The sequence below is a fragment of the Panthera tigris genome, chromosome B3, assembly GCF_018350195.1.
Source record: "Panthera tigris isolate Pti1 chromosome B3, P.tigris_Pti1_mat1.1, whole genome shotgun sequence".
NCBI lineage: Eukaryota > Metazoa > Chordata > Mammalia > Carnivora > Felidae > Panthera > Panthera tigris.
The window spans coordinates 41,839,574-41,910,972 of record NC_056665.1 but is presented as its reverse complement, the minus strand read 5'-3'; the positions used below and the strand labels follow the sequence as shown (position 1 = coordinate 41,910,972).

The 71,399-nt window shown below is 45.9% G+C and overlaps 1 protein-coding gene across 17 annotated transcripts; it reads left to right on the top strand.

Moving 5' to 3' along the window:
• The first annotated feature begins 29,025 nt into the window (after positions 1-29,025).
• Positions 29,026-56,803, top strand: TPM1 (tropomyosin 1). 17 transcript variants are annotated; one of them, XM_042988716.1, is made up of 10 exons: positions 29,027-29,271; positions 30,073-30,198; positions 30,400-30,525; positions 42,392-42,525; positions 44,606-44,723; positions 46,028-46,098; positions 46,861-46,936; positions 47,380-47,442; positions 47,724-47,793; positions 55,906-56,803. In XM_042988716.1, the coding sequence occupies exons 1-10, from the start codon at positions 29,158-29,160 to the stop codon at positions 55,986-55,988; spliced, it is 981 nt and encodes a 326-aa protein (XP_042844650.1). In that variant the 5' UTR covers positions 29,027-29,157; the 3' UTR covers positions 55,989-56,803. The 17 variants fall into 17 exon arrangements, with proteins under 17 accessions (XP_042844647.1, XP_042844650.1, XP_042844645.1 ...); XM_042988708.1 differs by lacking the exons at positions 30,073-30,198; positions 55,906-56,803 and adding exons at positions 49,210-49,288; positions 50,713-50,906 and having other exon boundaries at positions 29,042-29,271; XM_042988713.1 differs by lacking the exons at positions 30,400-30,525; positions 46,861-46,936 and adding an exon at positions 46,355-46,430 and having other exon boundaries at positions 29,026-29,271.
• The last annotated feature ends 14,596 nt before the right edge of the window (positions 56,804-71,399 follow it).

Sequence of the window (71,399 nt, the reverse complement as noted above, 5' to 3'; positions counted from 1 at the left end):
AGGGAGTGGGTAGCTGAGGTATGAAAGTGGTCTTGGCAATGAGGTCCAGACTGGGAACCTGGAAAAGACATCCTCGTGAATGATGAAGGCCCAGGAATTATGAGGGAGTTGGGGTGGAAAGGGCGTCTAGGAGCCCAGGAGCCAAGGTGCTTGGTGATGGAGTAGGTTGACCAGGAAGCCTGGAGAACATCAAGGAAGGGGAGGGAGCTGAATGGTGTGATTCTAAAGGAGCAGGGGCTTTCACAAGATGAAAGGGAGTGCAGGAATAGCTTGGGGAGCCAGGAAGATTGCAGACTGATCCCGTGACTCTGAGGAAGGTATATATGAGAATGGCAGTCCCCACCTGAGAGGACAACAGGCTGAGAAAAGGGAACATTCCGGAAAAAGACTGAGGGTACAGAGGATTTGCTGTCACGGAGCAGTGAGGGGATAAAGGGGAATAAGACGGGGACTGAGGACAGTGAGAAGATGAACAGAGTAGTGTGTGGATGGAGTCTGGGAGCCGGTGGGTACAGGAAGAGGCCTGGGCTGCCGGCTGAGACTGTGGAGAATGGGGATGGATATGATTATGTCATCCCTGTGGTCTCATAGTGAGGTGAGGACTTGAAGCTGAGAGCTTCATACAATGACTTGGCCACAGCGTGGGTCTGGGCAGGCCAGCCTTGACCCAGCAATTATCTAAGAGCTGCTTCCATGGACCTTGCTCAGTGGGTGGTATTCTTCAGACCTCTGCTCCAACCAGACTTGGGAGAAGGGATGGTGGCCCCACAGGCTGGAGGCGTGGCCCGACAAGGGCCTGGATGAGTCCTGAGGTGCAGCCCGTCTCTGCCACTCTTTGATCTCATGCTTCACACATATCCCAAGGACAGACCCCCAGCGCTGAACTTGAGGCTGTTCTCATTGCTCGGTCTCTAATTGCAGCTAGCTCTACCAGGTGTGCGAGTGCCTTGACCACAAAATGCTGAGAAAGGAAATGGGTACCCTGTCCTTCCCCAAGGTCTGAGCACAGCCACCTGAAGCCACCCCCAGAGGCACACACAAGGGGGTCTGGACTGACAGGAGGGAACATACAGAAGCCCCTCGTTCTCAGGGCTCACAGCAGACTGTGGAATCAGAGATCTTGAAGCTAGAGGTGATACTGCTATTTCTGCTGCAAATAATAATAGCTAACATTTATTGGGCGCCTTCTGTGTGCAAGGCATATTACATGGCCCGGCTCATTTATTCTCCACAGAAGCTTAGAGAGGTGATATTCTCACTCTTGCTTTTATGGATGAGAAAATTGAGGCCCACAGAAATGAGGAACTGGCTAAGTGGTGGGGACTTGACCCCTGTGCCGCAGTGACCTGGGTTCCAAAGACTTTCTTACTCAGAGATGAGAAAACTGCAGCTCCAACAGGGGACATGACCCATCCTAGGACACTCAGAAGGTCAGAGTCTCCTGAGTGCCATCCCACATTTCTCTCCATCCCACCGTGCAGAGGCCACTTGGAGCATCTGTCTCTTCCTCTATCCAAAGGACCTTTCCCACCATGTATGACTACTCTTATTTGGGGTGAGATGTGTGGTGTCCAGCCTCCAACAGAGTTCACGGTGAATCTCACGCCTAGGTATTCCCCCTGTGGGAAGGTAATAGGACGTTATACAAGTAACAGTGTGCTTTCTCTCAAGGAAGCCAGCTACCATGTTGTGGGGACATTCAACCTACGGAAAGGCCCACGTGGAGTGGAACTGAAGCCACCTGTCAACCACCAGCACTGACTTGGCAGCCATCTGAGTGAGCCACCGTGAAACCACATCTTCCAGCCCCAGTCAAGGCTTCAGGTCCTGCAGCCCCAACATCTTGACCTCCTCAAAGACCCCAAGCCAGAGCCCTTGTCTGGTATTTTCACCGTATCTTGGCTACGACCATTTTTGCCACATAACTAATTAGACGTAAAGCAATTTTAATGTAAAAGATTAAATCACAGAAAATAAAAGAGGGACAGTCGTTAAAAGGACATAATGAAACATGAAAAATGAATAACAAAATTTTTTTAACGTGTATTTATTTTTGAGAGAGAGAGAAAAAAAGCGTGAGTGGGGGAGGGGCAGAGAACGAGACAAAGGATTCAAAGCGGGCTCCACGCTGATAGCAGAGAGCCAGCCCAATGGGGGGCTCGAACTCACGAACAGTGAAATTGTGACCTGAGCCAAAGTTGGACGCTCAACCAACTGAGCCACCCAGGTGTCCCAACAAAAATTTTAAAGCTTCATTGTGAAATGCAAAATAGTTAGATACATTTAAAATGCATATAGGTTTATATCAAATCTGTGCAAAAAAAAAAAAAAAAGGTTTTATTTTATGGATTTTATCTAAGCCCTTATCTTCAATGTCTTTCATTTATAATGTGTTACTTTTTTATTTTTTTGGTTGTTGATCCTCCTCCTTATTCACCACACACTTTTTTTTTCTTGCTAAAATCTCCTTCTTCATTAAGAGAGGTACCAGTTTCCGAATACTAGGATGTGTGTCTGTAATGGAGTTTTGAATTGTTTGGGACAGCCTTCTACGCTCTTGTTTGCTTGCTACTGTCACATGTCCGTTGATTGACATTCCAAAGTTCTATGGGAAATGTCGGTTCAAAACTCTGTGCCACTGCATAAAGCATTACGAAGGCGGAGATTTACATAATGTGAAAACAGGAGTAGTGGCGTCAACGGGGGAATGAAACCAAACTGTCCACCAGAGATGAAACTAACAAACTGTCAAAACAAACTGTCAACCAGTTATTTTTTTCCTTTACAGGAAAGTTGCCCTACAACCATGAGTTATCTGACAAAAATGCTTGTGGCTTACAGTGAAACCACCTAGAACTGCCAGAACAACCGAGCTAAGCCATTCCTAGATTCCTGACCTACAGAAACTGTGAGAGATAATAACTGTTTATTGTTTTGAGGCATCACATTTTGGGGTACTTTTTAAACAGTAACAGGTAACTAATACAGGTGTGCAGACCTCTCACTGGCTCACGTATCAGGATTTGGTGAGATTCTCCTTGACATTTCTACTCTTGGAAAGTCCTTCATCTTTTTTTTTTTAATGTTTATTCATTTTTGAGAGAGCGAGAGACAGAGACAGAGGATGAGTAAAGGAAGGGCAGAGAGAGAAAGGGAGACACAGAACTCGAAGTAGGCTCCAGGCTCCACACTGTCAGCACAGAGCCTGATGCAGGGCTCAAACTCACAAACTGTGAGATCATGACCTAAGCCAAAGTCGGACGCTCAACCAATTGAGCCACCCAGGTACCCTGGAAAGTCCTTCATCTTGAGAAAGGTAAAGAGAAGCCACAGTGCCTCTCTGTCTGCTGTGGAGCCAGGAATAGAGACTAGACAATGATGCTGCCCCTCTAGCTCTCAGGTGTGCTAGCTGACAATGCTTTGACTGTTTTTACCAGGAGTCAGCACAGTGTTCCTTAAAAGGCCAGAGAGAAAGTATTTTAGGCTTTGCAGGCCACATATGATGTTTGCTACAGTTATTCAACTCTGCTATTATAGTGCAAAACCAGCATTAGACAATACACAAATGAACAGGCATTTTCTGATAAAGCTTTATTTATAAAAACTGGTGAGTGATTCATGGGTCATAGTGTGTAATCCCTGGTTTACACAGAGGGAAAACACAATCCCAGAAGGTCTTTGCTCTGACAGGCTTGCAGAGATGGAAGGACATTACTCATAGAGGGAAGGCCATTCCTGAACTGCCCGTCCCTGGGCCCCAGTGATTGCCTTAACCTTGTACCGGGAGGCCAAAATATTTGACATCTGTTACAAACACAACTACATATGAAAAACAGATAAGGGAGCTCAAGGTTTGCTGAGAATCTGAGTACCTGTCACAGCTATTATTGAGATGTCCATACCTGCTGGAAGGTCCCTTTTAGCCCCAGGAAAGACTACGTACCTGAACTGGTTATTGCTTTCACACAGATTACATACTTTCTTTCTCATCTCTAATTTTTGTTGTATAGAAAATTACTTCAAAACTTAATGGCTAACTCACATGGCTGGCATGAGGCTCCTTGAGTGTCCTCACAACATGGCAACTGGCTTACCCCACAGCCGCCTATCCAGGAGACCAGGGTAAGGGGGAGAAGCTATAGTGCCTCTGTGACCTAGCTCTGGAAGTCACACGTGGTCATATATACTGTATTCTATTGTTCACGTAGGTCAGCCCTGATTCAATGTGGGAGGGACAATAATACCAGGAGGCAAGAATCACTGGGGGCCATCTTGAAGGCTGGGTGGAGCGAGTGGGTCTTGAGGTTAGTGCCACACTAGAGTGATCACTACAACGAAAGCTTACCCACTTAAGTTTGGTGAGGAGGAGCAAATAGATGGGACACTATCACCTGTTCAAATCTACATAAGTGACCTTAGGCCCTCAGTCTTGAGGCACCAAGGCTCAGGTACCAATGGTTATGAGTTTTAGCTACATTTGACCACAAATTTTCAGTGGGGTTCCAAAACCACCATCCTTGATGCTCTGTCATTTCTAGAAGTCTGTAGTAAATGCTTATCGTTCTTTTTTGGCTTCCCAGCATCCAAATACTTTCCCAGAGGAATTTCCCATGTGTGAGTCTTAGTAGGGGCAGGTTCATGCCTGGTTCTTCAGTCTTTCTGTCAGTATTTGATTTACCCTCTAATTCTCCAATAAACCCATTTGCTGTTTAAATGAGCTATACTTAGAGGAAGTTCACCTGGTGCCAAAGCCACTACATCTCTGCCACCTTAATGCAACAAGTTAATTTCCAACAAATTACTTAACATCTCTGAACTTGAGTTACTTCCCCTGTAAATTGCAGAAAGTAACCGTTAGCTCGCAAGATTGCTATGAGGATCAGCACCTAGCACTGTGCCTGACACATCATTGGTGCTCAATGACTGCTCTTACATAACAAATGACAATGGTGATGATGATGACGATGGTGGACATGGGCTATGGCTCCTCCTTACATGAACACCTTTCAGGGGTTCACAAAGAGGCATAGTTGCTCCCATCTGATGACAGGTCTTTCAAACTACCTTGAATGGCCTGGTCTCTCAATAATAACTGCCCTTTAGAACTCTCAAAGCTGGCCCCACCTGTGAAGTTGAACAGACCCTTCTAACAAGGAACTTGCTAAAGTCCCCCGGAGACTGATCCAGACCATGATCAAGAGACGACCCTCCTCCATCCCCACTCCCATCTGCAATGCTTTGCAAACGGGACTCTTTGTGGCCTGTGCTGAGGTCCTAGAGCATCCAAAATGGGCATGTTATTTCATGTCCCATGGTTGTCCTTGCAGTCTGGTACCAGGTCAACCAGAACTTTGGCCCAGGCCCCCTGCCTGATGTAACCCCGTGGCTGCTAGAGACATCCTGGATGGAAAGCCACACTCTGAGATACTCTATTTCAGCAGCGGCTCTTTCCTCTTCCATCCCTTCTTTGAGCTGAGGGGAGCTGTAACGCAGTGTGTCGCCTTTCCTAAGGATTATCCCGAGCCTAGGGTGTTCATGAGAAGTGATTTGCAAGTCTCATCCCAGGCTGCTCTGATTCTAATCTTATACCCAGTCCGAGCAAGAGTCCGATCCCTCTCTTCTGCCCCGCACCCCAAATCCTGGCAACTGGGTGATGTCACCTATACTGGTTATGTGGGCACCGAAGATAAATGGGCAACTGCAAGGTCAGGGAATCAGCCTGATGTGGCAAGAAACCTCATTTGTAGCTGACCAGCCCCCCGTTATCTTTCCCCGACTAGAGTATAAGCTGCTGGGAATGGGGAGACTTCTTACGTTCTTCCTGTCCCCTGGCATTGTGCCTGGAGATGAATCAGGGCTTAGAAATGTTTCAGCGGCTACTCCATTGAGGGGATAGAGCACAGACCATGGGCCCTGCACACACCACCCCCCTACCCCCAGAGCCCCAAAGAGTAAATACTGTGGTCAGTGGAGCAATGGGAGCCGAGGCATCTCTCAGGGCAAGTCAGCTGACAGATGGGAACACCAGCCCTCGATGGCCTGTGTGTTTTTCCAGGTTGCAGAGACAGGACGGGTCCTGTGCCTGACCAGCAGGACACGACCATCCCTGAAACAGAGCTGAGCCCCAGCAAGTCTGCTGCTGCTGGGAAAGCTGGTGCTATCCCAGCTGAGATTTCAGGCCTGCGGTAGTGGGGTCTCAGGTTACACCCCGCTCTCCAGCTCCCCAGCCTTTGACGGGAGCTGCCTTAGGACAGGGCCATCACCACCACCCCATCAGCGCAAGAAATATTTGCCAGAGAGCGTCACCGTCCAGGAGGAGAATGACAACTGAAGATCTACATTTCATTTGTTCCAGGACTATTTTAGCTTAGATAGATTCCTTAATCCTCCCTCCTTCCCAGTGGGCTCAAAGACCTGGAGACTTTCCACACACTCAGTGTCCCTTTTAAGATTAGAAATGGACCTGACGATAACGCCTCCTTGCAATATCCTTCCAAGTGCGAGCCCCAGTATGCACTGCCTGGTGTATTTGCATGTCAGCATCATGAGGCTGGACAAGGAGATGCTTCGGCCTGGATCGATAGTGGGCACGACTACCACAGCTAACGTTGTACGAAATATTTTATAAATAATCATGATAAGTAAGCCTCAGGATAACCATATGAGGTGGGAATGCCGCTGTCCCCATTTTCAGAGGAGTAAACTGAAGCTCAGGGGCGTTAAGAAACTTCTGAAGTGGCGAGACCAGGATTCAGATTTAGTGCCTAGCTCTAAAGCACAAGTTCTTCACACTCACAGTCTACTGCCCACATGCCTATGATACATCAGTCGCCATGCTCCACACAGGAAACACGGGGACAATGAAGATACCAACTTGATTCTCACGTGTTCAGCCTCGCCAAGGAAACCAATATTAACATATTTTTTTAATTACTTATTACAATGTGACATTTGTAAGCATTAAAAAATAGATACAGGAGTGGTTCAAAGGATGGTAATTAATTCCATCTATAAGGGAAGAAGACGGATTAGGGAAAGCTTCGCAAAAGGACACTCAAAAAGCCGAAACTTTCTTTGCCTACGGTTACGTTTCTTTCCTACTTTGATCTTTAGCCATCATTCACCCACCCTGGCATCTGTTAACTGAATCATCCAATCATCTGGGCAAGACCCAGGCAAAAGGGGCCCCGTCTCTGAGCCCTTGCTTCACCGGGTCTCCTACATCACCAACGCCGGATAAGTTAATGTATGAAAGGACACAGGAGTGCCTCTGTCATTCAGGATCCTGAACTTGGCACTGGCACAGCACAACCGATAACCCTAACCATCCACTCTCATGAGTAACGCCATTCAGGCCCCAGGGAAACTTCTCCACCTCTCTTGGCTTTGGGTCTGTGCATCAAAAGGAAATTGTGCCCAAAAGCCATGACCTGTGGGTTGTGCTGCTGAAGCTTTGGAGATGGACCCTTCCCTTCAGAGGGTGGGCAAGCTTTGAGCAGTGGACACACATACGGGTAAAGACAAATTAATTAACTTATTGTATTTTCCCTCTCTGATTCGAACACAACAGATTCATGCCCAGTGAAGTATCTTTTCCTAGTAGTGTGAGTGTCCATTTCTTCTGTGTTCTAATGTGCGTTCTAAAGGCACTCAAAAATTAATGCAGTGTTCACAACAGTCATGCATGATGGCTAGGGAATATTTTCTAGTGGAGACCAAATCATGATACTTTTAGTTTGTTTATTTGCCGGCCTATCTGTAACACACAGGAAGCATGATACTAATTCTTTGTGTTGACCCCAGGCAGACACCGAAAGCGAGAATTGTAAACAGTTTTATTTTTATAAGAGTGTATTTAAAGATTTAATTATATTTTCAAAAGATTAAATAACAACTTTTATCTAAATGTTGATTTTTTTAAGCTAATATGAATTTTTTTTTTATTTTTTTTAACGTTTATTTATTTTTGAGACAGAGACAGAGCATGAACAGGGGAGGGGCAGAGAGAGAGGGAGACACAGAATCCGAAACAGGCTCCAGGCTCTGAGCCGTCAGCACAGAGCCCGACGCGGGGCTCGAACTCACGGACCGTGAGATCATGACCTGAGCCAAAGTTGGACGCCTAACCGACCGAGCCACCCAGGTGCCCCTAAGCTGATAGGGGCTTTATCATATCAGCTGATAGGGGCTGATAGGAGCTGATAGGAATTTATTATCATTGATACTTTCTCTTTTAATTTCAGTAGATTGCTCTGCTTATTTATTTGCATAAATATTTAGTCACTTGAAAACATTAGATGGGTTCACTCCCCACTCCAGCCACACTCCCTTATCTCCCATGGGACCCTTCCTGGACCAGCAAACAGGGGCTTGGCCAGTGTGGTCTCATCATCAGCCCTGGTTCAGCAGGAAGAATATAAAAGGCTCTCTGGCTAAGGCAGGAAGGGCCTCAGTTGCAAGCCAGTTTAGTTGCTGCTGTATATACTTCTAAGTTTCTTGTCTGGCTTTGACCTTGACCTTCTGACTGTCTCCTGGTACCTAATTATTCACCTGGCTTCCTGGTCTACCTCAACAGATAGCTTCAGCCACTGTCCTCCTGAGCCTGGTCCTCATCAATCTGCTTTGGTGGTCACAATCCCAGCTTCCTCCCCAACAAGTACCCCCCCAACATCCATTGGCATGGCCTGATGCAGTTCCCTAATACAAATTCATGCTTTATTTTTTTTTAATGTGTATTTGTTTTTGAGAGAGAGAGACAGAGTACGAGCGGGGGAGGGGCAGAGAGGGAGAGGGACACAGAATCTGAAACAGGCTCCAGGCTCTGAGCTGTCAGCACAGAGCCTAATGCGGGGCTCAAACTCAGGAACTACGAGATCATGACCTGAGCCAAAGTCGGACTCAACTGACTGAGCCACCCAGGTGCCCCGAAATACAAGATTTAAAGGTAAGCCCTCAGGGCACCTGGGTGGCACAAAGCAAAAGCAAGAGAGGTCATTTCCTAAATGACATAATGGCACTCTCCAGAGTTGAGTTGCAGGGATTCCGCCACCCCAAGAGTCTGCGTGCCTGTCTGAAGACTAAACATTTTCACAGTTCCTTTGGCCCACGGGTTATTTTCTTGCTGGAAAAAAAATGGAAAATCCTCCTTACAGATGGTAAGAAAAATAACTTCAGCTGGACTAATCCAGAGACAAAGATTCTTCTGAAACTGGAGAAGGATAGGGGAGTCAGGGGGAGCAAATATTTACTTTAACTACATACAGAACGTTTCTTCTGGGCTTCTTCTTATTTGCTCATGCCCAAGAACCCCTAACTAGCTCATTAAAGAGAGGCTGGGTCACCTAGGTCATAGGAGGAGCTGGGTGGTCATAAGCCTGCAGGAGCCCAGGCTCCCAGGGGTCCCCTGTTTGGCCAAGACCATCAGGAGCTGTACCACATAGACCTTGGTTGAGAAGAAGACACATCTTCAGGGGTAACCTCCCTTTACCCAGATGAGCCCCTCCCTAAAGACGGGATTGTCACAAGTCTAAGACTCTATTTGTTATTCATCTTCAAAACGTACTTCTTCTTAATAAGTGCCTTTGACATGAAATTTCAGTTGTTACAATTTATTTCTTCATATCAGAATGATTTATGTCCATTTCATCAATTTCATAATCCATTTTTTTAATCTGATTTTCTCTCACTTAGCTAAAGGAAAACCAGTTTTACATTTTATGTATCCCATCTATGAGACAAAACTGCAAAAGAAAAGAGGCAACTGATGGAAAACACTGAAAATATCAACAGCTTCAGGTACCATGGAAGAGAGATTTCTCCTGTGAGATGGAGGAAATCAGCTGGATGTCACCTATTCTGAGAGCCCATGATGCTTTTCCAGCATACTTGGAGCTGTGTTGTCAGGGTGACCGTGAATGTTGTTAAGAGTAGGCAACCATCTTCTAGAATTTGTGTCACAGACAGATGGCTTTCACTTGCCAGAGTGTTTGGAATTGCCTTGGAAGGGCCCATGCAAGTGACCAGCCTAAGTGTCACTAGCTGCATAGTAAATCGCCCTGTCAACCAGAAAGTGGGTTTGGCCCAGCCTCTCAAGGGTCATTTCACCTCTAATTCAAGATACCTACCTCACAGCCCGTGCACTTGAACACAGCCTGGTGAACAGGGGCCACATCCTGATTGTGTATATGAATGGGGCATGGGGGAAAGAGCATCAGATTTGGGACTGTGTCCCATCTGATTGGATGATACTTTATATATCTGAAATAAAATTGTATTAATAATACTATTAATATTTCTATAAAATAGTGTTGATAATACTAGCCCTATCTACCTCACAGTGGTCAGGATCAAATTGTATAAGATATGGAATAGTACTTTATAAACTACAAAGCACTTCCTGAAAGCAGTGAATATTGTTCAAACAGTCACGCGTCCAGCGAATGTTTACTGAGCACCTACCATATGCTAGGCACTATTCCCACATTGAAGGTAAAGCATTAAACAAATATTATTATCTTTCTATATGTAAAATTGATTTTCTTTCTGACTTTAAGTTGAATGGTTCTTTGATGTGGCCAGTCTTCAAGACGCTCCCAGGGATCCTCGCCTTTGTTATGGAATACGTCCTGACCACGTTGACCCTGACCTAAGTGACCAATGGAGTATAGGAGAAGTGATACTCTGTGACTTCCAAGGTTAGGTCATAAATTACATTACTGCTTCATCCTTGGTCTTCTAGATGAGTTGCCCCAGAGCAAGCCAGCCACCATGTCATGGGGGCATTTATGAAGCTATGGAGAGGCTTGTGGGAATAAAAGTGGTGCTCTCTCAGAATCCAGTACCAAATCACCAGGCATGCCTTACTTTGGGAGTGACCGCTTCAGGATCAGACAAGCCTTCACATAGCTGCTGTCCGGCTGACGTCTTAACGACAAGCAGATGAGAAGCCCCAAGCCACAGTTGCCCAGCTAGACCACTTCTTAATACCTGACCCGTAAAAACTGTGGCAGGTAAGTATTTCTTCTCATTTTATTATATTTTGCAATAATTTGTTATGCAGCAATATCTAATTAATACTTCATCAAATGATTCTCCCGAAAGGTTAAATGATCATAGCACTATAAACTGATATTTGTTGCCTCTCAATCATTACTTGTTTGAGGAACCTTACTCCCATAGCACCAACCATGTAGCCTGTGCCATAAAGAATTATTTGTTGGCTGCTGAATTATTGATTTTAGAACCTCTGAGCACAACCGTGGCTTAAAGGGCAGGGGATAGGTCACAGAAGAGAGATGGTTGGCCAGGACAAAGGCAGACCCACCAAGGCATGGCAGGTATTTGAGGATGGTCTCAGTGACAGGTAATCCTAGAAGTCCACAGAGGTGGGCTGGCCTAAGGAAAGCTTGGGGGTAACCAATGGACATCTTGTGGCCTGTCAGAACACAACATTCAGGCAGATCCAGGCTGGAACGTCTGGATTGGAGGGAGGAAAATATCAGGTAAGTATAATTTGAAGGAAAGGCAAAGGATAGGTATGGAGACTCCAGGCCAAAACTTCAGACCAAGGCTTTGAGGTAAGGTATGGGGGGCTAGATGGAGGATCCCAATGCCAGAGACTTAGGGAATCAAGGTAGAAATAGTAAGCAAGTCAGGAGCCCAAACCTGGAGCTCAGGCCCAGGGAGAGCTGAGGGGTGCAGCAAGGTTACCGAAGGATCAGCTGCCAAGCTGACTCAGTAGGTATCCACAGAAAGGCAGCTCCAGGCCCCTGCCATTCTCCCTAAGATCTAGCTTGGCCCTGAAGCCCAGAATATAGGACAGTGTGCAGAGGAGACAGTTAAAGAGGCTCCTGTCAGGTGAAGTGGAGAGAGAAGAGTGGGCAGACATCAGATTCATCTGCAGTTTGGGAAAGGGGTCCAGATGGTGTGTACTTCTAGATCCCTTTCCTCAGAGTAGAGACAGGGAGGAGACATAAAGCAAACCACAAGTTGAAATGCTTGCTTGTTTCAACCTCTGATCCTCCATCAAAACTGTTCTTTTGTTATTTTACTGGTTGGCGGCCAAGTGGACTCTTGTGCTTTCTCTGTGCTCCCTTCTCCATGGTCACTTTGGGATGGACGGTCAGGTAGATAGATGGATCCAAACATTCAGAGAGCAGAGTGTAGGCAGCAAACTGGCTAAGAAAAGCACATAGGCATGAAGGGGAGTTCCACAGATTCTCAAGGAACTAGGGTGAATGTTCAGCTTCTGACCCCTGACGATCAGCACTCCCCTCTGGGGAATGAGCCAGCCACTGAGGGTCATGGGTGTGCTAGCATACCATCTGCCTTCACAGATCTGGTCCTGACTGTTCAGCCCAGCCTCTTCCTCTAACTGCCCCTCACACTTCTGCTCCTCCTCCTCTTCTACCTCAGCCACCTTTGGGATTTGACACTTGTTAGGGTGACCTTGGTTTTGGCTTTGACCACCTCCCACTAAGATTCTTCATCCTCAACCTGACAAAAATCCTTGAGCTGCTGCCCTAAGGAACAACCCTCCCTCCGCTCACCTGCATTGGACCTTCTTAGCCAGACCATCTTGCCTTCCTGCTGGTAGAGCTCCCACCATACCCACCTCAAAGATATCTGGCTCCTAAGTCTGAATTCATCTTGATGTGGGAGAGGGGGCTGAAATACAGTCCTTCCATATCAAAATCAGGAGAAGCTGTCTCTCCATAACCATACCTTCACAGTTTTCCTTTTGTAGTCCCTGGGCTTCTGGGGCAATAGACCATGTCCCCAAAATAGGTGGCAGTGAAAATCGAGTGGTGACACCAGATTGTGAGAGTCTGGTGGGGGACCAAAGCAGGAAACTTCACTGACAAAGAAGGACCTAGCGTAGGAGCTCTGGGGATAAATGAACAGAAACAAAATACAGAGCAAGCAAAGTAAGGCTCTCACTTCTCCAAATATCCTTGCTTTCTCCTGAAGCTGGATACTCAAACCACAAACATATAACACGATTTGAAATGTCAAGCTTAAATGCAAACTCCCTCCTAACACTGTAGAAACTACCTGTGGTTTTGAAGCATCTCCTCATTTTTCAAATATGTCAAAGACACACATTTTCCAGGCATTCATCCCAAAAGTAAACTCTCCAAAAAAAAGTTTATCACCCAAAAGGTAGGTGGATTGATGCTGTGCTCTTCCATATCAATCTCTGCCCAATCCCACACTCTACACACACTGTTCAGGTCCCAGGAGGGTTTTTCTATAGCAATTTCTCTACACAGTGTTCACCATTGCTCGCTTAACTGGCTTAACTTTTTATTCCTTTCTTGAGCTGTAAGAATTGTTACTACTGCAATGTTTCTGAATTAAATCAAATCGGGCTCCAATTACTGATTAAACTAACCTCAGTGTGAAAGCCTATGTTGGTCATTGGGGCGGGGGGCTCCCTTGTCCCTTCCCTGAGGTTTTCATGATCCATGAGAAAATAGAAGCAAGTTCTCTGGTTGTGGTCAGTTAGAATCCCTGGTCCAAGCTTGTGGGGACTGCGCCACAAACATACCCATGACCACCATACCAAGCTCAGCCACGGAACGGAAGCCAAAGCTCCATAGGTATGGTCCTTAAGCATCCACCAGCCCATACTGGGTTCCTGCCACCCTCAGGAATGAAGGTCTCCTGTCCTCTTTCCCACCCAAGCCCCAAGCCTGATCCCTTCTCCTCTAGGACAATCAAGCCTTTCTCCTAGCTGGGCCTAGACTTGACAGAAAAAAAAAAGCTCTGATGCTTTTCCTCTCCTTCCTGCAATCACACGCACAAAAAGCTGTCCATTACCAGCCCTCCACCCCATTCTGCAGGGCAAGTTGTGCAGGACTCGAAACCAGGAAGGCTGGTGCCCTGCACGTGAGGCTCAGGGAGTATTACCTCTGTTCTTCTGCTGATGAGCCTGCAGCAGCAAGAAGGACAAAACCCTCATTTTTCAATAACTTGATGATTAATTTATCTTCACCTAAACACATTTCATGTTCTTGATTCTAAAATAATCTACTTTTGGGATGCCTGAGTGGCTCAGTCGGTTAAGCACCCAACCCCTGGTTTTGGCTCAGGTCTGGATCTCATGGTCCGTGAGTTCGAGCCCCCAGGTTGGGTTCTGCTCTGACAGTGCAGAGCCTGCTTGGGATTCTCTTTCTCTCCCTCTCTCTCTGCCCCTTCCCTGCTCCTTCTCTCTCTCTCCCTCCTTCCCTCCATCCCTCTCTCTCTCTCTTTCAATAAATAAATAAACTTTAAAAAAGAAGAAGAAGAAAAGGCTTTGAAAAAATAAAATAATCTAGTTTTTTTGGAGAAATCCAATGTAATAGAACTCATTCATGTCCAGGCACCCAACAGGGGCTCCAGACAGCTTTGCCTATGAGTACTGAAAGATTGTGTGAAATCCACCTTGCATTTCCTTAAGAGAGAGAGAGGGAGGGAGGGGAAGGGTGAGGGGAGGGGGAGGGGGGGAGAGAACGTGTGCGTAAAAAGGGCAGAGGGAGAGAGAATCTTAAGTAGGCTTCACGATCAGCACCTGAGCAGAATTCAAGCGTCAGATGCTTAAAACAACTGAGCCACCCAGGCTCCCCTCCACCTTGCTTTTTTCAGCTGCCATCTGGCTTGTTACAATCTCGGGAACTAAGGTAAGTCTCCAAAAAGACTACACTCAGGGACTGGTTTGGCCCATGGGTCAATATGCCTCACTAAGGATTTGTCTATTTTATTTGTTGAAACAATTTGTTGTGTGTTAGGTCCTGTTGAAGATTATAAGAAAAAGATGACCTGGCCCCTACTCCCATGACTTTGATTTTCTCATTGGGAAGGGATGCACCCGTGAGAAAGTTTCAGCTTAATAATAGTATAAAATAACAATGAAAGTAATGTCACAAGACAATTTAGCCCATCTCATTGATTTCTTGCAGTGATCCTGAGTGGTATTATGACCTCCTGTTTTGTAGATGAGGAAACTGAGGTTCAGAAAAGGGATCCTGTCCTCCCATAAACTGTGCTTCTGGTGGTGTAAACTAACATGGGACCAGAGGAGCTGTTACACCCCCCTCCGCCACCCCCACTCATCGCTAGCTTGCTCCCCACCTTCCCTGGCCTGCAAACTTCCCAACACATATACACACAACCTGGCTCTACCTTATGGCGCGACTGACTCTGCAATAGTCTATGAAAGTTTTATTGTTCCTTCTTTTAGAAAGTTGCTGGATCTCCCCAGCACTTGTAAATAATAGGGCACTGCCATCCCTGCCCCCACCCCATCCCTAACCACAGGCACCCAGTGAGGATGAGCAAAATGGTCAGGGGAATCAGCGATCACAGACCTCCACCTGTAGGTTGTCCCGTGTGTTCCCACCTGTCAAAGAGAATATTCCCACTATTTCTCCTCCTCAGGCTCTAGCTCACATCCATCCCTCCTGGAGAACCCTCCCTTCAAATTATGCTTGTCCACTGCACCCCACTGACAAGAACTTAGTCGAGATATTACCTCTCCGTCAATCCTTCCTCAGTTTCGTCCCTCCGTATGCTAGCATGCCAGTTTCGGAAACACCAGCATCGTTTGAAGGCACGCTTCACCATCTGCTTCTTATTATAGTCATTTGTGGATTTGCTTTCGGGGATTGAAGTCAGAGCTCTGAATCTGTGTCCAACCTCTGCCACCTATGACCTGTGCAAAATTGGGAAACTGAGCCAAAAGAAATTCACCCATAAAATGGGTTTTCTTGATGATGAAATGAGATAATAAGGAGAAAAGCATTTTGTGAATGATAAGAGGCTTCGCTTGTGCCCTGCTTAACCACTCTCTGCCCCAATTTGCAAATTCATAAAAATGAGTAGTAGTAACACTGTGTCCCTTTGGGATTCGCAGCAAGGATTAAATGGGCTCACGTACGTAAAGCAAACTGAGCACAGTTCCCTGCCTCCATCTCTGACCCACACATGATATCAGCAGGGCTGGGACCACAAACCCAGCAATATGCTCTTTACTCAGACCACGAGGTTGTGCAGGATTCAGGACGCCTTTGCAAACACTCGTCCACAAGGCTGACTTTTGGAATCTGGGCAGGAATTCCAATGCTCTGTAATAATCATCATCATCATAAACAGTTGGTGGTCCCTGAGTCTAGGAAATTAGTTTTTATTTTTTTTTTTTATTTTTTTTTTTTTTAAATTTTTTTTTTTTCAACGTTTTTTATTTATTTTTGGGACAGAGAGACAGAGCATGAACGGGGGAGGGGCAGAGAGAGAGGGAGACACAGAATCGGAAACAGGCTCCAGGCTCCGAGCCATCAGCCCAGAGCCTGACGCGGGGCTCGAACTCACGGACCGCGAGATCGTGACCTGGCTGAAGTCGGACGCTTAACCGACTGCGCCACCCAGGCGCCCCTAGGAAATTAGTTTTTAGGGGCCAGGTCTGGCTGCGACGGAACGTGCCCTCACCCTCAGAGGAGGGACTGCAGAGCACGTGTGCCTATAAAACCACAGCTGATCCTCAGTGTGAGATGAAAGAGCCGCCATCCTGCATGTCTGGCCGCTGCATCAGAGCCAGAAGTGCCCCTCAATGGCAGTTCGTAGAGCATTGGCCTTAGTCCTCCATAAGCACTGTTATCTCCCAAGTGCTTCAGTACAAATTTGGCACAGAGTGAATAAATCAGTTTAGACTTTGGGCCGAGGATCTGTATGTGAGATGGAAAACAAATCATAGACTATCGAGCTAGAAGGGGCCAGTTTGGACCACGGTCCTTGCTGAGAACCTCCAAGCCCAGCCCCTCTGCCTTCCTCAACAGCCTCCCCACTTTTCAGGGGGAGGGGTCCACAGCCTTTCAGCACCCTGTGTCCCTAACCCTCTAGCCACAGTTGATATGACCAAGAGTGGGCCAGGCCAGGTCAATCAGATACTCTTCTTGGAATTCTGGAGTTGGAAATCAGACACGCTGGTGGGTTTCTTTGGGGACCTGTGCCAAGGTCACTTCTATGGATAGAAGAGAGAGCGGAAGGCAGACAAGAGAGAAGAGTATTGGGAACTTGGACCTGTTTCCAGGGAGGCAGCCCTATGCGAGGAGGATCGCAAAAGTCACTCACCAGAGACATTCAATTTCTTCTGCCTCATTGCTTTAGTTAATTAACACAGTGTCTTGCATGCAGTTGCTGCTGAATAAAAGCTTGTTGACACTTGAATTAATAATCAAAAACAGGTGAAAACCTAGTCACAGTGTCGATCTGGGGGAGAAACAAAGGGCCCTGAGCTGCTCAAAATCAGGAGCCAGATTTATCTGCAGTTCAAAAACAGGAAACCACTCATCAGAATAGTGGTTACCCTTAGAGGGTATGTAGAAGGGGCACAAGGGGCTTCAGGAATGTTCTGATTCTCATTCTGGGTGCTGGCTACACAGGTCTGTTGAGTTTGGGAGACTTCAGTGAGCTGTATGTTTGCGACGTATGTACAGCTCTGTATGTGTGGTACGTGTCAATAAAAATTTTTAAATAAAACAAATAAGGGTCAGGTCTTAACTCATCCCCAGAGCCTACCTGATGCAGTGCTGGTAGGAGTTCAAGGATCCACCTCCCTAGCATTTCCATACACGTGATATCTGGTTAAAATAACTAACCGAAGCAGCCTGGAAAAGCTTAGGAATCCGAGGGCCAAGTCCCAGAAGAGCAGCCTTGTTCTGAAAAGAGTTCGGGGTGGAGAAGGGCTCATTGCTAGGGGACCAACCCCGAATGGTGTAATAACATTGTGTTTGGGCTAACGTCTTATACACAGACCAACAAACAGATGTATGGGTGTGAGCATATGTTCACATGCCTTGGGCCTTTTGATAAATTCAGAACAATTATATAAGTCAATCTTACTGAAACTTTCTACGTGGCAGGGACTTGTGGCTTACATTCCTTAAATAGTTCAATGATCACAACAACCTGATGAAGTGAGCATTACCATTTATCCTCATTTTTCAGATGAGGGAACTGAGGCACAGAGAAGTTTTAGTGACGTGACTAATGTCAGAAAGCAAATAAATGACAAAATCAGGTTGGTCTGATTCCAAAACTTATATAATTTTTAAATGTTGAGAGAGAGTGCATGAGCACATGGGGGAGGGGCAGAGAGCGAGAGAATCCCAAACAGGCTCCATGCGGTCAGCACAGAGCCCAACGTGGGGCTCAACCTCTCGAACCGTGAGATCATGACCTGAACCAAGATAGAATTGGACGCTCAACAAACTGGGCCACCCAGTCGCCCCCAAAACCTATATTTTTAAAAGAATACTTCCCAGCCCCCAAAAAAGTTTTAAACAGAGGTTTGTACACTTGACTTCTCCATGTAAAATGTAAATACTCAGTTTCATTCATCAATGGTTTACACTGAAGGCACATCTGGTAGCAAGACAAGTGAGCTTGTTTGTTTCAAGGGGTAAATAGGAAATCATTAATTTGCTGGTCATTTTTCCATATGTGAAAGTTGGAAGGGAAGCAATCGATGCAGCAGTTCTGTAATCATACTTCTCCCAACAATTTTATGAGGTGGGTATTTTTATCTCTAGTGTGCAGAAGAAAGTGAGGCGGGAAGAGACGAAGGACCTTCATCCCCGTTCAGACTCTTGCCTGGATTACTCCAAAGCCCAAGAAGGCATTTTTACTCCCAAATATGGCAGCCTACATCCTTGTGTTGGCCTCTTAACTGGACCCTCTAGACTGTTGGATTGGACAGGAGGACTCAGGTGTGGCCTGGCCTTGTGCTAGATCAGGTGTGCTCAGTGACTGGGCTGTTACTTCTCAGGACTTCTATTTGTCCCTTAGCAATACCAGGGCACCCAGGCCCAATAGCCCAGCAAGCACCAAGAAAAAGTGATCATGCCAAGGAGCACACCCACAATGGGTTCCCTGGAAAGGAGGAACCCAGAGAGCACCACCAACACTCATGCCTTGGAGGAATTTGGCTGATGACTAAAAAGTCACAAGCCATGCCAGCTTCCCCAGAGAAGAGAAGGACGTTAAGTAACAGCTTCCCCGCTAACAGCACACCTGGGAAAAGTACATCATTTCCAGCTATGAGCTCACCATCCTTGCTCAGACTTCAAGGCTGACAGAGAGTGAGTGGAGGTGAAAACAAGCTATGGTGAGCTTTGCTTTCTCTCTTTCCTTAGCTGAGAAGATTCTCGCTGTGGGCTTTCCTGTTGCTGTTAATGCTATTTAACTGCAAGATATTGTGACTGCTACTCTTTTAATTCACACATGGGACATTCGTTCACTCAGTAAACGTATGTTGTGGGCCTATTTCCATCAAACATTAGAAGGCGTGATGCATTCTGGCAGTCAAGAAAGGGAATTCTGTGGCGGTCTGAAATGGGTTCAAGTCCTAACCTTGTTCAGGCCTGATCCAGTGAGAGTCTGGTGCTGTTATTACTCGTGTGATTACTCAGTGGAAGTTGGGTGCTTGTCAGGAGAGGGAGAGTACTCAAGGAGTGTTTCTGCTAGGAGAGGCATTAAGACAAGTACACAAATAGCCCACGATTGTGAAATAGGAAACATGCAGAATATGACAAGTAACCTAATAGGCAACTGAGAATTGTAAGCACTGTCTCTTTCAAAATTGTTCCTTGGGGAGGCCTCATATTTACATATAAAGCATTGTTGCTGAGAGTTAAAGGAGCTTCTTAACATTTATTAATTTATCATTATAATACAAGTAAAACATTTTTTACTCTTTTTTAAAGTCATGTCTACCCTCAACGTGGAGCTCTAATTCACAACCCCAAGATCAAGAGTCACATGCTCTACTGACTAAGCCAGCCAGGCACCCTCATATTCATTTTTTAACTTTGGAAAGTACAGAAAGCATTTCAGAAATGTCTCAAAATTCCATCATCGAAGCAACTATAGTCAATATTGTGCATATGTTCTTTTGAGTTTTTTCCAGAAGTATTTTTGAGCTCTACATTTGGAACCTCTATTCCCTTAGACTCTGTAGCACATTCTTTTGACTTTGCCTAGTGAGACAGATCTTTATCCTTTGAAGGTAGGTTGTATGTTAGAAACATTCACAAGTCGTCAGGAACCAGGTGTGGCAAATTTGATGTGATCAAGCCAAGGGCACGTTGCTTTGGGTCCAAACACAAGATGATAGAGTAATGAAACTAATTTTATTGGGTGGCTTGTCAAATAGCTCTAATGACAGTTCCAGTGAGTTGCTTGAAATTTCACTTTGCATAAGCAGCGACTTAGAAATAAAAGGTCTCCAGGGCACCTGGGTGTTTCAGTCAGTTAAGCATCCGACTTCAACTCAGGTCATGATCTTGTGGTTCATGGGTTCGAGCCCTGCGTTGGGTTCTGTGCTGACAGCTCAGAGCCTGGAACTGTTTCAGATACTGTGACTCCCTCTCTCTCTCTTCCCCTCCCCCACTCATGCTGTCTCTCTCTTAAAAGTAAACATTTAAAAAAATTGTTTAAATAAAAAATAAAAAGGGGCGCCTGGGTGGCTCAGTCGGTTAAGCGTCCGACTTCGGCTCAGGTCACAATCTCGCGATCCTTGAGTTCGAGCCCCGCGTAGGGCTCTATGCTAACCGCTCAGAGCCTGGAGCCTGTTTCAGATTCTGTGTCTCCCTCTCTCTCTGACCCTCCCCCATTCATGCTCTGTCTCTCTCTGTCTCAAAAATAAATAAACGTTAAAAAAAATTTTTTTTAATAAATAAATAAAACAAATAAATAAATAAAAAGATTTCAGGGCCAGAATGCTGAGTTGTTCATTTTTAACTTCTGGGCACCCGAAGTTAAAAATGTTATTCCTGACAAGTAATAGGCACTTAAAAACAGTTGGGTACCATGAAGGAGATCAACAACTTTATGTTTTAATTGATTGTTAATTGCTGTGTGGCTTTGGCTAACATTCCTTCCTCTAGGAGACTCAAGAGATTATAAACCCTCCAGAATTTTCCATAATATACTCAAGAATATATTTTGAAAGAAGAGCAAAGGGGAAATAAGAGATTGTTAACACTTTAATTATTCAATTCATAAAAATGTTCCAGTTATAAAATTAAACCTTAAATATATGGCTATACTCCCTTTTGACCACCATATTCAATCCTATCCACCCCCCCCAACTCCTTAGAGGAAATGAATTCAGTTATCATATTGATATGCACTAGCCAATTATTGTATGTTTGTGTATGTGTGTATATATATAATATATGACATATATAAAGCATACGTATCATTTTTTACTAAATTGTATCACTATATGTATGATTCACTGCTTACATTTTTTCAGTCAAGTAAATTAAAACTGACTTCTTTAAGGGGGACAAGACCCATTTACATATTTAAGTGCTGGTTCACTTCCTTTGAAAATAAGCGCTTGATGTCATAGGACTCCCATAGCCCTTCCATGGCATTTGGGAGAATTTAGAGGAGCCAGAGAAGTGAGCAGATGCACAGAAGAACTTCCCCACGGGCTAGCCCTCGAATTTATCAGCGCAGCACCTCACATGTGACAGTGGCACTGAGGAATGTGGTGGATAACATGAACTGATGTCAAACTCCAGGATTAGACACCTCCTAAGAGATTCCCTTTATCCTTCATGACCCATGATGCATCTGTCCTCCACAAAGGTATCTGGCTCCTTGAGAACATATTTCTATTTCCAGCTTGTACCACCTTTAGGGGCTAATGAATTCAATACATTATATCTGCATTGAGAAAGAGGTTTGCATCCCTACCATTATCATCTGAACTAAAACAGCTGGACTTTGTCTCTTCACATATTTTCGTGGATAGCAAAAGAGGATTTTGCTTCAGGGAAATGTGGACTGAGATTCTCGTATTCCCTCTATCTAGCACAAACAGTAGAGGGTGAAATGGAAGCTGGGAGCCAGGAATAGAGTCATTATAACTCAACTGGCTGGCATCTAGATAGACAGATCCAGTGGTTTTTCTCCAACCTCTTCCCAAGGCAGATGTCACACGTCTCAGCTAGCATCTGTAGTAGCCCCACACTTTGGGGAGGAACAAGGAACAGAGCTGGAAATGAAATGGCTCCTGTAAGAAAAGCCTCCCTTGGGTGGTATTTTAGGACATGAGCTCAGGCTGCCTTGTCCTCAGTCATCTTGCTAGCATTTAAGCAGCCCCTTGGGTCACAGATCATGGCAGGTGCTGGGAAGGAAAGAAGGCCATGCTAAAAATAACCAGCCTCTTCTGGAGCTCTGCCTGCTGCTGGGAGCTCCCTCCTCAAGCGGCAGCACCTCAGAAAAAGAGCAGAGTTTCCTCCACCTCAAGCAGTAGGAAAGGCCAGGATCTTTCCTCCTCTGCAGTCATTGATGTGGAAATGGTCCTCTGGAGAAAATACCCTCAAAGAAGCATTTTTACTGAGAAATAGCAATTTCGATTAAAGCAAGAAAATGGGCTCTCTTAAGGAGAAGCCAGGGTCCCAGTAGAAAGTGCTGACGGAGAAGGGTTTTGCTAGACTGCCAAGAAAGGGTCTTTACGAAAACAAGGAAGTCCACTGCTTATTTTCAGTAACCTGGGCCCACCCATAGGCCTCCAACCCAAACAATCGCCACTGAAAATTGAGCTGTTGGCAGTGGCCTGGCAAAGTCGCAGGAACAAAGTTCTAGAAATCCCAGGTTTGCGCATGCCGAACACAGCAGTCCTCCGAGAGCCTGGATGGGTGGTAGCTAGATGTCAGCTAGAGCGTGAGGCTCAGGCTAGCCCACGTCCACGGGCATTTCTGTGTCAGGTTTCACATCTGCAGAGCAAGAGTGGGGTTCTGCCTGCCACTCAGGAGTCTTCAAAGGTCACTTTCACATATGTTCCTGTTAAGGACATCAGTGGAAACTTGAGAACCAAGTATAAAAATATAAAAATGAACAGGTGGCATCCAATGCGAAAAGAATGCGGGGTTTGCCGGGAAGTAATGATTAAAACCATTCCAAAGCTTAAATGTGGCCCCCGAGGCTGGCTCAAGTCTCTGGACTGCAAAGTCTGTGGACGCTTTCATTCCTGCACAGTCTGGGTCTTGAGGAAGCTGATATGCTGGCCTCATATCTTGTCTTCGTTTTCCCCCAAACATACTAACCGGGTTGATTGGTGGCTCATTCTTTCGCCAACCCGACAGTTTTAGCAGGTGTAGATTTCTTTTTTTTTTTTTTTTTTTTTTTAGCAGGTGTAGATTTCTAACAATTGCCTCAAACTCTCCCTTGAAGCTACTAGGAACAAAATTAATGTACCTGCCTTTCTCTCTTCATGAAGATGTCCTTCTTTTCCCATCTTGAGCCATAAACATAGAGAAAGGTCTCATTGGCCCAAACACGCTTTCTCACCAGGTTATCCCAATAGCCGAGGGCAGTGGGGTTTAGGAACCGGGGTGGTAGTACGGAGATGGCCTGTACAAGATAAGACACCCTTTCAGTCCCAGCCTCATTACTGTCACTTTTTCACCGTGTTCGTATGGATAAATGACTTCTGGTGGCCCTGAGTTCTCTCCTCCTCACCTTATAATGTGTTACTTTTCAATATGAAATCAAATATTAATATAAACACGACTGCAGAAGGGTTAATGGAAAGAACACTGTTGCTGGGAGCTGGGACATCCACGTTCCTATCCTTGCACTCCCACCTCCCAGCTAGGTGATCTGGAGCCAGCCACTGCCCTTGGCATTCCAATCTCTAGAGGGGGAATAACAGTCCTCATCCTGACGCTGTCACAAGTTGTAAGGAGGAGGTAATAAACTTGAAAGTGCTTTTTAAACCGTACGTCCATAGGGACTATGGCCACTCTTGAGGCTGCTAAATTCCACAAGTCAGGCTTGATTAAACCTACGACAATCAGGCTTGATTAAACCTGCTGCTGTCGTAAGAAGAGATTTGTCAGGCAGGAAAAGCCATATGCCTCTTTTCATACTGGGAGAACCATTTTGCCCGTGCCAACCCTCCAGGTCGCAAGCACATTCGGGTGACTCGCAGCGGGATATGGGACCGGCCGTGTGTCGCTGAACAATGGAGGAAGGCATCCACATAGCCTCAAGACTTTTCTCAAGGCTCTGAACCCTTCCTGGAAACAGAGCCTATTTTCGTTGGGTCCTTGGTGGTAGCATCACAAGCCCTGGAGAAAGAAAACTCCCTTGTGTACGAGGAGAACATGCTGTATCTTGTTCCGTGAGACAGTGAGCCATGAGCATAATAACACGCTGCATTCCAAAACCCAGTGGAAGAAGCAATTGTCTCTAGGTTTAATTATAGATTCTTCACTTTCCCTTAATTGCTTGAGTCAGCACTGTTGACTCCGGGGCAGTCACCATACACAGGTAGAGCTATTGCTGCCGAACAAGGTGCGACTATCAGGTAATGAGGTTTTCGGTTGGTTTGGTTTTTTAAACAAACAAACCCTCACGTACATATTCAGGTAAGTGCTCCTGTTAAAGGTGTCGCTGATGTAACATAAGCTTTGCTTATGTTAACTCTGTTTTCTTTTTTTTTTAATTTTTTTTTAACGTTTTTATTTATTTTTGAGACAGAGAGACAGAGCATGAATGGGGGAGGGTCAGAGAGAAGGAGACACAGAATCTGAAACAGGCTCCGGGCTCTGAGCTGTCAGCACAGGGGCCCGATGCAGGGCTCGAACTCACGGACCGCGAGATCGTGACCTGAGCCGAAGTCGGCGCTCAACTGACTGAGCCACCCAGGCGCCCCAACTCTCTTTTCTAACCAAATATTGGGAAATGTAGTGTGGCCGGTATGGGTGCTCTCGTGGGAGTAAAGGGACAGTATTTTTAATACTAGAGCTCTCCTAGAAAACCTGAGATATGTGATCCTCATAGCTATAGGAGGCACAGACAGCATCTGGGACAATGATAGTAACACTGTTGCAAATACACATTAAGTGACCCCTAGAGAGAGGGTTTTATCCTCAACATACAGATTTTCCTGGAGGAAAAGATCCACGTCTCCTGTTCACCATCCGTGATCCCATAAACTCTAGTTAAATGCCTTGCATACCACAAGCATTCAATATATATTTGAAGGACGTCTGTCCTACCCTGTCACAATACTTACATTTATTCTTCAGAAAATAAACCATCGAGCCCATGTTTTCAATAGAAATAAATCTTTGGAGACTAGTTTTGATATCTTCCCTTCCCAGTCCTGTTTCTCCTGCTTACCTGTAGCCATTGAAGAGTCATTCAACAAACATTGATTGAGAAATGACTGAATACTAAGCACTGGAGAAATCTGGAAATTCCACAGACATTCTTAGTGTTCACAGAGAACCTCAGGGCCAAGGTGTTGTGCAGGCTTCTACAACGCCATGATTTGGTCAGCTTTTCACTTTCAAAGAACACAGACTCTCTCATGTTACCCCAGGAAAGAAAGGGAGTTATTATAAGGACACTCGGAACTGAAATATGATCATATTCTCCCAGTCTCTCTCTCTCAATGGTGCTTCTGTTTATCTTGATATGTCTACTCCATTCCTTCTCCATAACCAGACTTCTCTGCTTCCTCAAAATTTAGATGATGCATGACCTATTGTAGTATATTAGTCAAGAGAAGCTAGTTATGCTTCAGTAAAAACAGCCCCCATCTCAGTGACCTAAAATAGCAAAGGTTTTTATGTCTCACTCGAGCACTTGCTCACCAAGGGTTAGTTGGGAGAGGGGGGAGCTCCTCTTATCACAGCCACTTGGGAACCTAGAATGACAGAGCAGCAATAATCTTGAAAAGGGAACATGAGGAGGCATGTGCTCTTAACGTGTCCACCATACGTCACTTCCACTCACATTTCCTTGGCCAAAGCAAGTCAATGACCACAACTAACTTAATTGAGTGGGGATGTGCAATCCTACCAAGGCCCTGATTGGAGAGAAAGCCAAAATATGTATAAATACCCTTAATCACCCTCATACAAGGTGTCTTCAGCCCAAGACTGCAAACCCCTTTTGTTTCAGCAGCCACAGCTAATGATTCATATTTTCCATGTTCCTTCATTCAAACTGCAGTGAGAGAAAAGCTGAGTGGCCCAATCCGTCTTGGCCTGACAGGCTGCAACCTATGTCCCTGGTTAGCCCATGGATCTGTCCTTAAGTTATGGCCAATCATCTGGGGACAGGCGTATGCACTATAGCACATGGCTGTCCAGCCCACGCCTCTTAATCCTCTCCAGCCACCGGAAGATCTGTCCAGTGTGGAAGAAATTGTTGTTTGAGTTAAGTCATGATGTTTGCTTGTCCTAGCCCTTGGTGGCAGGTCATAGACGGTGCGGTCCATCAAGCTAGGTGGGGTCTGGCCATGAGGCTATTTATGGGGCAAATTCTCAACAGTGGCGAGATGGAAATGAGGGAACCCAGGGACCTGCTACGTTAACCCATCAGTGTAAGATCAATGATGGCACACTAAAGGATTTAAAAAATTGGCTCTATGCAGCTCTGTTTCCACCCTTGGACACCACAATCTTCCTCCTCTGAATATGGACCTAGGTGGGAGGAGCAGAGAGGGTAACAGAACTGGGTGACTTCAACCCACATGAGAAGACCTGAACGTGTGAACCTGAGATTCAAGTCCCATATTCCCCCATCTATCTTTCCAGTCTCATGTCCCAGTCTCGTGTTCACCCCCAAATAAGCCTACTATCCAACCACCATCAAACATTCCTTTTTCTTCCCTTGGCTCCTCCAATACCCTCCTCTCTGACTGCTACCCTTCCTCTAAAATCAGTTTAAAAATCACCACTTTCCAGAAAAGTGTGTTTTCTGTCTGCCATGACCCGGTCACTTCTAGGTCTTCCTCCTCTGAATTCTAAAACCTCTGCTCATGCTGAACACCCGGAGGACACGGACAGGCCGGATTCACTTTGGAATCCCAGAGCTTAGTGCCTGCCTAGTATGTAGCAGTTCCTCATCGATGGCGTGTTTAATGAACAGTCTGTAGCACTGGACATTTAAGGAAACTTTAACAAGTTCCTCTGCTATATTAGGCACAGTGGAGAAAAGTTAGTAATATATGATCTCTCCAGGAGTTTCTCTAGTTCAGTTGCCTAGTTTCACAGATGAGAACATTGAGGCCAAGAGAGGAGAAATGATTTGCCTTTTGCCACCCAAGCAGCCACTATCTACTGAGCTCTTTGCTATGTGCTAGGAAAAAAAAAAAAAATGCTTTTCACTCTTTATCTCATTTTCACCCTTGGAACAACCCTAGGAAGACTTTTTATACCTACTTTCCAGAAGAGAAAACTGAGGCTCAAAGAGATTGTAACCTGGCTAAGGCCACATTGCAAGAAGGTAGCCAGGCCGGGTTTGGATCCTAGAGTCTGACTCCCTAGACTCTTGCCCCCTATGCGGAGCTCCAAGGTAGGGAGTCAGCTCCTTATGGTCCATGCATCTGTATATTGCCCAGAGGCCTTGAACTTTTCTGTGCTCCAGTGGCTGCGTTGACACATGGTGATTTAAGGGTTCTGGTGCATTTTTGTGCCACACAGCTCCTATGTACACAGGTCTAACATTCTGACCATTAGGTCAGGGTGTTTTTTCCTGCCTGGGCAGTTGGGCTAGTGGAAGAAACCTGATAAAATCCTGGAGAGGAACTTGATCATTCTCTGAAGGACTTACAAGTTGTTTGGCCTGCCTAATCTGCTCAGGCACCGTCTGGGGAATATTCGGTATCCATGTAGTACAGGTTGTGAATTCCTCCGTGGGGACTGTTAACAAGACCCTCACCAACTCCATCACAGCCAGTCTCAGACAGGACCCTGGGGCAGCCCCCTTTCCTCCTCTCCCACCAAAGCTCTGAAAAGAACAGGCTTTTCCCCCTTGGGAGCTGGGAGGTGTAGGAGATGGAGAGGAAATCCTCCTGCCTCCAAGCAGAGATCACTCTACAGAGCTGGATCTGGTCCCTCCTCAGGGATATGGCTGTGGGTACAAGGACTTCACTATGACACTCAGCCCACGTGTCGGCAACCTGGTGTCTGAGCACCTAAACATGGAAAGAGGCTGACACCCTAAAATCAGTGCAAGAAGAATGACAAAAAGCTAGATCTGGAGGCATCTCAGGGATCATCTCCCCCACCCTGGATATGAAAAGATGAGGAAACTGCAGCACTGAAGCTACTTGTCAAGGTCACACAGCTGCTGGTGATGGAGAACCAAGACCAAGGTGCCCGAGTCTGAACTCAACGTTCTTTCCACTTAAACTCCCAACCACCCACCTACACACCGACTCATGCCTTCCTACCCTTGGCCATAGCACCGCACACAGGCGCACGCACAACTAAGCCAACTGAGTCCTGTGTCCCTGAAGTCTTTGACTGCCCCTCCCCTGGGAAGAAGGACACACAGAAGACAGATTCGCAGACACCCTGACCCGCACCAGCAGGCAAGTCTCGGGAGCGGCCCCCCGGCCTTCGTCTCCACTCTCCTTTTCTGTGCACCAGTTGAGTTTCCGAGAAAGGGAGCGTCCAGATAACACCTGGCGAGCTGAGAGCCGCCAGGGAAGCACGGGGCCGGCGCGGGTGCGGGGAACTCGCAGGCCGGGCCCCGCGCGGCCGCTGCTCCAGGGGCCCCCGGGGCGGGATGCTGAGAGCGCCGGGGTCTGGCGTCTCCCGGGGCCACGCGCGCCCACTACCTGACCCACGCTCCCCCGGCCTCCTGGGGCTCTGGCGGGCCCGGCTCGGGACCCCGACGGCAGGGCACGGGCTCCGGGAGGAGGGGGCGCGGAGGGCACAGGGCACAGGTCAGGGCCCCGGCCCGGCTCGGCCCCAGCGAGGCCTGGACGCCCTCTCCCTGGCGCGCAGGTTTGGGAACAGGGCGGCCTCGCCCGGCCGCCGCCTCGGCGGCTCCGGTCCCCATATATAGTCATATCCACCGTCAACTGGGAGGCCGGCAGGCGGCAGCGAATGGGCGCGCGGCCCCCGCGGGAAGGAGCGGGGCGGGGGCAGGGGGCGGAGGGAGGAGAGGGGGAAAGGGGGCAGGAGAAAAAAGCTTTTCCAAAAAAGTATTGGCTGTCTCGAGGAATGCGGTCGCCCCCTTGGGAAAGTACATATCTGGGAGCAGCAGGCGGCTCCGCGCTCGCACTTCGGCTCGGCCGCCCCACCGCGCACTCGCCTCTCCGCTCCCGCCGCAGCCCCAGGGCCCCTCGCCGCCGCCACCATGGACGCCATCAAGAAGAAGATGCAGATGCTGAAGCTCGACAAGGAGAACGCCTTGGATCGAGCCGAGCAGGCGGAGGCCGATAAGAAGGCGGCGGAGGACAGGAGCAAGCAGGTCTGCGCCTCCCCGGCCCTGCGCTCCCCCCGCCCTTCACGGTGCCCCCGGGCCCTGAGCGCCTGGCACCCCTTCCCGGCCGCTCACCCCGAGGACAAGGGGAGCCACTCCCCACCCCGCCACTCCTGGGAGGCCGGGGACGCGCAGCTGAGAAGGGGGAGGGGAAGAGCAAGACTCAGGCTTACGCTAACTTTTTGGTCTCGTCCGGGGACGTTTATTTCCCTCCTCGGCTTCCCAGGGCCCGCGAGGTCTTCTCGACTCCTAGAGACACTTGACTCTCAGGATCGGGGATCAGTGTTGGACCGGAGTGGGGGGGCGAGCAGGTTAGGGTGAATCGAGTCCAGAAAGTGTTAGAAGTTCTTCTGCACTTTTGACTGGAAAGAATAAAACCTTCAACTGGGGTAGAGCCTGAGCAGGGGGAAGGGGCAGGGAGGTGGAGGTGGGAGCGGGGGGGGGGGGGGGGGTCGAGTCATGAAGTTTTTTCCTAAGAACAAAGATGGAACAGAATGGAGAGTACGGCCCGAAAGCCAGGGAGACTGGGGCGTTTTTCTGCACCCGCAGTGGTGGACTTGAGCGCGCTGGGACCTTGGCAGGATTCTCGTCCCGCGGGAGGTGGGGGTGCAGGGTGGGCCACAGTGCGGTTCCATATTCAGGAGAGAAGAGGTTACTTAGAGACCCTTGAACCCCGAGTCGGCAGCGCCCCAAGCCGAGGGGCCGCAGCCAACCAGGCGCTCGTGTGTTGTGTGTGTCTAACACCCGGTCCGTGCCGGCCGCCCGCGCCCGCCCGCCGCTGCCCCCCAGCTGGAGGACGACATCGCGGCGAAGGAGAAGCTGCTGCGGGCGTCGGAGGACGAGCGGGACCGGGTGCTGGAGGAGCTGCACAAGGCGGAGGACAGCCTCCTGGCCGCGGATGAGGCCGCCGCCAAGGTACCCGGGGCGCGCGGCGCAGCACGGCGCACGAATGGCTAACTCTGTCTCTCTCTTTCTCTCTCCCTCCCTGTCTTTCCCTCTCTCTCTCTGCTGTCCCTGTCCTTCTGGTTCTGTGCACCCACACCCCTCCCCCGCGGGATCACGCTGCCTGCTGCACCCCACCCCCACCCCTCCCCGTCCCTCACGGCCAACTCCCAGCTGGAAGATGAGCTGGTGTCGCTGCAAAAGAAACTCAAGGGCACCGAAGATGAACTGGACAAATACTCCGAGGCTCTCAAAGATGCCCAGGAGAAGTTGGAGCTGGCGGAGAAAAAGGCCACTGACGTAAGTGCACGCACACAGTATCTCCCTCAACTCCTGCCCAGTGGCCACTCTGAGGTCACCACAATGGCCAAGGGGCAATGGAGGAGGGTCACCTCTTCCTGCTGGACACCCGCACACAGCCCTGACATGGCCCAGAGCACTGGATGCTGCCTCAGACTTCTATTGCACACGTTCATTTATACTTCATCCACTCCTCTCTCTTTTTCTCCTTCTTTCCCCCACTCCTGGGGGTGGAGGTGGGTGGGTGAGAAGCTGGGAGTGGAGTGGCTGAAATTGGATGCTGGAGGTGAACCTTGCCTCCCTGGTGGCAGAAAACCTCTGCGGTGTCATCACCAAGGTTTGTGCAAACAGAATGCCTAGTTTACTTTCTTTCCTTTGCAGCGTCTGGTGGGTGGGAATGCCTGGTTTTCAATGGTGAGTCTAGTCAGGGTACAGAGGGCCTGGTCTCTAAATTGAAGGAATGACATGGTGCTACTTTTACTTAGAAGGCTGAGCTTGATGTTGGGGTGCAGAGACACTTGAGGCCTCCTTGCTCACTAGGGAAGCCTTAATCCAGCCCTTAAGATCTGCCTGGGAAGATGATACTTGCTTGGGTCTGCAGTCTGACAGCACTAGATCCTGAAAGTACCCTGGGAGTTATATATAGCTCAGTGCTTTATATGGTATAGTGAGCTAACTGCCCCCTGCCCCTCCTGCTTGCCCCACCCCCACCTGTCAGCCTTCTGACAACCACCACATAGTTTCAGGGGTGATGCACACACTGCAAAAACTCTACCAGCACTTTGTCCATTGCCCTTTGGAATCTTTTTAGCTGAAGAGCTTGTCTCTTCTGCTCCATAAGTCAAGCCAAGCATTAGATTTCCAAAGGAACGACTTCTTTTCACACTGTTGGATTCCATTGTAGAAGCTCATTAAGGCTAGAGGCCCAATTAGGAAAGAATTCCTTGGGAAGTTAGTAACAATTCCAAGAATGTATGAGCACCGGGGAAAGCTGTGCCCAGAAGTTGAACTACCAAGCACAATGGCAGAATTTTTTGTATGAGAGTAAAATGCAAATTGCTGGAGGGTCTTGGGCCTTGAAACCAGTAATGGCTTTTTGTGGCGTGAAAGGCTTAAAGTGTAATCTCCAAGCATGCTTTGCAAATGGGAAATCCAGACATAGGACATTTAGAATCGACCAAAAAAAAAAAAAAATTCTTTTTTCAATGAACATCAAGATTACTGGAAATGGGGTTCACAGAAGCACTGACTTAGCTAAAACATTAAAGCTACAAACTACCTGGCTTTAGAAAAAGAGCCAAAAAACACATATAACTCTGTGTCTGCTTTGTATAATGTAGATCATATGTCTGCTTCGTGTAAGGCTAAATGGAGGATGTCTGTCTCCCCCAAATTCTCCAGCAGGACGTTTATTTAGCTTTTTCAAAAGAGCCGCTGATAGATCAAGGAGAGATATTCCTTATAAGGAAAAGAATGCAGAGAATTTGAAAATAGCCTAGTAAGACTGAAGGAGAAAAAAGCAACTACAATTCTTAAAGGGGAAAAAAAAAGATCATAATTATTGTAACTATGTAGTGCTATCATGTCTTTATTGAAAAGTTTTGTTTAAGGGAGCTTTGGAATGAAGTGGGGCAGAAGTGGATGAGGATATTTAAAGCCACCTTGGTGGAGGCGGGGTTAGCAAGGGAGGGAGCTTTTTGAAACTGTGTTTTGGTTTCCTACTGGAAAACTGTCGCTAATATGGTACCTTTTTTTTTTTATAGTAGATTGATCATTGAACTTTTAAGATATTGTAGGTTGTTTGGAATGTGTAGGGATGTTGAAGAAGAACATTTGCAAAGAAACGCTATATTTAAAGTGATTTCCTAACAAAAATAATCAAGAGCTAAGGAGGAAGAGACCGATATCACTAAAGAAAGCGGGAGATAGGAGGTCAGCTTCCTGAGGTAGAATCATATTACATTTGGAGTTAGGACATTTCACTGTCATTACTCACCAATTTAAAAACATTTTTACATTTTCCTACTACTTAAAACCTTTTTCTACATATTTACCAATACTTTACAAATTTTATTCCAAAAGAAGGGTCTTCCTAGCTTAAAAGATTGTAATTCACAAGGTAGCAAGCATCCTGATGGTTTTCTTTTGAAACTTTTGGTGTTCCACCTAAATGAGGCTGAATGGGATCAAAGGCTCCATTTTTTCTCTGGCCCCCAACCCCTTCCCCAATATTGTGATGTATCTGATATTTGCAGTATGTGAGTCTTTATTCCTTGCAGATCTTTGCTTCCTAAATCAGTGATTCTCAACCTTATGTAAACAGAATCTCCTAGGAAGGTTTTAAAAGCCCAAATCCAGACTGCACCCCAGGCCAATTAAATCAGAATCTCTGGGAGTGGAATTCACGCATTAGTATTTTTTAAATGTGCACCCAAAGTTGAGAACTGTCCTAAACTCTTGTATAAATGACATCAGCATTAAAATGAACTCACCTAAAACTGTCTTTCCCAGGTATTTGAAAAGCAGGACATTAAGTCATTAGTTGGCTGCTTTAGAGCACTTGCAAGTGTCCAGTAGTTTCCCTGGCGCCCCCTTCCTCCACCTTCAAAGTTGGAGGCCCACTGTCGGGACTCCTCTGGGGGAGGAGTTGTAACCTCCCGCCTGACCAGATGAACTGTGTGGAAACAAAGCGAGAGGCTCCACCTACAGGGCGTGAGGGCACATGCTGAGGTTTGTGAGAGTCTCAGTGGAGACTGTGACAAAGTCCATAGAAAATGAATCAGGAAAGCAAAGGAGGTTCCTTGTCAGGGCTTTGGAGAAGGAGGACGGGGTTGTCAAGTATGTTTTTGTTCTTCATTATTCCCACACTTAAATACATCAGGAATTGACTTGAAGGGCCTCCTGTGAAAAAGGTGAGGAAGAAAGCCATGAGATTTGGAAGGCATTTAAAAACGCAGCCCAAATGGGAGAATTGGCAGAGGACGGTTCCCAGAGTTTGGGTTTTCATCCAGCTGTAGCCAAAGGCTCTCATAGTGTTCTGTAGCCTTCATGGCTGTGCCTTTTAAAGGCATCTCAGTCCAGCCCAGAATTGGTCAGATTCCAGAAGATCTCTGAGGCTGATCTAAAACCAGAGAAGCTTGTAAGTTATAAGGGACCCGTGAGATGATTGTTTTTATGGAAAGGGAAGTGAGCCCCAAAGAGGTTCGTGGCCCTGAGAACACAGCCCGTGATGGGCCCCCACCTGACTCTTAAGGCAGTGCCTGCATATTTATTCACTAAAGCTATCATTTGAGTTAACTATGTACAATGTATTGTGCTAGGCACTTTGTTTTATTTCATAGATCTCACCACAGCCCCATGAGGGAAGTACTGCTATTAATTCCACTTTTATAGATGAAGCCCAGAAGAGTCAAGTTACTTGGCCAAAGTCAACAGCCAGGAGAGATTCTAGGAGCCGGATTCTAACCTACCTAGGAACGCTGCATTTAGAAAGGTTTAATCAATATGTTAGGTTTAATCAAGGTTAATGCAATATGTTAGTGGTTTTCACTTCGTGAGTTTAGTGAAAGAGGAAGGTTGTTGTGATTAGGATCTTGTGTGCTGTAGTTCTTTATAACGAAGAAAGGTCCTGGGGACACACTCAGGCCCCAAACTCCTCCACTCAGCTTCTCTCTTGGGCTTGGGAATTCTGAACTCCCGAGTGCGAACTCCCGCCGCCAGTAGGCGGCACCACCGCCCTTAGCAACCAGGTCCGTTACCCGGGGTCACCACGGAGCCAAGGAGGGGCGCTAGGAATCGCAGTAAAATCCCTGGCGCGCTGGCCTCCCTCCCGGCCGGGCCCAGCTCTCCAGGTGTCCCAAAGCGAGTCCACCACCTCCGACAGCCCCGGTGCCGCGAGCATGCGCAGTGTCTCACGCGGGTTGCATATTCCCGGGGTCCGTGGCGCGCGCCCCGCCCTCTGTGCCCGCCCCCGGCGCTCGCGCACCCGCCTGCGGTTCGCCTGCGCCGCCCGGGAGACCGCCACTTCCGGGCTGGTCCTGGGCCGCTGGGGGCGCCGCCGTTGCGCGGCGCGGCCTGGGCGGGGCGGCCGGGCGCTCAGGAGTGCGGCTGCGGCAGCGGCGGCCGGAGCGCAGCAGCCGGTCTCTCCCACCGCAGTCCGCCGGCCAGACCGCCGCCGCCCCGCGCGATGGCCGGGAGCAGCTCGCTGGAGGCGGTGCGGAGGAAAATCCGAAGCCTGCAGGAGCAGGCGGACGCCGCGGAGGAGCGCGCGGGCAGCCTGCAGCGTGAGCTGGACTACGAGAGGAAGCTGAGGGAGACCGTAAGGGACCCACCCATTGCCCACCTACCCCCACCCAGAGGCGCCTCCGCCCCAGTTGGGCCCACAGAGCTGTGCAGGGCCCTCCAGAGCCCACCTACCCCTGCCCCCACGCCACCAGGGGCGCACCTGGCGCACCTGGGGCAGCTGGCGTCGGACTCTAGGGAGGGGCCCTGCCTATTCCTTTCAGCCCTTCCTTTCCATCTTCGCTGGTTTAAAGTAAAAGCCCCGAGGGGAAGCAGGAGTGGTGTTGAGAAGGTTCTGGAAGCAGCGCTTTCCCAGAAAGGGCTCTATTTTGGGGTTATTCGCGTTCGGCCCGGGTGTCTCGGGTCCCTCGGGATGTGCACTTTGCGCTGCTGGCATTATTTACTCGAAGGGTGGGGAGGGAAGAGGGAAATCCTTTTGGAAATCCGTTCCTTTGGAAAGGGGCGCTGACAGGGAAAGTCTGGGGCACTGCCAGACTTTAGGGCCGGGGGATGCTAAACTCCACCATCCCCGTTGACCATTGGTTTTCTTTGTGGTGGTTGAGACATTGACAGCGCCGGGCTCTGACATACATGTATGTATGACATGCATAGTATGAGACCCGCTTACCTTTCCCTTTGTATTAACCATCTCTCCTCCCTAGTGGTCATATACAGATATTCCTTTGTTACCGAGTATTGAGAAGAGTTGGCTACATGTCAACGATCATTGGGTGTATTCTCTTGCCGGCTTCCCCCTCCCCCATGTTGAATGTAATACCTGGCTTCCTTCCTTTCTCCTAAGGCAAATGTATCCAACATACAGGAACAGGATTTCAGAGGTAGCTCAGGCATTTGCTATTTGTTGATTTTCGAGTGTGTGTTTTAAATCAGGATACTCAAACACCTTGGGAATTTTATGACAAGCATAATATGGTGTCCAGCTGTGCTTAATACGGACCCATTCTTCTGAGTTGAGTAAATCCTACCGGTTAGGCGTTTGTAATGGCAATATGGCTGGCTGCAGAAACTTCAATACCTGGTCCTCCTAGGAGGAAGGCCTAACTAGAGGAAATTTGGCGGAAAATACAGACAGGAATCAGGAAATTAATAAGAAAGACAGTTTTCTTGAGAACAAGTCAGCAAAGATCCCACTGATGTGTCTGAATTTGACAGGGCAATAAAATGATTCCAGTTCTCTCTCTGCCTGGCTAACAGCTGTCCTTGAACCATTAGAACTAATAGAACATGATGGATAAGAATGAGAACTCTGGACCCAGACTGCCAGGATCTGAATTCTGGCTTCTGCTACTTACTCCCTGTGAGATGCTGGGCAGAATGACTTCTCGTTCTTTCAGATCCCTAACTCTAAAATGTGGATAATAATAATACCTACCTGTTGAGGTGGCAAAAGGAGTTAGTATGTGTAAAGAAATTATAGCAGTGTTTGACACACAGAGTAAGTGCTAAATGGCAGCTGGTATTAAAACTGCACAGCACTTGGCTTTGTTCTTTGCTCCTTTGCCTTCAGTTCACCACCTATTCAAAGGGTCTTGAAAATGGCCTACTCTTTTCACTACATGTCAAAGCACTGCATATAAATGCTTTTAACCGATATTTTTTTTTTTTTTTCCTTTTGGGAACTTGATGGAGAGAGGATGTGGGCAGACTGGAGGAAATGTTTGGTTGAGGTGGCATTAGTGGTGGAAGTGAGTAGATAGAGCTCCCCTTACCCTCCTCAGAAAGGGAACATGTAGTCCTCTGCAGGAGAGCCTTCTATAGACTAGACTCCTGTCCTAGTGTTTGATGTTAGACACAGAAGATTAATTTTATGAAGGGCATATTGTTACTTTTATACATGTGTTCTCTTTTGTACATCATTTTTCTAACGGTAGTCTTCCTGGGCCTGCTGGCTAAAGATGATGCTTTCATTCTTTTCAAAGCTTTGTGTTTAAAGTGGTTTAAATAGTTTGAATTTTTTGGAAGTAATTTTGAAAACACTCTATCCAGGTTGATTGGACACAGAACTTTTTTTTTTTTTTTTTTTTTTTGAGAGGGAGGGAGGGAGAGAAAGAGAAAGAAAGAAAGAATCTTAAGCAGACTCCACGCCTGGGGCAGAGTCTGGTGACACAAGAACTCGATCTCACAACCATGAGATCATGACCTGAGCTGAAATTAAGAGTCGGGTGCCTAATTGACTGAGCCACCCAGGCACCCCAGAACCTTTTAAGATAGCAGTTTGAGGACTGAGTCAGAAGAGACCATTGCAGATTGAGAGTTGTTCCTAACTTCTGCAACTGTAATTTAGAGGGAGTTAATTTAAGGTGGTCTCTTGGTAGTTGTCAGACATAGCTGTGAGTTAAGCTAGCAGTCAGTTTCTCTTAGCCACAAGGATACAGGTTTAGTGACAAAATCATGAGCCGCTGCAAGAAATACTTGACTGGAGAGTTGTCCCTAAATTCTGATTCTGAAAAGTTCAGATGTACTGTAGTTAATTGGCCCTCTTAGGCTAGTACTACCTTGGAAAACTTGGTTATCCCTTATTTCCTACTGGTTTGTTTTTCCAGGGTGTGTGGGCCCTTCAAAATGTTGGAATGAGGATACTTTGCTTGATATAATGATTGACTCTAGGTCTTGTGACACACTAGGGTTTTGTGTGTTTTTTCTTATTATCAAAGGAAAGAGTAGCAAGAAGGAGCCAGTCTTTCCTCCTTTCTGGGTGGTATCCAGCAAACAACGAGACTTAAAGTTGTATCCTATAGGTTCTCAACTAGTAATTTTATTAAATCATGGGAAATAACCAATTAACAGAAATCCCCTGCCCTCTCCCACTTTCAAGTTGGTAAATAGCTCTGAGACCAGGAAACTCAAAAGAGTGCGCTTTGTGTTCACACTGGCAACCCCAGGCTGGCAATAACTGGAATATACACTCTGTACATGATTTCTGTCTTCATATGTAGGCAAGGCAAGGGCACTACAATGCCCTGTTCATGTCCGTTCTCCCTCATTATACAAATATGCCTCATAAATTATAGGCCTTGGCACAGACAGAGGAGGTTGTGTTTATCTATTATCCATGGGAGTGCCCCTTAATGTCATCAGTGGTTTTTTCCCCTTTCCTTACCATATAAGGGCAGAAGTTTAACTTGGCTGTAGTCACTTGGTCTTACACAGCAAGTTGGGTGAAACCTTCGCCGTATAACTACAGTTTGCATGAAATAAAAATGCCTGACCTTTGGTCATCCCATGTTCCCCTCTGGTTCAGGCAGGACTTTGAAAACATATTCCAGAGGATCATTTTTTAGGATATAATGTTACTCTCCTAGTTACTATTGACTGTTTTAACTAGAATACTTTTTTAAAGTAAAAACCATTGCTATTTATATATATATATATATATATATATATATATATATATGTATATATATAGTTATATTGGCCAAAACATCTGGATTTCATGAAAATGTAGGCATCATAAAAGTTTGCTGTCAAATCTGATTTGGAGTAATAGTTTGCTGTGTTGAAGTGGCCCTGCTACCCTTGATTCTGTATAGTACCTTGTTGAGGTTGGGGGAGCCGTGTGCCCACCCTTGTTTTCCATGTAGGTAGCTGGTACCTTTGGGTTGGGTGCAGGACAGGCCAGGCACAACTGCAAAGTGCCTGCTGGCTGTTTAACAACAGATGTGCAGGAAGATAATTGGTAGCCTTTACTAATATAGCAGTCTCTTTTCTGAGTAGCTCATTACATGGTGGGACACAATAGCACTTTTGAAGTAAAAGAAACTAGCATCCCAAACTGAAAGACTCCACCAGCAGTTATCAACACATTTTTAGAAGAAGCCAACCCAGTGCACTAAGGGTGATTTCCATGCCTGGAAATGATTTGCGTCTGGAGTCTTGACCCTTCCCACACTCCTTGTTGTTTATATGTGCTTTTTAAATAACAGATGCTCATGTGGCTGGGGACCTGTACTGGCAGAGGTAACCGAAGGTTAAATCTTAGGTAGACTACCCAGGTTCTGTGATGAAGGAGCCTTAGAGAATACCTAAATAAACTTCAGAACTTAGAAAACACATACCAGAAATAAAAGGCTAGTGAAGGTAAGAGCTAGAAGCCTTTTGAACAGAGCATAATCCAAAGCACACACATACATTCATTCAATCATTCATATTCTCTCTCTCTCTCTCTCTCTCTCTCTCTCTCTCTCTCTCTCTCTCTCTCTCTCTCTCATACACACACAAGTAAAAATAAGAGTAAGAAGTTTCCTTAATTAATTTATGGACTTAAACTTGAGTTGCAGGGACCGAAACAAAATTGCGACCATCCCAATGTAGAACGGCCTGAGAAGCCAGTGGGAATCCAGGTTTTTCCCAGGGAAAGCTTACGTGCAGATAGACGTACCCCAGACACTGCTCCCAGGTCCCAGCTGTAGCCTACAAGCACCTTTGCCCATGCTGCTGTGAAAGCTCAGGGGCAGCGGGTGTTGGCTTCCCAGCTTGAGGCCAGATGCTCTGTGTCTACCTGTGAGGTGTCACCCATGAGTGCTACTTGGTGAAGTTTTCAGTGGAATACCATACCTTATCTCTGAAGGGACGGAGAGGGCTTGTTTAGTGGATGCTATGCAGTGCAGTAACTGTTCTCCTAGGCCTGTCATCAAAGCCTCTCTGTCACATGGGGAGTTGCGTTGAGAGAGGCTATAGGGGACTTGCCACTCTAACATAGGAAGAGAGAAGGTAAGAGGTAAGAACCACTAATTCCAGGGCTGCTGTGAGATCCCTGGAGGCCATGAGAAGTGGCCGAGCCCACACACGAGGACCCAGGCAACTGGGGTTTTAGTCTTGTCTCCCACTGATGTCTGTATGGCCCGAGCAGGGTCAGCACTGTGGGTCAAAGCTCCCTCTCTCCTTTCTTTTGAAAGGAGAGTGGGAAGAGTGGTTCCCACAGGATTTGCCAGCTTCTTTGGATGGTGGGGCCGGGAAGGTGGAGGGATGGAACAGGTTGCGTATTTATGTTGCAGATGTCTGCCCTCCCCTCTGACCTCCTGAATCAGAATTTCTGGGGATGGGGCCTGGAAGTTTGCATTATTAATACGCATCTTCTAGGGGATTCTGACACACAGCCAGTTGTGGGAACTGCTGGATGATGCCTAGAGACTCTTCCAGATAAACAGATGAGACCCCATTTTGTGAACCAGCCACAGGTCTGCTGTGTGCACGGTCCTGGCTCCTAGAATGGACCTCTGTTCCCAGTTGTTGCTTGGGGGCCCTGTATGAGGCCCTATATAGTGCCAAGAAGTCGAAGGTTCTACGACACGCTCCTGGGAAATAGTGACATTTACGTTTCAGGGTCCAGAGCTAAAGGAAGGAGTGGTTAGAGTGAGGGGCAATAAGAAGGAAGCTATGGATTGACGGGGGCCGCTTAGGCAGGGAGATCTTGTGTGCAGAGGCAGGAATGAGCACGGGGGCATGGTCTCCTTACTCTCCATGCCCCGGCCACATGACAAGCTGGGGACCTAGACTGCCCTGCCACCCGGAAGGTCCTTTCCCCAGAGCATAAACCCTGTTCTTTCTATGAGTACAAAGTCCTCAGGGTTGGGGCCCAGGTGAAACACAGAGCAGAACCTTAGAGTGTGGTGGCTACAAGAAAACATTTTGAAAATCATGTTGACATTTCTCTGGCCATAGCACCTGTAACGAAGATACTTGCCTTCATATTCAAAATAATAACGAAAGGTGAGGAATACTTTCAAGTGTATGACCTAGACATTCTACTAAGGTATTTTTGGTTTTGCTCTTCATTTTTGTTTTCAGCTTTCAGAGTTGCTTGTTTCCTGACAACCCCCCACCACCATGCCCCATTCATAAAAGGAATAGAATTGTGTTAGAAATGGAAAATACAAAAAAAGTGAACAAAGCTGACCTGACCTTAATGTATAGTTCCTTCCAATTTTTAAGAAATAGGGCTAGAACGACAGTTCCTTTTATGTAAGAAATGCATTGTCCCTATTACCCTCACTCCTCCTCTAGAAAAAAAAACATACTCATTGGCCGGTCAGACTTAGCAGAACCCATTACTAGCTGTGCACCCCTAAGGATTTACTTTGTGGGCCTATATGGATGCAAATTGTCCTCCTCAGAGCCATTTCCCATTTCTCCTTTTCCCTGTCTCCGTCAGCCTGTTACTACTACATAGTTAATTTTTGTCGAGATAAAAGTGTATTTGAATTTTTTATAAAGAGTCCTTCACCATGGTTGGAGATGCCCTAATAACTTCTCTTTCCCAGACAAAACTTGGCATTTAAAATTTTACAAACCCAGAGGAGCAAAGAGCTGAACATTCTCGTATTCATTTCATTCAAGGCCATAATCACAGCCTCTCACTACATGTGCCTTTCAGACTGAGTACGTCAGGAGTCCATGAGCTAAGAAAGTTGCTTTTGTTTAAATTATTTATTTTATTCAGTAGACATTTACTGAGCCCATATTCTTTCTGTGCAGAGAACTATGATTCCTTACATGTAGGAAGCTTCCAACTGAGTAAAGCACACAGAAATATGGATAGAACTGGCATGCCTTAAGTATGTATGGTAATTTTTAGAAAACTCTAAAGTGGTGTCCTGAAAACCTTCTCACCCCATGGTAAGCACACATTCACAGTGGCTGCAGATGAGAAAATGGTACCTGATTAGTAAGTTCTCTCTTTGACTTCCAGGCATAGTATTAAAACAAACACCAATGCAAGTGTATGTAGCGGATCATCATAGACTTGCAAGTGTTCTGAGGCTCACAGTAAAAAGTGCTTATGATAGCAGCTAATCGTTGCATCCCCCGAAAAGTAACATCTTAATTTAGGTACAGATACTAAATAAAAATAGTATCTGTACCGCTTTCTCCTAAGGAGTTTGAAACTTTTCTTGTAACAACCTTGCAAGAAATGCCAGTAAGCTTATCTCAAGAACACTTGGGAAATTTGTCTTGGCCCTGTTCCAGCATATGACCGAGTTCTCCTAAAGGGGTTACTGAAACGGGAGTGGGGGAGGGGCGGTTGTGTCTCTATGGCATATATTTTAGAAAGGCTGAGTTTTTAAATACTTTAGTTCCTTTCAAGACTCCTTTGAGAAAGTAGCCAGGAGGAAGGAGAATGCAGACTCCTGAGTCTGGTTTCCGGCTGGACTGCTCTTGTCCTATGTGGCGGAGCCTCGGTAGGTCTTGTCTCTGCCCAGTGCTCGAGCCCCCGTGAGTGAGGTGGCCGTAATGAAGCGCCCCTTTAGCAGTCAGGGGGACCCACTGTGGAGTTCTGTGGAAGAAAGGAACCAAGTGAGAGAGCACTTGGTAACGGTCCCTCTCTCCACTGAGAATGGTGCGTGTGGACTTAACACACGCGAGTGTGGACGTTCACTATATAAATCAATGTAGCAGTGTCTTCGAGAACTCTGGACTTGACCAGGGCGTGTAATGCACTTAGAGGTAGCTCACCACACGGCCAGGCTTCCTGTCAGAAATCGGTGTTTCTGGCTCAGCCACTTCCTGTAGGCAGTGCCCTCACTTTCTCTCCCAGTCTGAAATGCCTTTCACTGTCTCTGCCTAGGCTGAAGCCGATGTAGCTTCTCTGAACAGACGCATCCAGCTGGTTGAGGAAGAGTTGGATCGTGCCCAGGAGCGACTGGCAACAGCTTTGCAGAAGCTGGAGGAGGCCGAGAAGGCAGCAGATGAGAGTGAGAGGTGAGGGTGCCTCTCCCAGCCCACCTTTCTGCACAGGCCTCTCCTCCGGGTGGAACAGGAGGGCTTCTCTGATCTTTGGGGCTTCACAATTTTACAGTGCCTTGGTGGGATCGTCTCCTCAGTTGATCCCAGGTATAACTTTACTAGGTTTGTTCCTTTAACGTTTAGTGGAGCCCCTGTGTACAAAGCACTGTTTGAAATCCCAAGGTTACAAAGAAGAAAGAGCTCCTATTCCTGCCTTCATAGAGCTCATCGTCCAGAGAGGGAGATGGACCTTTAAATGAGAAATGCTAGGGATGCCTATTGGTTCTTTCATTCTTGCTGACCGCAGAGCAGTTAGACATTTCCAAAAGATAAACTTTATTTAAAATACACCAAGGAGACTGGGCCCAGATAAATGAACCATGCACTATCAGTTGTCAAGTAACCAGCAAATTGGTGGAAGAGGAAGCACAGATAAAACAGAAATATTATCTGCAAAAGTAAATTGTTTTGGACTTAGTAATGTTGGTAAGATACTGGTGCACATGTAAATATAGTCGGATACTCGTGTATTCAGAACCCACTCCCTGTAACCTGGCTCCACCTGATTATTACTCCAAGATACAGTTTTGTGGTAGTAAAGGAATACCATGGCCATATAGCCCAGCACAACTCCATGTATTCTAGAAGTTGTTCAACTGCTCAAGTTAATGTATTCATATTGCATAGAAGCGTTCCAAGAAAGACTGGACTGGAGAGTTCTCCTGCTTGGAAGCATGACAGAGTAATGTGGTGGCTCAGAACACTGGGAGTGTGCATCGGTGCTGTGGCCTGGGCAGGTGAAGGCAATCCATCATTCTTTCCATTTCTCCTTCTCCGATAGAAGTGAGTTTCTGTCCACTCACTCCGATAGAAGTGAGCACCCTGCCACCATGGGTAAAGAGTGATTTCAGCCTTGAAGATTAAAGAAGCATTTAAGTTGAAGTTTCCAGCTCCTTATTCACTGCTGCTTATTGTTTCTTCCCTAACCAAGAGTTTTGGAATTCCTTAAGATGACTCATCATCTTCTACCGTGCACACATGCCAGTGGTTTTGTGGCTGATTCTTCCTGAAATATACTTGCCAGTAAACGTAAAAGGCAATCTGGCAATGTTAGACTTTGTAGGAAAAAAAGGAACTCAGAGATCACTTACCCCACTCCCCTCTTTTTACAAATGAGAAGACAAGGGCTCAGAAGTTGATGGGGCCTGCCCACAGTCTCATGGCGAATTTATAGACAAGCCAAGAATTTTAGTCTTCTGATGCATCCTGTAGTACTTCATCATCCGAACTGCCTACTTAGATTTTGGTAAACGAATCCCATTTCATTTTATTTTATTTTTATTTTTTTAATGAATCCCATTTTAAAATGACTTATTCCATAAAACTGTAATACATCCCACAACAATTTACATTTTCGAAAACTTAACACTGTGAGACCCAGAGACAGCACAGACGATGGCATCGATCTCTCTGTCAACACCTCTATTATGTAAGAATTCTCTTAAAGGCAAAACTCACAGTTTTTCATCTAAAGTATTAGGCTGACCCATATGAAGTTGTCATTTTTGTAGGTCTGACATAGTCAAGTGTCAGCAGCGTCACATGGTTCGGTCTAATGTTTACGTTTGTGACTGATGGGGTGAGAACAGCTACCTTCTTTGTAGGAAGAAGTACACGAAGACAGATTTGTTTTTGTTCTAACTAGGAAGAAATCTCATTATTTATATAGCAAGTAAAGCATGTTGGCTTTTCCTGTTTCCATGCCTCCCAGTTTCAAGCAGGATCCTGACGTGGTACCTTTCATTTAACATTAGATCCCTGGATAGCTTCACCAGTATCGAAAGTGTGAGGTTTCGTTCACAATAAACAGAGAAGTGTATGTCTTTTTCTTCCTTCAGCTCTGGAAACTCTTGCTTCATCGTTTGGAAAATAAAAGCAGCCCTGTGCTCTATTTTGGTCTGCCAGTTACACCAAGCCTCACGGACCAGTGCAGCGCAGTGTGGGTTTATGGAGGTCTCCTCTAAACCTTGGGTCTTCTGCTTGTCTTCCTTTTCAGAGGCATGAAAGTCATTGAAAGTCGAGCCCAAAAGGATGAGGAGAAAATGGAAATTCAGGAGATCCAACTGAAAGAGGCCAAGCACATTGCTGAAGATGCCGACCGCAAGTATGAAGAGGTCAGATCTTGGGGCCCAGAGCCTCACAGACTCCCCTGCATTGGCCTGGGTGGGGGCCAGGAAGCAGTGCTTACAGCCTTGCGTTCTTCAGTGAAACGATCTGCTTCCTTGGTGGAAATGGGTGGTTTTGAGAAGCAGATTCCCTTTGTCTCCAGAAAACAGTTCTTATTTGATCCTGCTGAGGCATCCCAGTCTTTATCATGAAGCCAGGCCATAGCACTGAGAAAGACCAAAGCTTCCCCTGCGATATCCCAGCTGTGCAGCCCCCAGACGAGGACAAAAGACCTTTGGCCAGGAGAGAGGAGAGTTGGGCCTCACTTGTGGAAAGAACGTCTCGTACTGTCACCGTGCAGGCGGCTCTTCCTGGTGTGATTCACCTAACATGATCCAGTTCAGGCAGCATAGGGACACAGTCCATGCACTAAAGTCCGTGTAGATTCAAGAGGCCCTTTTCAATGTGTCCTCTCTTTTCAAGGTGGTAGAATCCTGTTATCAGGATAGGTTCACAGGTGAATCAGCTTCTGGCCATGTCTCCATGAGAACAACTTCCTGTGATAACAGCTAACATGACTGTTGCTTTAGTTTTATCTTAATGTGTCACGGCTGTCTTGAAATGGCATTGACACTCCTTTTTTCTATTATTGTTATTTACCACCATCGTTATTACTGTTATTACTTCCAGGTTACACTATGCCTGCTACTTTTGAAATGCTTCAAAGGATCCCTTTGAAGCTCTCAGGTCCTTTCCTCTGCTAAATACAGAGTTGACTCCATTAGTCATCTTACCAGCCCATCTCAAGTTAGCTTCTCTTGGTATCCTGTTGTCATTTTTAACCTCCTCCACAAAGAGGAGGTTGAGGTACAGAGCTTTAAATTGATAGAGTTCTCAGGATTATTTTCAGTGGTTTTTGGCAGCCCCCACCTTCACAGCATCGGATGCATCTTGTCTCACCATTCTGCTATTTTCAAGATGGTGAATTTCCTCTCTCTCCCTTCCTGCACACTTGGGCTAGCTGCCCTGTAATTAAATGGACTTCACCTGAGTCAGACTTAAAGTCAGACTGCCTCCCCCAAACGAGCGACTCTGAGTGTTTGTGAGCAGAAGCCTCTGGTCTGCTCTCCCCTGGCCCTCCGGGTAGCGAGTTGCTTCTCTCCCATCCACGGGAAAGAGGGTCATCTCATTTGTCGATAAGAACTTCTAGGGGCCGGCGGAGCCAGTACCCACCTCCGTGTCCTGCCCCCATACTCAAAGCTTGCTGGCCCCATGGTATGTGTGTGTGTGTGTTGTGTTTGTCCTGCTACAGGTGGCCCGTAAGCTGGTCATCATTGAGAGTGACCTGGAACGTGCGGAGGAGCGGGCTGAGCTCTCAGAAAGGTAAGCGGGCCCCGTGCCGGTCTGCTGTGTGTGGGGTGCTACAGAGCAGTGACTAAACAGCATGACCTTCTGGCAGCTGCACATTGACCTGTTTCAGCTCCGGGCTCCTCCTGTGTTCATCCGACATGGATGAGCTGCGAGTACGGAACACGGAGGACTTGTGTGGGGTGTCTGTATGAATGCGTGTATCACTGCATGCCTTACCTGCACACTGATTTTGAGAATGGCCTTGTGCATTTCCTGTGTCCACTAACAGCCAAGTTCGACAGCTGGAAGAACAATTAAGAATAATGGATCAGACCTTGAAAGCATTAATGGCTGCAGAGGATAAGGTACTGATGGCTCATGTGTGGTTTTAGGTTTAACTGCAACCCAGACGCCTTTCAGCTTCCAGTGTCTACTGGTTCGTTCGGTATAACGACACCCTCTGCTGTCTTCTGTCTTGCTTTAAGTGCTTTCTTTGGGTCCTTTAAACTCCTTTGTTTTTCCTTCAAAATGCTCTTTGGTGCAGCCAAAAAGAAGCCAAATTATCATACTCCAAAATTACCGGATTTTTGTCACCCTGCCTTTCTGCTGGCGCAAGTTTAAGGAGGCAGTGTCCTCGGCACAATTGAGTTCTTTAATACCTGATGATTTGGCTACTTTAAGGCAGCCCTTTGTTCTCTGGGACTCGGTTTTCATTTTTTCCCATCCCTCTCCTTTTTCTCTCCTCCTTCCTTGGGCTTGTCTCCCACCCTTTCTGCCTCTGATCGAAAACATTAGCAAATGTGCCGAGCTTGAAGAAGAATTGAAAACTGTGACGAACAACTTGAAGTCACTGGAGGCTCAGGCTGAGAAGGTAGGCCAGGAGCATGGTGTGGGGGAGAAGCATCTTTTAAGAGCTGCTCGAAAGACCCATCCTTTTTCTCTTCTGAGGCCCTGCTGACGAAAGCATATTGTTTAGCAAATGGCATGATTTTGAGGTGATTTCCTGATGATTATTGGATAACAGATTCTCTTTTTTAATAAAGAACATCTTTTATGTCGAGTATGTGACTCGTCTATAACAATTCAATTTAAACCAAGTGTCACATGGCTAAGTTATCTTGTTCTTATCCCATGTAAAACAATAGGCAAGAAAACAGAGAATGTATTGTAGTGTGCCATTTGATACCAGAGGCTCCGTTACCTCCTAAGGGATCCTCAACATCTGTTGGCTGGGCTGGCGCTTTCTTTGTATTAGAAGACCTGAGTATAGAGTGAGCTGTAGCCTGACATCTGGAACGCTCTTTCTAATTACAGTACTCGCAGAAGGAAGACAAATATGAGGAAGAGATCAAGGTCCTTTCTGACAAGCTGAAGGAGGTAATACTATGAGTGTTTTAGAGGAAGCCAACTGGATTTTAAATGAGTCCATTTGTATAAAGCTGGTCAGGGCTTCTTCATTTCAAAAGTATGGTGATCCAAGTCAGGAATATTCAAAGGTGGTGTTGGAGTTAGTGCGCTGTGCTAGTGACTGACTGAAGTGTTCAGACCCGTTTTATGGGTGCTGTGCTTGATTTTGATTCTCTAGTTTTCCCTGTATTTGTAGCTCCTAGAAATGTAAAACCTCCCGATTTTGACTAAAATAAATGGAATCGTTACAGGCTGAGACTCGGGCTGAGTTTGCGGAGAGGTCAGTAACTAAATTGGAGAAAAGCATTGATGACTTAGAAGGTAAGATCTTAAGTTTTGTTTTTAATTTAGTCCTTATGGTTGAAAACTGACCTGGCAGAACACTTGGCCAATCCAAGTGCATCCTCCTGGATATACTTCTTTGCTCTTGCGCCCTCTTCCTGCCTGTCCTTTGGGGTTTTCATTCTGTGGCTCTTGAACTCTTGGACCTGAGTCCTCTGCTCTCCAGATGACTGTTAGCCACCAGATGAGGCACGTCTCTTTGTAAGGGCAAATGCCATCCAGCTTTCCTTCACACTGTGCAGAAGTGGGGCAGGTTTATTTGTTGTTGTTAGGTGAGAATGACTTAGTGTATTCTCTGCTTATTGATACCTCCTAATTGTCAGAGTGGCATGGATTCGTTTTTAGACACAACTCGTCTTCCAAGTGTGAATTCAATGTAACAGTTGGGTTCTTGTGGTTTTAAGTCCTTAATATTTTGGTAAATACTCTATATTCTGAAAGCGGGGGGTGGGGGTAATAGGACATTGTGTTTTGAGATTATGTTCAAGCCTTTCACCCCTAAGATATTTAGGTTTTTGTTTTAGTAACACCTGCCTTTGTCTCACGGAAATCCTAAATGTTGGACTCTGAGGCTCGTGAAGTGACCGGTCAGCTATGAAAAGGAAAGAAAGGAGAATGCATAGAATATACAAGAAAGGCAGAAGGGGCTGGCGAAGGCATCCAAGCTAGTGGAGAAGAGAGAATGACAGGTGGTTGTAAAACAGTCTGCCAAAGTGCAGCAAAGTGTGAAACCTTCATCACTACAAAAACTAAATTGCAGACTTGGCAAGAGCCCCACCATAAACGTGTGGCTGTCCTCGCTTTTCAAACCTCGTGGGGCATTAACAGGGTAGGTTAGTGAGAAGACCAAAGGAGTAGCTCACAGGACACTAAGAAACCGACATCCCAGTGGTCCGGTTTGGTCAGGAAGTCAGTGGCTTGAAGGCAGAGCCAGATAAGGATTACAGAGTCACAAATTGTCCTTCCAAAACACTGCCCTTGGGAATTTTTTCCACTGTTGAGAGTTGCAGATGGCTGACTACTCCAGTGGAATTAAAATATAGCTATAGAAAGGAAAGCTATTCTATTACCTACCCAGGAGACGGCCTTCTGTGGTTGTATTCAGGGTGTAACATGATTTACTGAGAAACCAATCCTATTTGTTATGATTTTTCATATTGAGTCTTTCTTGTTTTATTTTCTAATGGGTTTTGTTCTTTTTGTTTTTGTTTCAATTCATTTAAAAACAAAACGCACGCCTCCTGCATTGGCCACCTGCTGCGGCATCACTTCCTTCATGCATTGCCCTTTTCTTGCTGCTGTGTGGGGATGGTGTCCGTGCCACCCTCGCTCACCCTCCATCTCTTGATCACTCTCCATGCCCTTGCACCTCTGCCTTCCACTTCCTGGTCATAGACGAGCTGTACGCTCAGAAACTGAAGTACAAAGCCATCAGCGAGGAGCTGGACCACGCTCTCAACGATATGACTTCCATGTAAATGTTGATCCACCCTGCCTGCTCACATCCGTGCCCTCACGCTAATATGATAAACTCACCACTGCTGCCTTTTCTACCTCCAGAATCTCCATCTTCACACCTTTCTGTTTGCTCTCTCTGCATAATCTAGGATAGTTATTGTCTGCTCACATTCTACTAATAGAAGAGCCGAGTAGATTAAGTCAGTCTATACACATCATTTTCCCTTCAGAATGTGTTTATTTCATGATCTCTGAGCTAGATTGTCCCCACCAAGCAGTGAACTGAAATACGAATGGCTTGAGCACTACCCTTTTAGGAAATTAAACTAGGCTCAAGTAAAACTAGAAGGCTACGCAGTGGTGCAGGAGCTTCCCCGGAAATATCAAAGATCGGTTTCCTGAGATTTGATTAAATACAATAGGATCATTTTTGGTAAAAGAAATATACACTTAAGGAACCCTCAAGTGTCTGGTTACTGAGGATCTGAGAGGAGATTGATCCAGTACAGCCTAGGGAATGGTTGAGAGATGATCTCTTCCTCACCTGTAAGAATTCTGGAGAGAAATGGTTCATCTGCTGAATAACCGAGGCTTTAATTTTCTGTGTTTAAATAAACGGCATTGAAATATTCACAGTGAACACCACAGCTGGTGTCAAAGAATTGGGATACGAGACACCGATTACACAGTATGAGTTAAGCAGTTAATGGCTCACCTTTAACTGTGTGAGGCAGTGAGAGAGTAGATACCTTGTTCACATGCGAACTTCGATCATACACAACTAATCCACGTATTGCTAACCCAACCTAAGCATTACACTTCTTCTGCCTCTCTAAATTCTAACTTGGAGTGTTCCACAGAGCGTTCTCTTCATTCTAATAATATAGTGCTGAATTCCACCTAAGCTCTGGAAATTTCAGACCCACCCATGTGTGAACATGGTAGCGTAAAGAGTGTGGCATGTGCCTGCTGCCTTACAGGCTATAGAATTTCCACATCACCATTAGAGACGTGACTGTCACCATGGAAAGTAGAGAGAATTCCATCCTCTCTTCCTTCGTTTGTAAATGGCGGGGGTGAATCAGAACATCTGTCTCTAGGTCTTTTCTGGTGCTAAAATGTGGTGATTCTATAGGGAAAATTTGTGGCATCAAGAATGCTCAAATATTCTGAAAGGTGAGTTAGCTTAAAACCTGTTTTTGAATTCTACTCATGGGCCTTCTTGACGATGGACCGTCACCCAGAGGGGCCTGTGCTGGCCTTGGGTCTAGACACGGGTGGGCGAGGAGGGACATCGTCCTGCAGGTGCGGCTGGCAGTGGGTTTTGCATGTCTGCTTCCTGCCTGGGTTTCAAGTGCTGCTCTCATCTGTTAGTTTGCTTTTCCTTTTTTCCATTGTGCCACTTTTTTTCTTTTTCTCCCACCTTTTCTCCTCATGCAGATAAGTTTCTTTGCTTCACTTCTCCTGAGACCCCTTCATCAAGCTGGCTGTCCCACCTCTCTGAGCTCTGCGGTTTGTCTGTTCTCCATCTGACCTGGCTCATTCTTTTAGCATCCTGCCTGAGAGCCAGGCACACTGCTTTCCATTGTACAGAAGCTCCTCATTTCAGTGTAAAATAAACACTGTGTAAGCTATTTCTGTTTGCTATTCTTTTTACTTCTTATTTATTGACATTTCAGTTTCAACAAAACTAAATAATAAATAAAACTACAAATCTGCTTCACACATAGGAGGCTTAGTTTTGGCTGCTACCCTTTTTTTTTTTTCATTCTGAACATGAATATTAAAAGTTGGTAAAGCACTAGTTCCTCACTGGACTTTTAAAAAATGCTCAAGCGTGGGTCCCTCTCAGAGTTTTGGTTTCCAAAGATTAAAGAGTGGGGTGTTTTGTTGAGATTGTGATGGTGCTGGTGTATAGTCCTCACTGAGAACCCACACAGGGCACATTGCTTGTTGGAGTGGCAGGTGTGCCTTGAGCAGTGCCTTCCTCTGCCAGAGGTGTAGTTAGATGTGTCAGTGCTGAGTTGGCCCTGTTCGTGGGGCTGCAGCTAACTAACACAAGGCTCTGCCGAAGGCTCCACAGCCGTCCCACGCTGCTGGGACTTCACATACTGGAACTTGGATCCAGTGTTATTGAGATTATTGTTGATCCTCCTTTACAGCACAAAGAACAGTTAAAGATTTTTAAAAGTATGTTCATTACTTAGCCACCTTCATTTAGATCACGAGATGACATCTTAAGTTTTCTACATATGGTTACATTTAAGGCAAGATTCATTTTTGTGCCCGTAAGGACCTTATGTATTCTTTAGGAGGAGTTGTGCATACATAATCTTTGTGATAATAGCAGTTTTTTTTTTTCATTTGTAGTTGTTATTAAAGTATAACCATTAGGGTTGGTTCTTTTTTTGCCAGTGTAGTTAGTGGAAATTGTTCAGAATACAGTTTTTTTTTAAGTTTATTTATTTTGAGAGAGTGTGAGTGGGGAATGGGGAGAGAGAGAAAGAGAGAGAGAGAGAGAGAGAGAGAGAGAGAGAGAGAATGAATATCCCAAGCAGGCTCCATGCTGTTAGCACAGAGCCCAGCGCAGGGCTGGGACTCACGAACTGTGAGATCATAACCTGCGCTGAAATCAAGAGACGCTTAACTGACTGAGCCACCCAGGTGCCCCAGAATACAGTTATATTTTATTTAGGCTTCGCTATTTTTACTTTAAAAACAATGGTTAAGTGATTAAAAAAAATTTTTTTTAACGTTTTTTTATTATTGAGAGACAGACAAAGAGCGTGAGCAGGGGAGGCGTAGAGAGAGGGGGAGAGACAGAATCTGAAGCAGGCTCCAGGCCCTGAGCTGTCAGCACAAAGCCAACACGTGGCTCAAACTCAAAAACTGAGAGATCATGACCTTCGCTGAAGTCGGTGGCCCAACCAACTGAGCCACCCAGGCGCGCCAATGGTTAAGTGATTTTAAAAGAAATTGCAAAATTAGAACTTTAAAATGATGTGGATTTTTGTTTCTTAATTCCCAACATTTCTGCAGCTCAGCAGTCTGGCTCTATTCCTCCTGTGTTTTAAACGTGAGTGATCTTGATCTGTTTTTGTTAGCCTGAGAGTGTTGACATATACCACTATACTCAAATGTAGACAAACTGAAAATATTGTCAATTGCTCCACAAAGACATCAGAGTAGAGAAAAAATACTCTTTAAGAGGGCCATAAATTAAAGCATTTTAATACTGGTGTAGTAGACTTTTTAAAATTTGGAATCTGGAAGTCGGTGTCTCTCCCTTGAGAGTGTAAAAAAAGCCTTCTATAATTTCGTGGATTTTTTTCCCCCTAAAGCTCCTTGGGTCTGCTTTTGACCGTGATTCCTGTCATATATTTTTTTAACTTCCTAGTAATAGAAGGGGGCCCTTCTCTGAGTGCCCCTACTCCCTGCTATAGACAAAATGACAGGTCTCCAAGTTCTGCTGAGCAGATGTGTAGTTAATTCTGGAGGCACATCTGTTTTGGGGGGGGTGGTGGGGGAAAACTTTGCAGAGACTTTCACACTTTGTGTAAGTACATTCTACAAGGAGAAACGGGAAAATGATGCATTGGGATGGCAAATCTGGAAGAGCCCCAGGAGGTAGGGGTGCACGAAAGGATAAATAGCACCTTGATTCTGTCAAGAAATTGCCGGTGTCCAGGTTTCTAGTTCACAGAGTCAGGCCATAGCTGCAGCTGCTTCAAGAACCTGGTTGGACCAAACAGAAAGCATTCCTGAGTCTGGGCACTAGAGGCTCCAGACATCTGGGAGGTAGGACAGGAGCAGAAAATACTTCTGAATGTAAAACCACTTCTGGTTCCTGCCCCCAGTCTACCCAGGCATGGCAGCTCCATGACAGCTGAAGTGGAGCAGGCCCAGAGGGGGATGTGGAGGGACAGCTGTCATTTAAGCTGAATTTACATTGACCTTCTGGATTCTCTAGGGTTTCTCCAAAGTTCTTTTATTCCAGCTTGGCCAAACCTGCCTGCCCGTGGCAATCGCCCCCCTGCATTAGCGGTAATATTGCCAGTGGGGTTTAAATTTGCAACCCCCAAGCATGTGTCCTTTGCAGGACACTGTGGAAGGCAGCGGAGAGGTGGTGAAGAGCTGAGCCCAAAATGTTCTTTGCCCTCGATGAGCTGGCCATTTTGCTGGAAGGTAGAGGAGTGAAGAGAGCCCAAACTCCTAGATGGTGTATGTTTGGAGCTACCTGGAGGAGGTGACATTTGACCGGCGTTTTGAATATCCAGAAAATGAGGATGAGCAAAGAGGACAAAGTAGCAGACACTCCAAGCTAGAAAGCATAGTGCAACCTAGCATCTTCCCCATCTTCTGTCACTTCTCAGAGAAAGCTGACATAAGAACTGATTAATTTCCCGACACCCCTGGGGTCCAGAGGCTGGATGGGTTCATTCTCCCTGGGGTTAGGATTGTCAGCTTTTCGAGATCGGTCGGTAGAATTTCTGGGTCCAGGTTGTCACTGTCATTTGAACCAGTCGTATCTCCTCCAACTTTTCATGGTAAATGCCAGGTTCTTGTCATTTCGGGGGCATCCCCTGGGCCATCAGATACAGACTGACACCTGTAGTTGGCCTCCCTAGCGCATGAGCAGATTAGACGCCAGTGTGTAAAACTGATGCTGTGCCGGTGGCCTTGTGGATGTTTGAGGTCTTGTCCGTGCTGTACGCCTCCATCTCGCGCCACACACGAACGCCATTCTCTTCAAGAAGTCGGCAAATGAATTTTACGTCACTTGTGCATGGAGACACGGGCTTGTTGTTGTGCTGTTTGAGTAGTGTAGCACCCTGTGTCAAAACGACGAGAGGTCCGAGTGCACCCTGTATGGTGGTGATTGGGGGACCGACAGGGAGCTTAGTTCTGCATTTTAAGACCTGAGTGCACAGGCAGCCGGGGGGTGGGGGTGGGGGGCCCTCCTGGTTCTGCCTGAAAGGAGAGCCAGTCCCTGGAGCGCAAGTGAAAGGGGTTCCTGGAAGAGGTGGGCAAAATGGGCGGGTTCAGGTTTCACTGTAAGATCTCCACCATGACCCCCTGTCTTGGCTCCTCAGGCTGTTGCCAGGAACTGCATTCGGCTCCATTCACCTAGGGGTTTTAGTAAGGTGCAAGAGGAACATTCCCCCTCTCTCTTTCTTGCCCCTGTCACTCCCTTTCCCTCCCTGGCCACCAAGAGAGAAATCCTGGCTCGTCCTGAGTCTATCAGGCCTTTCCCACCCATCCTTCCTGAGCACGGGACAGACGACCACCGGGTAAGGGTGAGCTGCTCGGCAGGTGACCTGAGGGATCTCTGTTAACTCCTTCACCACATCTGGCTAACCTGTCTTCCTTCTGCCTCTTCTCTTCTGCTAACCTGCTTGCTGACCTGTACAGATCAACTCTACCAGCAACTTGAGCAAAACCGCCGCCTAACTAACCAACTAAAGCTGGCCCTGAATGAGGATTAAACTTAAGTGGGAAAGAACTTGGGCTGAATTCTAGGAATGGAGCCCATGGGCAGGAAGTCCAGGACTGCCATGCCTTCAACTAATAGGGCCGACAGCACTTGCTCTCTGCAGAATCGTACATGGAGGGAGTTAGCAGAAAGGCTGGCTTCATCTGCGTCTTTCTTCCTCTTATAATCTGGAATAATTAAGTTCTCTTTAAACCCAAAACTGCTTTTATGGTAAAGTTATGTGTATGTATATGGATCAAACATTTATAACAATCAATTCAGCAATCGCAGTTCTTCTTGTTTGAACTGATACAGAATGGGGACCAAAAATTGTTTTCTGTTTCCCACAGAGAATGAGTTCTGCCTAAGTTAGAAAGCCAAAGCCAAGGAGTGTGTAACTATATACGTATACATATTATATATGATGCAATATATAATATATATATATATTGCTATTACATATTCATATTCCTAACTTCTTAATATCTGGTATAGCGTTTGATTAAATGTACCTATGCTTGGGCAAAATAGCTTTTGAAAACAGGAGCTCATGTCAGAAGTCCCTGATTGTCTAAAAGGTATGCTTTTATTCCGTCTAATGGTGTTGTTGGAATCTGGTGAGAATGTCATGCTAATAATAAATATAAGAATAGTAAGAGAATGTCCTACTGAAGTGTGCATGAAACTTGGATATTTTTTTTTAATGAGCAACAGAAATAAATCATTTTAAAAGTTGTCAGAATACCGACTTATATCATCTCTGTCTTCTGTGTTAAACACAGCTCCCAGATCTTTAACTGCCTGTAACTCAGAAATGTCTGCCATAAGTAACTTGAGTGCTGCAAGCACCGTCGCTGTCCCCGTGGCATACGGCCGGGGGACCTTCACCAAGCCCCACCCGTGCTCTGTTCGGAGTGGCCTGTTGGTGGAGGTTCCTCCGACTGCTCTGTGAGAACCTGCTGTGCCTCTAGTCCCTTTGGGTCAGAGATGTCTTCTCCCTTTGTAGGTCCTTGTCTGGAAATGAGCAGTATCTTACAAGCATGCCTTGTCCTAATCATCTCATCTTTGTTTGTGACTGATGTTTGCCTGCCTAAATGTACAAACCGCCTCTGTGTCCAAAGTGCAGCTATTCATGACTTAATTTTCTAATCCCATCACAGAGAAAGTGGCTCATGCCAAAGAAGAAAACCTTAGTATGCACCAGATGCTGGATCAGACTTTACTGGAGTTAAACAACATGTGAACCCTCCTTAGCTGCGACCACACTCTTTCATGTCGTTTTGTTGTCGTTTTGTTTTGTTTTGTTTTGTTTTGTTTTGTTTTGTTTTGTTTTGTTTTGAAACACCACGCTTACCATGAAACCCCTTAAACGCATTTTTATTTACTTTTACACTGTCACAGAAACATCCACAAGATACCAGCTAGGTCGGGGGTGGGGAAAACACACACACATACACACAGACAAGGCGAGCCCATGGCAGGGCCGTAATGACTTAAATGTGCCATTTCCCGGGTTGACGTTGCCACACTTAGTAGAGAGTTTTGCAACACAGTATACTCAGCCAGTCTAGGAATCCTCACTAAAGCAGAAAGATTTCCACTCAAAGTGCCAACGATGTATTCAACAGGAAGGTTAATGTTGAAAACGCAATCAGGTGTGGATTGGTGCTACTTTAAGCAAAAGGTCCCACTGTGGTCTTTCGTTCAATATTGTACAATTTAGAATCCTGTCCGACACTAATTTATTTTGTCTTGAGTTTTATTATGAGATGAGACTGCGGATCCGGTATGCCTGAATTCACTAACGCCAAGGGTTTGTAAGGCACGCTGCTCTTTTAAGACTTCTAGGGCCTTCTCATTGGCACACCTGCGGCTCATTACAACTTGTAGGATAGCATTCGATGTGGACTTCCACTCTCCATTTCTCCATGTTCAAGTGAAAGATTTAGGCACTACGTACAATTGGTAAAGAAAAATCATTTTCTTAAGAGTTATAACTATATGTAAACATTGTATAATGGTATGGAATAAAATGCACATTGTAGGACATTTTCTAAATTTGGTGGTCCTGTCATTTGTATGTTTTTACTTGGTGAACTTTAGATGGTGTGGTCGACCTACCTTCCCTCATGAATGGTTTCTTAAAACAGTATCCCAAATATTGGGGGAAACCGAATTCTGAGTGTTACCCTTCCAGAAGCTCTCGAGGCAGCATCCTTTTGGTCTGTTAGAGTTAGAACCCAGCAGGAAAGACCCCATCCAGAAAAGCCTTCCTCCATGATGTGGTCATATATCTGCACATACGTAAAGGCTTTTACAGTGACTGTAGTGGTTCGGGGGGTTTTCCTCAAGTCTTAGCTAAGTCCCTAGCGATAGCACATACACCAACACATAGTGAGTGAATGCACCAAGTGTGCCCTTGTCCCCCAGCAGTGTGACTCGAAAAAGTATTGCTGTAAAGGGTCTTTGTGATTTTCTGCTTTCTCACTTGTCTTGAGTTCTAAACTCCAATACATCTTCGTCTTTTTGGACTTGGAAACTGAAAATATCACAGGTCGCTCCTGAAGACTCACAGCAAACGAAAGATTACGAACACTATTAGTTGGCCAAACTTGTGCTGCAGGGCAGAAAAGGACGTTCTCTTGGAAAGCAAACATGGGAGGATGGAAATAAACGGAAACGGATTTGGATGACAGATTATATTTTCATTGAAAAGTATGAAGTGTATCTGTAGCTCTTCTTTCAAGTCCTTTGATCAGGTATTTTCTCTCCACAGAAAGGGTGTGTAAGGCAAAGAAACTCCTTGGGTCTCAAATTCCCCTCGTCTTCACCGCCCCTAGGCTCACCCCTGCCCATCCTCAGCAAGACCAAGAAGGCCTCTCTGCCCAGCAGCCTTTCCTGAACCCAGCACCCTTTCACTTTGGGCGCCAGGTCTGGCTTGACTTTTCCTAGCTGCCTAGCCGCATCAAGTCCCTAAATCTGAGATTCTTCATCAATCAAGTGGAGACGAGAGTCTCACCTAGCTCCTAGGATATTACATGGGACTGGAATGCGTCACCTTTGTAGTAAAGTACGTAACACAGAACGCAGGACATGCTTGATAACCATTAGCCGCTGCCGCCCTCGTCATGCCGCATGTGCTCCAGGGACCACAGCAGAGCAGATTTGATACCGGACTTGGTAAGGCTGGGGCAATGCTAAACTTTGCTCCAGATGGTGATGGTTATTAATTCCTTTCTGAGATACCGCTTGCCAGAACCTGTACTAACGTGCCTTCCGAGTGTTACTTCAGCTTCACATCGGTCCCTGCTTTATTTACACAAAACCCGAGGCTCGGAGAGTCCGTGAAACTACACACGGTCCCATAGCTCACAAGGAGGGGATCCTGGCTTCAGATTCGGGCCTGTGTGACTCCAGAGCCCTGTTTGGATTCTTCCACTTGTTTTAGATGCTTTAGGGCAGAAGAAGATCAACTGCCAGACGTAGCTAGAAACAGACGAAGCCGCAAATAACGGTTGGGGAAGGAGGAGACAGGGAAGGTGTATGCGGAGTCAGCTCTCTGGCCCACATGACCCCTAGTGAGTGGTTTACTGCCTAACTTCCTCCCTGGCTTTCAGGGGTCAGCTGAAATAATTAATGAGGCATTGATTGTTCAACTTACTCACCAATTCAAAGAATTATCACCTAATCTTTCTGATGGGGGGAACACCCTGTCTCCACATGGCACTTACCTTGGGTCTGTTCCAATATGATAATCCCGGAACACGCCGCCCCTGTGAGGTCAGGAGAAAGATGAGGGCTCTTCAGCGTGGAAACACCGAGGCTGGAAGCCAGTATGGTCACTGCTTAGAAAACCATGAAGTACAGAGAAATAGTTCAAGATTCATACCCTAAATTCCATTAACAGGCCCGGATTTCAGAACGAGAAGTTGGAAAACGTGCCTTGTTCAGGTAAAGCAAGGTGGCTCTCCACAGAAAAAGGGCTACAAGTAAGAAATAAGCATCTCCCAAAAATGTTTAAAGTTACGATGAGAGTTGTGCAGACCGTTGCTTTCTGGACACAGTCTGAGCTTTTTGAGGCTGGCATTGAAGAGAACAATTCCTCTACTTATTATTGCTCCTGGAGATGTCCTTAGCAGAAAGAAAATCTAATTTTTGAGTATGCTGGTATGTATCCTCCAGAATTTAATACTTTGGGCCTGATTTCCGCCCCCCCTTCCGGGGCGGGGGGGAAGGCTTTTTACTTGAACAAACATTTGAGTGCATGTTAGCCATTTTTTCAACTTGTCAACACAATTTGTAGATGTGATTTTGTTTTAAAATCTGCAGTCAGATGTACATACAGGGCGAGAAAAAAAGTCTGAATTCTCCAATCAAAAAGTCCCGGGGTGTTCAGGGAGCCATCATTTCCAGAATTGGAGACAGAGGGTTTTGGGAAAATATTCGAGATGTCAGGCGGTGCAAGAAGTGTACCTTCCATTATATATACTTTTTGACATTGAGGGTTTTCAGAGCTCTGTTCCTCCAACAGATGTCATAAATTTTGTGTGTCAAACAATGAATGAAGCTATGTTGAGGGCCCGCTAATAGGAATGCAACTTTTGCGGAATTTTTGACAAATGGGCATCGACCTGGAGGATAAGACCGGTGCCAGCCGCCTGTGAGAGTTTTATTTCCATCTGTTACCAAGGCCGTGGAGAACAAAGAGTCAAGTCACAGCCTTATCAGGGCCTGCCAAGGCTGATGCCCTAACCGCAATGCTGATTCAGAGCCGGAAGGAGGCCTAGAGAGGTTCAGTGGCTTGGTCAAGGCCGCTCAGCTGCTTGAGTTCAATCCCATGGAGTTCAGCTCTCCCGAGGGGCCTGGAAAGCAAATGGGCAAAGCTCTGAAACCCGCCCCACCGCTCACTGTGTGAGCTCGGTTAATTTCACTATTTGAGCAGTCATTTCTTGATCCTTAAGGGAGAGGGTTTGTTTCTTCACGTGCTTCTTCACTTCCCCACGAGCCTGGGAACTAACCGAGGTGGATTGTGATGATGCTCCTGCCACCTCCAGTCCCTTCTCTGCTCCTCAGCTGGAGCCCCTTTCCTCCTTCCTTGGGGTCCTTAGGAAAACGGAAAATACCTTCTTTCCTTTTGGAGTGAAAACCTCCAGGACCATTCCTCTGGAGGCCACTCGTTGCAGTGAATCAGTACCTCACACCTAAGAGCCATTCAAAATGCGTTTCTTGATTGGACAAATGGCCAGACACAAACGCTCAAGTAACAGAGTCATTAACCATCTATGCACAGAAGGTTAAGAATGTGTTTTTTTGTTTTTTATTTTTTTGATGTTTATTTTTGAGAGAAAGAGACGCAAAGCACTAGCACGGGAGGGGCAGAGAGACAGAAAGGGAGACACAGAATCTGAAGCAGGCTTCAGGCTCTGAGTTGTCAGCACAGAGCCTCACACAGGGCTCGAACTCAAGAACCGTGAGACCATGACCTGAGCCGAAGTTGGACACTTAACTGACTGAGCCACCCAGGCACCCCGGTAAAAAATGCTTCAAAGCAATAAATTGAGATTTCATTTTTTAAGCAAAAACACTGGCCTTTGAAAGTCAGTTTTTTGTTGCTGGCTTCTCAAACTGCATTTGGATGTGCTAGTGAGTAGGAAAGCAGACAGTAGGAATACTGCCCCTGGTTCGTTCTTGAGGAGCCGCTGGGCAGGACGGCTTGGGAATCCACATCTCCAGAGGAAAGCTGGTGATGGCAAAACAAGCCATGTGTGGTGGGCGGGGTGGGGGGGTGCAGTGCAGGATTGTCGGTCCTGTCTCCCAAGGGGCCTCCTGGGTCTGGCTGGGCCAAAGTTCCTCTGGGTGTATGTTGCATGGGGTTGGGGTGGGGGGGTGGGGGTCGGGGGGGAAGAAGGAAGCACACTTCATCCTGGTGAGTCCTGATCTGTTTTCAACTGTGGAGATAGTCTGGATTTGCAATGCTGCCTTTCCACTGGAATTCTTATTTCTTATAAGAATTTCTTATCTCCTAAATCGGATATTAAACTCTCGGGTACATGCGGTAGAATAGTATAGCCCTGTGGCCTTCCAATGAGCCAGGTTTGATCGGCTGATTACATTTTGCATCAGCAGCCCCACACTCTACCCTGCCCCATGCCCACTTGCTCTGTGAAAACCATGTTTCACACTAAAACAGTTTGCCAAAGAACTGCTTGAATCATGTTGTGTCAAGGACGCCATTATCTGAAGCGAGCCCTGTCACTATCCCAAAAGGGTTTAGTACTGGTGCTAAAAAGCCCAGAGAGTGTGTTAGAAATGTGAGCCAGCACCTGGGCAGTAGGGTTTTTCATTTTTGTTCTTAATTAAGGTGGGTGATGGTTTCATAGGGACTCCTACGTCGTACCTCTCAGAACCCAGCTGAGAAGTGATGAATTACTGGTTTATTCAGCTTGAAGACTGCCTTTCCCATGATTTGTCTTCTTCCTGTTTTCACCAAGTACTCCTTTCCAGAGTACTCCAGAATTGTCTGCCTTAGCACCTTCCCAAGAAATTAAAAAGGAAAAAGAACAATTTGTCTAGGAATAGAAATATAAGAAACATAAAGAAAATGTGCCTCAGTGAAGTGTTTCTAGACTCAAATCCTGGCAAAACTGTTCAGGCAAAACATCTGGCAAAACATCTCTTCAGTTACTAATTCTATACTTGAAAGCTTCTGTCTGTTTCTGGCTTGTGATCTCTCTTCCCTCTCCGGTTACAATTTTTTACTACTCCAATCTCTTGTTTTGTTCACTTTCCCTTAAACACAGCAAGGACTTCCATATTGTCCTCTAGTAACTAGAGAATATATGGAAATTAAGATTATACATGATTTAGCCTATAGGACTAAGAAATTCCATTTTCACCTAAGAAGCATGCACATTATTTTAGGAACTATATAGGTTGGGGTTTGTAGGACGATAAGGAAAAAGCATAAAATAGACTTCTTGCCCTCAGTGTCTACAGAAGAAGTGCACAGACTTGGAAAAATGAGAGGATATGAGGGCATCTGGGTGGCTCAGTTGGTTAAGTGTCCGACTCTTGATTTCAGCTCAGGTCATGGTCTCGCAGTTCCTGAGATAGAGCCCCATTCGATCCCTCTCTCTCTCTTTCTCTTTCTCTCTCTCTCTCTCTCTCTCTCTCACACACACACACACACACACACACACACACAAACATTTAAAAATAAATAATGGGCACCTGGGTGGCTCAATTAAGCATCCAACTTCAGCTCGGGTCATGATGTCATGATTTGTACAGTTTGTGAGTTCGAGCCCTGTCAGTGCAGAACCTGCTTGTCTCCCTCCCTCTCTCTCTGCCCCTCCCCCACATGCCCACATGCTCTCTCTCTCTCTCTCTCTCTCAAAAATAAATAAACATTAAAAAATAAAAACAGTAGGATTTGGTTGCATGGAAAATTGAGAGTAAATGTTACAGGAGTGCATTGAAAACACAGGCATCATGCCTCCTTCCTGAAAGATTGCTAACCACCTGAAACCGGTGGAAAAGGCCCTCCTGGGTGTGCTGCATCATTTTCTCAGAAGTACTCCAGTTACAGGCAGTTCACGATTCACTCTTACCTTTCAAACCTTAGAAACGAGACCTCTGCTCCTTTATAAAATGCTTTGGTTTTGCTCTTTACTCAGGCCACCAAGTTTTTTTCATTGTAGTTTTGTTCTGCCAGATTTTAACTGAAAAATTCTCCCTTCTTACCCACCTTCTTATTCTTTGTCTTAGGCTATTTTAACTTGTTTTAAATTATTACATTTTTGGGGTCTTACCATACCTTTGCTTTTATCCTAGAGCATCTCTCAATCTTTGCGTAGACTCTTAGAGACTCTAAACTCAGCTTTCTATGCCAGTAAGGAAATTTGCAGGGAGCCTTTGATTTGTGGATAAGCAAATGGATGGGAGATGCCATGAACACTCCATTCTCCCCTGGGACCATTCCCCAGTGCTCTTTCTTGTGGCCTTTAGAGAAGATAGCAACCTGACCTGCTGGGGTTGCCAGACTTCAGCCTTCCTAATAGGTTAGGGGCCCTGGGGGTCTCCGGATAATTCATTTTCCAGCTTTCATGCAAAGATGAAAAGTGAGGTGGTGTATGTGAGAAAATTGAATTTCACTGTGTATTGATAGGAACTCTTCTTTTGCTTTTCTAGTTTTGGTTCCTACCCCCAAACGATAAGCACTATGGATAAATATGGCATAATTAAATTTGGATGACAAAGACTCTAACCTGAAGAATTAGCCCCAATTTGTATAACAGGGATAGATACTTATTATGTAGTTAAAGGAATATGTAAATTTCATGCAGCAGTTTGCAAGCTCAAATGAAAAGCTCTGCCGGATTTGGAGACCAGGTTTTAAAGGAAATAAGCCAAAATGTATACATAAGGTCCGAACCACAATATAATTGTATACCCTGTGAGTTTTTCATGTGTTACATGTTATTAAAACTATAGAAAAAATCAGCAAAGGAAAAGTCACTCATAATCTCACCTCCATTTTTAAAAATAATATTTTCGTATGTTTTACCTGTGTATATATTTAGGGCTTTTTCTTCAAAACTTTATATTATTTATTCAAAAAATGTTGCGTAGGTATCTCTCTATGTTGCTAGCCTAGACTTTATGATATTACTAATATGATTTTCCATATGGTTAGTGTGCCATGATGTATTATTCTCCTATTTTTGATCATTTGGAATGTTTCTGATTTTTTTTTTTTTTTTTTTTTTTTTTTTTTTTTTTTTTTTTTTGCTTTCATAACTAGAACTGGTAGAGATTCATTGTGATTTGGATATTTCCTATTATCCCATTGTGATAGGATATTTCCCATATATAGGACATGGAAACAGACACTTAAAAAAAACAACAACAAACAAAGCTATTTCTTTTTAAGTGCAGGCAAACCCTAAATAGAATGTTAAGCTGTTTGTTTTTTTAACTATGTAGTGATTCCTGCTCTAGCCAGGACTAGGCAGCCCATTTGAGTTCCAGCCTTTGGGTTCTTAAAAAAGAAACAAAACAAACGCTTCCCAAACTGGTTAAAATAGAGGTTTTTAAGAAATCCAGCTCTACATGTTATCTCTGTTTCTCCCCAATCTCCACAGACCAACAAAAACACAGAAACTTGGTTTTTAAGCAGTGCTTTTACAGCACTTACCCTCTCTCCTATACCCCGGTCTAGACCCAGAATTGATAAAAGTGAATAATGGGTGTGTGGGCCCAGAGGCCCTGTCCAGGGCCATTCTTGCCTCAGTTTTAGGAAGACGCTTCATCACTGGTAATGAACAGTGACAGAGGGTAGCAGCAGCAATAAGTTAACTTAAGCTACACTACGGAGAACCCAGCCTAGGACAGCAGTTACAATCTCAGGCTTTGGAGTTAGAGCAGAATTTGAAAGCCATCTCGGGTTGTGTGACTTTGAGTAAGCTACTTAACGTCTCTATCTGCAAAATGGGGGTGACACTAACAGTAACTGCATTAAGGTCATGACTAAATACGATTACGCATGTCAAGTTTTTCAGTACAGTGCCTGATACCAAAAAACTCCATGATGGACAACTTCTTTTGTTGTATTAGTATCTCTTAAATATACCTGAGTCTTGTGTCCTTGTGTTCAGCCCTTATAGCCATCCTCCTCAGGCTTCAAAGAAAAGGCTGCCCTTGTCCCTTCCATACTTACCTATGAGGCACCTCTGATGTTCATCAGGATGGTACAGGGCCAGATAGTTCAGTGGGATCTTCCCTTTGAAATCACAAGGAGGCGAGGATTCACATCCCTTCAGGACTCAAAGCCAGGGTTGGTAAATAGTGTAGACAGCCCCTCTCCAGTGAGGAGGAGAAGGGCCTGAGTAGACCCTTAGTGACCAAGGGAATGACCAACCATCGCCAGCTTTCCAGCTTTCCACCTCTTCCGTGGCATCCAAAATTGTGTACCCAGTTCCTGTGTCTTCACCAGAGCATGATGGGGGTTTGCCTGCAGGGTTTGGTTTCCTGGGGACTTCCCAATAACACTGTGAAAACCCAGCTCGCCTCGTTGCTGATCTTATTCCCCCGAACACTGGAAGGTTACCTAGGCCACACGAAAGTTTTCTTCAGACCATAAAGTACCCTCATCCTCCTCTGGTGAAATCCTTACATGTAAGGTCCTGCTTCTTGGTGTCCTCTGTTGGGTTGCGGCTCCTGCCTTCTGTATCTTTAGCCTTGAAAGAATGGGTTGGCAGGAGGAACAGGCTATTCTCAGTTGGAGCAGATCCTAGATATGCTGGAGGAGGCAGGAGCCCATGCTTCTTAACTGTGACTTTTGTCTAGAGAGGTGTGGGGTGTGGGGTGTGGGGCAGGGTGCAGGGACCCAGCCAGCACCAGGAACTAAAGCCAAGCACCTGTTCTGTGCTTTTGGGTCCGGTTGGCTAGGGTATCTGACACTAGGGAACATCTTTTCTTTCACACTCCATTGTCTGGGGCTTCAGTTACATTCTTGACTCAGAGCCCAGGAATGGGGAGAACAAGCACTCCAAAATCCTTAGAGCAGTGACTCACTAAAGTTTTCGGCCTCCCCACCTCCCTAACAATGAGGCATACCACTGGTCTTCCAAGTGAAGGGTGTTACCACCACTTCCAAATAGCTGGGGGAGTGTCTCTTGGCTTCAGAGCTGGTGTTAAGATGGGTCCTATAAGCATGGGCACTGAGGGCATCAGCAAAAGAAGAGCACCCAAAAGAAGGGAAAAAAAAAAGGTAGAATTTAATATTTTATATCTCTCCCAAAAAAGCATTGATGCAGTCATCATTGGAAAAATTTGAATATCCTTGGTCTATTGCCACTTATTTTATAGTGATATTTTATTTTGAATTATAAATGTGTGAACGGTATCTGAAGCCAACTACGTATCTCATCAATGCCATGGCCCACCATCACGAGGAGCTGGGTTCCTCTCCAGGCTTCTCACCTGTGCCTTTGACTCTCCTGAGGACCCCATCCCACCTTCCCCCAATGCACGTTCACACACACCCATACCCAGAGTCGTCATCACTACCCACATGGGGCAAATGCCAACCACAGTTACATCTTATGTGTTATGTTTTCATGTGTTTTTGTGAGTCTGCACCACTGATAAAACCTGTTCTATCCCTGGAGTTCTCCCCAGCTAACAGCTGGGAAATTTGAGGCAAGTTACTTGTGCTCTGTGAATTTCACTTTCCTCTTCTGTGAAAGCCTGTCCTTTGTGGTTGTGTTAAAGAATGAAAGGTTGGGGCGCCTGGGTGGCTCAGTCGGTTAAGTGGCCAACTTCGGCTCAGGTCATGATCTCGCCGTCCGTGAGTTCGAGGCCCGCGTCGGGCTCTGTGCTGACAGCTCAGAGCCTGGAGCCTGTTTCGGATTCTGTGTCTCCCTCTCTCTGACCCTCCCCCATTCATGCTCTGTCTCTCTCTGTCTCAAAAATAAATAAACGTTAAAAATTAAAAAAAAATAATAATAAATAAAAATAAAAGTAAAAAAAAAAAATAAACATTAAAAAAAATTTTTTTTTAAAAAGAATGAAAGGTCAAATTTGTCCAGGGCTGGTACATGGCAGGCTATCAGGAAATAGTAGGGTTGTTAATGCCCTTTCTTCACCCCTGGCCCATTCTGAAAGGAAGACAGAGCAGGCCCCTTCTCTAAGAGAACCAACACCATCCACCGTCCTGTGTCAGTCTCAGGGACTTTGTAGGGAAACTTCACCCTTTGAAGTAGCTTCCTGAGTCTCCTGCACCCACCACCCCAAACCTTTTTTTTTAATGTTTATTTATTTTTGAGAGAGAGCCAGAGTGTGGATCAGGTAGGGGCAGAGAGAGAGGGAGACACAGAATCCAAAGCAGGCTCCAGACTCTGTCAGTACGGAACCCAATGCGGGGCTCAAACTCACGAACCGTGAGATCATGACCTGAGCCGAAGTTGGACGCTTAACCAATAGAGCCACCAAAGCGCCCCTCACCACCCCAAACTTTTAAAGGGGAGGAGCATCTCTGGAGAGAGGCTGATTCAAAGGGTGGTACTGTTACCATTTTCTGAAGTCAATGCCTATATTTTTATTTTAGTGTCAGCCATCCAGTGGAGACTGGATGAGTGGGTCTAAGGAGCCCTGGGCTGAGGAGTCCTTAGAGAGCAAGCCCATTAGGAAGGGGAGGGCCAGCACTGAGCCTTCTTGAGTTTCAGCAAGCTGTGCACTTCCCAGGAAGGCCCTTTCCCGGGCCCTTGTGGCTGTGAAACCCAAGGGGAGGAAGGTGGGGGAAAGTTATACAATAGATTTCCCACTTTTAAATGAGCACTGGAATCACCTGGAATCTTGTCAAAGTGCAGATTCTGACTGTGGTCTGGGGCAGGCTAGAGGATCTGTATTTCTCACCAGCTCCAGGTGATGCCAGCATGGCTGGTCTGTGGACCACAGTTGGAACAGCAGGGCTCTGAGGTGTGGCTTGGAATGTGACATTGGCATCACTCAGAAAGGCTGTAGATGTCATGTGGGTGGTGAGAAGAAAACAGAAAACAACTCATTCAGCTCAGAAGTCACAGTCCGGGAAGGGAAGACGTGATGCCCACACCAAGCTCAGACCCTCACACCATCCTAGGCCCTGAAGGTGAGGCTGGGGCGGGGGTGGCAGGGGAGGCTTCCACAAGACTACCTTGAGAAAGGAGGAATTCCTCATGAGGAAATTGGGACATCTTAGGAAGGGGACCTGAACATGAGGTAGCCCAAACCCATCAAGGCCTATATTCCAGCCCTCCCAGGACCACAGCAGGGCTTTGAGGGAGCTAAAGCACAAGCCAGGACTAGGGTGAGGCAACTGAGAGGCCCTGGGTGCAAGATATAAGGAGGTGCTCATTCTCAAGGTCATGCAGCACTTGTGTGTGAGGCTGCCTTGACCTTTATACCCTCGAGGTCTCACTCATCTCACGCTAGTCCCAGCCCTGCTAAGGTAGGTAGTAGTCACGCTCTGGTTTCCCACTTTGATATTCCATCTGGGACAGCCAGCTAGACCCTCCATACCTCCTGCCTCTGGTTTTCCTCAAGAAAATAAGATAAAAACTAAGTGAAGTGAGGAAGAAAGTCACTTGCAATAAACATCTTTGGAATTTATTTATCTTGGAATTTCTGGCACCTAAGCCAAGACCTAGCATGAAGTGGGTGTTCAACACATGCTTTGTTCAATGAATGGTTGGATACTATTACTAAATAGAAAGGACCTTTGATTATTTACGAGCAGTTGCCCCTTGTCAAAAGGCAGGAACTGTTTTTTTCATTGTCTTTATCTGAAATATAATACAGGTCAATAAAAGTCTATTTAACTTTATAGAGGTGAAATCCATCCTGTCTGAAGGAAAAGTCAATACTTGTTTTACAAAGTGTCAAATGAGGAACCTTCTTGAAAATACTTTTCTTCTTGAAATTCCTGTATTAATAATTTATTCCTTTAACTTTCTTTTTGCTTACCACTTGTCTTATTTTAAAATACCAGAACCATAGGGAATGGATTACATTAACCAAAAACACAACATTACCTTCATTATATTTGTGTCCTGGGAATTTTATAAACAAGGCATAGTATCACCTATGGGCCAAATTCAACCCACCACCTATTTGTGTACAACCTGAGAACTGAGAATGATTTTTAAATTTTTTAAGGGCTGAAAAAAATTCACAGGAAGAATGATAGTTCATGTTATGTGAAAAGTATATGAGATTCACATGTCGGTGTTTATAGTTTTACTGAAATACTCACATCCATTCATTGATGTGATGTCTAGGGCCGCTTTTGTGCTACAGCTATGGAGTTGAGTAGTTGTAACAGAGACTTATGTTCCAAAAGTCTAAAATATTTACTATCTGGCTTTTTACAGGACAAGTTTGCTGCCTGTCTACTCTAAAGGAAGGCTCTTATACTTATCCCATCAGCTTGTTCCAATAGTTTTTATAAAAATCACTGGATATAATCTAATTTTAGTGAGGAAATGACACTCATGTGATACGTAGATTCCTAGAAAGTTTTGTGTAAATAGAAATCTTATAAATAAAATCATATTTTTAAAGTTTATTTATTTTTGAGAGAGAGCAAGCAGGGAAGGGGCAGAGAGAGAGAGAATCACAAGCAGGCTCTGTGCTTTCAGTGCAAAGCCCGATCCGGGGCTCGATCCCACGAATCATGAGATCATGACCTGAACCAAAATCCAGAGCCAGACATTTAACCAACTGAGCCACCCAGGTGCCCCATAAAATCATATTTTAAAATATTTTTTATATTTCTACTTAAAATAATTATTTAGGTTTAGAGAAGTGAAAACGTTCTCTCTCTCAGTTTTGATGGTCAGGTTTGTCTGAAGCAGGCACTGCATTACCCCAAAGGCACCTTCTCTTTATCTTGTCTTGTTCCTAATTCTTGGAGCTCAGGCAGTTGGTGCTGGTGAACTTTATCTCAGTCTCAGCTCACTGGAGGCAGACTGTTTGAATTATGATTTAAGCAAGAGAGAGACCTTTACCGGGGATAGAGAAGGAAGTGATTTACTCTAGGTACTCCCAACAGTATGCCTGGGAAGTCATCTGTCTGCAGCTAAATGGTTTCCATGCTGCAAGGAGTGTGTGTGTGTGTGTGTGTGTGTGTGTGTGTGTGTGTGTGTGTGTTGGGAAGGAGGAGGAAGGTGGGGAGGACAGGACAGGAACAAACAAGAATAGGAATTCTAGAATGGGTATTTCTCTCATCGTCTCCCAACCACCCCCCCTTCAAGCTTACCAGAAAAGATGGGATTGTTATTCTGGCCCCCACATCCCCACATGTACTCCCTCCCCATACTTCTATTTTGCAGTTGGTCAACCTCAAGGAAAGTGAACTTGGCTTCATTTGGCAGCACAGGGATTTGCAAGTTAGACATCATCTCCCAGTTATGAAAGTTGATGAAGTTTGACCCCAGTCTGGAAGTTGTGATTTCCCCCTGGCCCTCTGGAATTCTAGATTTTCCTGGATTTGCCAGAGGGATTTCGTTGGTCTCACCAGTATGAGCCTTGAAGCTCCATTCTCCCTTCTTACCTTAGAGTGTCACAGCCGAGTACTGTATGAGAACCCACAGGGCGGTAGCAGCATGGGTGCCTTCCAGCCACACTCCACATTGCTGGTGGGCAAGTTTAAAAGTCAGCTCCACCTTCAGGATGCAAACTGAAGAGACTTAATGGGAAACGGCTTGTTTTCATTCTGCCTGCCTCGGTAAACTTTTCCATCTCCCTGTTTTCATAGTGTAATGTGTTATATGTTGTGAAATACCCTTACACAAAGAATCCCCAATCTTTTCCTGATGTGAAGAAACTCTGAATCTGACCAAAATGATCAAATCAACGCACTACCATGCCTGCAACACTTCTGACACCAGACGTGTGGGTTTTCCACACTTCAGGCAATTCTCCGACGCTAGCCGGGTGTCCTACAATTCAGTTCAGTTCTGACACTATCTACCTGGAGTTGGCATCAGCTCCCATATGTGAAGGGCTCAATCCCGCGAGATTGAGCCCACTTAAAGTGCCAATCCTAAATCCTAGGCTGTTACCTGTACTTCTGACCAACTGGCTAGAAATAGAGCTCCCATGATCCCCTCCTTGGCTTCACTAATTTGCTAGAATAGCTCACAGAAATCAGGGAAGGAGTTAGGTTTTACCAGTTTATGATAAACGACATAGTAAAGGTAATGAGTGAAGAGGCAGATGAAGAGATGCATAAGACAAGATCCAGAGGGCTCCTGAGGAGGAAGGAGGTGGAGTAGGGCACCATCTCAGCATGTAGGTGTGTTCAACAACACAGAAGTCCCCCAAACCCCAAACCTGGTATTATAGGAATTTTTATGGAGGCTTCATCATGTAGGCATGGTTGATTATTAACTCCATTTCCAGCCCCCTGCCCTCTTCAGAGAAAGGGCTTTGAGGCTGAACGATCCAAGCTTCTGATTATCCTCAGTCTTTCTGGTGACCAGCCCTGATCCAGGATTCCACCAAGAGGTGAATACCGAATACCCAAAAATGCCAAGAGGTATTTTATAGGAGACATTGAAGGAGCTTTGTGCCCAGTTTTCGTACCAGCTGAAACCAAAGCATGAGCAGCTATACAGGAGAAAGGAATCAGAAGGATGCTAGAAATGAGGTGAGGGGCAGGCCAAAATCTTGTGAAGGCTTTTAGCAACCTTCAGCAAGGCCACCTGGTCTGCAGCCCCCATTCGTACAGGGCCTCTGGCAGATGTACGGTTTCCAAAGGCCCGTGAAAACATATGAGAAAAACAATGAACGGGTCTAAACACAGGAGAAAAGTATAAAATTGAAATTAAAGCATTTTATTTAAACATCTATAAAACATGTAATTATGTCAACTGCAGTTTTAAATTTCGTATTTATAAATCCTTTGTATTTGAAAGTAATACTATGGTTTGATATTCTCACCCTATAAAATTTCCTGTGCATGTCTGATGACAGCCTAGATATCATAATCATATAGTAAATGAATGACTAGTAGCTAAATAATTTAGAAAACAAAACTCATTTTGATTTTTTTTTTTTGCCTAGCAAACATTTTGTATTTAATGTGAAATATGGATATATTCTAACGTGTTTG

Bases quoted from the DNA above. Each gene is read 5' to 3' on its own strand.
- TPM1 (XM_042988716.1), top strand. From the start codon at position 29,158: ATGGACGCCATCAAGAAGAAGATGCAGATGCTGAAGCTCGACAAGGAG. The intron at 29,272-30,072 runs GTCTGCGCCTCC...GCTGCCCCCCAG, and splicing joins CGGAGGACAGGAGCAAGCAG to CTGGAGGACGACATCGCGGC. The intron at 47,794-55,905 runs GTAAGATCTTAA...ATCCCATCACAG, and splicing joins AAGCATTGATGACTTAGAAG to AGAAAGTGGCTCATGCCAAA.